The sequence below is a fragment of the Scyliorhinus canicula genome, chromosome 7, assembly GCF_902713615.1.
Source record: "Scyliorhinus canicula chromosome 7, sScyCan1.1, whole genome shotgun sequence".
NCBI classification, from domain to species: Eukaryota; Metazoa; Chordata; class Chondrichthyes; order Carcharhiniformes; family Scyliorhinidae; genus Scyliorhinus; species Scyliorhinus canicula.
In genome coordinates this window covers 200,840,870-200,901,817 of record NC_052152.1, presented here as the reverse complement: position 1 = coordinate 200,901,817, position 60,948 = coordinate 200,840,870, and the positions used below count along the sequence as shown (strand labels likewise).

Here is a 60,948-nt window from a genome sequence, read left to right as displayed (position 1 = left end):
TCTGGGCCGGAGAATCGTCGCTCGACCGCTAGAAACGGCGAGCGGCGATTCTCCGAGCGGCCTGTCGTAAAACGCGACACGCCATTTGGGGGGGGGGGGGGGAGAATCGCGTGCGGGTGCCAGGGCGGCGTGGCGTGAATCGCCCGGCACTCCCGCGATTCTCCCACCCGGCGTGGGGGTCGGAGAATCGCGCCCCTCATCTGAGAGTCCAGAAATCCATTGTTGAAACAACAGAGCTGCAGAGAAAACATTGCTTGATTGACAGCTCAGGTGCTCTGATCTCTGCTGTCAATTTCACAATGTCTATTTACACAAGGTTAAGTGGAATTGAGGGCTTGCGGATTCTGTTATTCGGCCATGGGGGAGTGAGTGGAGGGGCTTTGCTGGCGTGGGACATGAGGGTCCATGGGGGTGGGCAGATAGGCAGAACTTGGCATGGGGGTCTGAAGGTCCTTGGGCGTTGGTGACAGGGGTTTGGCATGGGGGCATGAGGGGCTCTGGGTGTGGGTGGAAGGGGCTTGGCATGGGGGCATAACGGGGCCATGGGTGTGGCTGAATCTATTTATTTAATTAATCTATTCTGATAATAAGCTGGTTTCAAGTAGGTTTTTATTGTAATTCACAACGTGGAGGGATGTGCAGGTACAGCCACCAGAGTGATATTTTAACAATCGTATGGAAATATGTTCCAAAATTATTTTCCAAAAATTACAGGGCCTTTACTTTCTTCTTGGCCATGACATCCGTTTCACTTCTTCATCTGTACGTTAGCAGCCAGAGTTGAATTCCATACGTGCCACCAGCTCTGTTACAAAACTTTGTAGCAATCTTGCCCTCTTCTTGCCAACACCTAGGACAGCTTCATGGTCCACCACATCATTGCTATCGTACTCCCTCGTCACTTTATTGGTGATCAGCGAAAGCCCGAAGACCCGCAGGCCACAGTGTCTAGCAACAGTGACCTCAGGAACGGTGCTCATCCCTGTTGAATGGTAGGCAGCGGAAGAAGTGTGTTAAGAAACGTTCATTTCCAGCACAGATATGCCACAAACACATGAGATTTCCACAGACTGGTTTTGATCGCCTCAGTGACATTGCAATACAGAAGGAGACTATTCGACCCATCAAATCTATGCCAGCTCTCTGCAGATCAGGCTTGTCCAACCTTTTCACTCAGAGCGGTCACATATATATTTCTTTCTCACTCAAGGGGCCGATGATGAACACACTTTGGAAATATAATATTTGGCACAACAATAAACTGATTTTCAAAAAGAAGTTGCTGGACAAAAGTAAAGTAATGTCGTAGCATTAATCTGATAGGAGTAACCAATAAAAACGATGAGGTGAGAGGGTTCTGTGTGTGTGTGTGGTGTGTGTGTCTCCAGGTCACTCACAGTCTCAGGGTGCTTGCTCACTCACCCACACCCACTGTGGGTGCCTGGCTACGTGTTGCTGTGGGGCCGTGAGAGTGAGTGAGGATCCTGAGAATGGGGGTAAGGCACACCCACTCTCTAGTACACACTCCTTCACTGCCACACACGTACACCAACACTCACTCACACTCACTCATTCACTCACTCTCACTCATTCACTCACTCACTCTCACTCATTCACTCACTCACACTCACACTCATTCCCACATACACTTACTGCCATTCACACACTTACTCACTCACTGACATGCACCGTCACTGTTGTGCTCATTCACTGTCGTGCACATTCACTGACACGCACATTCACTGACACGCACATTCACTGACATGCACATTCACCGAAACGCACATTCACTGTCTTGCACATTCACTGTCCTGCACACTCACTGTCGTGCACATTCACTGACATGCACATTCACTGACACGCACATTCATTGATGTGCATATTCACTGACATGCATATTCACTGACACGCACATTCACTGACATGCACATTCACTGACATGCACATTCACTGACAAGCACATTCACTGACACGCACATTCACTGACACACACATTCACTGTTGTGCACACTCACTGACATGCACATTCACTGTTGTGCACATTCACTGACATGCACATTCACTGACATGCACATTCACTGACACGCACATTCACTGTCGTGCACACTCACTGACATGCACATTCACTGTTGTGCACATTCACTGACATGCACATTCACTGACACGCACATTCACTGTCGTGCACATTCACTGTTGTGCACATTCACTGACACGCACATTCACTGTTGTGCACATTCACCGTTGTGCACATTCACTGACACGCACATTCACTGTTGTGCACACTCACTGACACACATTCACTGACATGCACATTCACTGTTGTGCACATTCACTGACACGCACATTCACTGACACACATTCATTGACATGCACCTTCACTGTCGTGCACATTCACTCGTGCACATTCACTGACATGCACACTCACTGTTGTGCACATTCACTGTCGTGCACATTCACTGACCCGCACATTCACTGTCCTGCACATTCACTGTCGTGCACATTCACTGTCGTGCACCTTCACTGTCTTGCAGATTCACTGACATGCACATTCACTGACATGCACATTCACTGACATGCACATTCACTGACACACACATTCTCTGACACACACATTCACTGTCGTGCACACTCACTGACATGCACATTCACTGTCGTGCACTTTCACTGTTGTGCATCGTCACTGTCTTGCACATTCACTGTCGTGCACACTCACTTGCTCTCATTGTGGTTCACTCACCACGGCACCACGTCATTCCAGGACCAGCTGCGACTTCTCCCTCCTGAGGTACAGCCGTGCCCCTTCCAACCACCACAGAGTAAATTAATGTGGAGGCCCACCCCTTCCCCACTGTCACCCCATTCTGTCCAGTTCCCCCCTCCCTACTGTCCCCCTCCCCTCTCCCCTACTGTCACCCCTTTCCGTCCCATTCCCCACTCCCCACTTTAGCCCCATTCTATCCCATTATTCCCCCTCCCACTGTCTCCTCCTCCCACTCTGTCCTCTCCTCCCCGCTGTCTCTCCCCCCCCCCCCCCCCCCCCGCCCCCTCCACTGCCCCCACTCCCCAGCTTCTCCAACCCGACCTGACCTTGCAGCGAACATCCCGCATCCTTGGAACCATTCTGGTAAATCTCCCCTGAACTCTCTCAATGACCTTGGAATCCTTCCTCTGGCGTGGTGACCAGAACCGAGAGCAATACTCCAAGATCGGAGGTGCATTTTTCAGGGTAATTCCTTTCCTTTTTGGTGCTGTTTTCTTTCCTCTTTATTTGCCTCTCCCAGGAGATGGCATGGTAATGAGAGGAAAGTGAAGGAGACTGAAGAGGGGAGGGTGTTGGGAGTTGGGAGGGAGTGGCATAGTCACATTGTCAGCGCCCCAGAGATCTAGGGTAATGTTCTGGGAACAGCGTTTGAACCTGACCACGGCAGGTGTGAACCTTGAATTCCACAAAAATCTGGAATTACAACATGGCTGTGAAATCATTGGCATAAAATCCCTACTGGTTTACTGATGTTCTTTAGGAAATGGATGGAAATCTTCCATCCTTACCTGGTCTGGCTTACATGTGCCTCACGATCCCAGTAGACTGATAAATACCCTCTGAAATGGCCCAGCAAACCACTGTCGGTCAATAAGTGCTGGCCCAACCAGTGATGCCCACATCTAACGAATGAGTTTTAAAAAATTCATCCTGGGCTCTTAAAGGAGATATTTGGCTTCAATTTTCGCAAACCCCTTTGAAGATCGCCAAAGTAACGGCATTAACTCCAGAAAGCGGGAAACTACAGGTCAGTTAATAGGGAAAATGTGAGAGGCGATTATTAAAGACGTTGTAGCAGGACACTTGGATAAGCTCAAGGTAATTGGGCACAGTCAACCGGTTTTGCAAAAAGGAAATCATGTTTAACCAACTTATTGAGTTCTTTGAGGAGATAATGTGCTGTAGATAAAGGGGAACCTGTGGATGTACTGTACTTAGATTCCCAGAAGGCATTTGATAAACTGCCACATAAAATGTTATTGTGGAAAATGGAAGCTCATGTTATAGGAGGTAGTATATTGGCTTGGATGGAGATTGGTTAGCAAACAGGAGGCAAAGGGTTGGCATAAATGGGACTTTTCCAGGTTGGCAAGATGTAACAAGTGGTGTGCCACAGAGATCAGCACTGGGACCTCAATTGTTTTTGTTAATAAATTTAGAATACCCAATTATTATTTTTTTCCCCAATTAAGGGGTAATTTAGCATGGCCTACACATCTTTGGGTTGTGGGTGTGAGACCCACGCAGACACGGGGAGAATGTACAAATTCCACATGGACAGGGACCCAGGGCCGGTTTTGAACCGTGTCCTTGCCTTTGTGAGGCAACAGTGCTAACCACTGTGCCACCCTGCCACTGAAGACCTCACTTGTTTACAATTTCTATAAATGACTTGGATGGAGGCATTGAAGGGTTGGTTGCCAAATTTACAATGACACAAGATGGGTAGGAAAGAAGAGTACATAAGGAAGCTATAAAAAGATACAGATAGGTTAAGTGACTGGGCAAAGATCTGGCAAATGGGGTATAATCTGGGAAAATGAGAAGTTGTCAATTTTGGTAGAAAGAATAAAAAGAGGCTTAGAGCACCATCGAACGGCCACGCTGCCCCCAGAAAGCAGCTCGCTGTGGTTTAACATAGCTGATGGAAGCCGGGAGACCCTGCACCCGGGATCTACCCAACCCGCAACGCCTCATGAGATCTAACGCGATCTCGCCCTTGAGGCCAGGAACATTTTTTGGCAAATCTGCATATTAGAGCAAGACAGCTGGCCTGACTTCAATATGCAGTTTGGCGAGGCACCCGAGCTGTTGGGGTCTATCCCCTTCGCTGCGGGGACCTCGGGTGAGCACCGTTCAGTACTGATCTCCACTAATGGGGGCCATTTGGAATGGCACATGTGGAGGTTTCCCAGCGTCACGGAGGTCCCCAGGGTCATGCCCTTTGGGCAGGGTGGTACTCTGGCATTGCCAGCCTGGCACATTGCTAATGCCATGTGGGTGTCAGTCTGGCACTACTCAGGTGCCAAGATGATGTTTGTTACGGGCTGGGGATGCTCTATGTGGGTGTTGGGGGGGGGGGGTTCTGGAGACCCTCACATAGTGCCTTGGGGCTTGGGGGGGTCAGGGGTCACTTTGTGGGCTCCATTTTTATATGGCGTACCGATCTCTCGCTACACTGAGGATTTACGGCGAGCGAAGCTCCTCAGCGCACAAAATGGGGCTATGTGGGGCCTCGGCTGGGCATTCCCTGCCTCGGTCCCCTACCTAACCCGGGAGCCTTTTCATAGTGTTTATATAGGATCATTGCAGTTTAAAGCAGGATTTAACTAAATGGGAACAAGAGTGCCGGGAAATATACCACTAAGGACACTTACTATGGGACGTTTTACCCATTTAGTTAAATCCTGCCTATATTCTCTAAATGGTGAGAAAGTGCAGAGTTTTGAAATGTGGAGGGATCTGGTCGTCCTAGTGCATGAATTGCAAAAGACTAGTATATGGTTACAGAAAGTGATTCGGAAAGTGATAGAATATTATAGTTTATTGTGAAAGGAAATAGGGAGGTTATGCTTCATTTGTATAGGGCACTAGTGATACCACATCTGGAGTAAGGTAAAAGGTAAAGTCGCCACAGTGCCAGATGACCGTAGGCTGCTTTCCCCTTTGAGAGGGAAGAGCTGGCTGGTGGTGATTTAACCTGAGGGTCACCATACCTCAGGCGAGGGGCAAGATTGAGAAGGCGGAGCCTTCATGAATAAGCATCTGGAGTACTGTGTAGAGTATTGATCTCCTTATTTAAGGAAGCAGTTCAGAGAAAGTTTACCAGACTAATCCCTGGAATGGGCAGGTTGTCTTCTGGGGAAAGGTTGGGCAGGCTCGACTTGTATTCACTGGAGCTCAGAAGAGTGAGAGGCGACTTGATTGAAACCTTTAAGATCCTACGGGGCATTGACAGGGTCAATGTGGAGAAAATGTTTCCTCTTGTGGGAGAATCTAGAGCTTGGGGTCACTGTTTAAAAATAAGGGCTAGCTCATTTAAAACGGGGAAGAGGCAAACTTTTTTCACTCAGAGGGTCGTGAGTCTTTGGAATGCTCTTCCTGAAAAAACATTGGAAACAGAGCCGTTGAATATTTTTAAGGCAGAGGTGGATAGATTCTTGGTAACCAAGAAGGGGTGATAAGTTATCGGGTGTAGGCAGAATGCAGATTTTCGGTTACTGTCCGATCAACCATGCTCTTGGTAAATGGCAGAGCAGGCTCGAGGGGCTGAATGGTCCTCTCCTGATCCTTGTTCACATGCTCATATTGACGGACAGGTGAAGGAAGCCATCTGTTCCATTGTGTATGCTTCAAACGAATATTAAACCTTGCAGGTTTACGTGTGTAACATCCTCCTTCCCCAATGCACTGTGCCATGGGGTGGTAGCATGTTAGTCCATTTGCTCTCCCTCATGGGTCTGGTTTCTGATACCAACATGGCTGCAAGAGGAGACATGATGGAAATGCTCGATTGAGGAAGGCCAATCAAAGAATAATGTACCCCAGACCACTGTACCTTCCATATCCTTAAACACACCATAATCCACTATTGTAACTTCACCTGTCTCCGCCCCCCCTGCTCCCCCTCATTGGTCCCTGTGCCTTCAGCAGGAATTGCTCTGGAATTCTGTCCCTAAACTTCTCCAACTCTCTTTCCTCCTTTAAATTGATCCGTAAAGCCCACCTCTTTGAGCCACTGTCCTGATATCTCCTTATGTGACTTTGTATGTTTGCCTGAGGGGACAGATCAGCCTTCAATGTAAGGCCTCATCTAAATGATGGCACCTCCAACAGTGCAGCATTGAGTGTCAGCGTAGATTAATTTGAAGTATTCTTACTGACTTACCTTTCCTGTACCATTTGTTATCCTATATATAGCTATATATATATAACTCCATAAGATCTCCTTTCAAGGTTGGAAAGCACAAATGGTTCTTAATTTTCTCAGATGTACGGCAGAGCTAAGAAGTTTGGTGCGGGACATAGAATCATAGAATTTACAGTGCAGAAGGAAGCCATTCGGCCCATCGAGTCTGCACCAGCCCTCGGAAAGAGCACCCCACTTAAGCCCATGCCTCCACCCTATCCCCGTAACCCCACCCAACCTCCTTTTTTCTGGACACTAAGGGGCAATTTTATCATGGCCAATCCACCTAACCTGCACGTCTTTGGACTTGTGGGAGGAGACCGGAGCACCCGGAGGAAACCCACGCAGACACGGGGGAAGAACGTGTAGACTCCGCACAGACAGTGACCCAAGCTGGGAATCGAACCCGGGACCCTGGAACTGCGAAGCAACCGTGCTAACCACTGAGCTACCATGCCGGCATCGCTATTACCAAATTATTCCGAAATTGTAACTGCAGAGTGGGAGTCAGGCAAAGGGCCTAATTTTAATTATGCAGGTGGATGGGTTTGTGAGGTTCAAAATTCTACGAGGACTACAAAGCGGAATGCTGCATTTCCAACACTGTGTAGGATCTTTATTAATGAATTTCAGAAATGATATGTGTTATGCCAGAGAAGTAAAGAGCTGTTGCATTTGTGATTTATTTTGGAATTCTGGTCAGAGTTATTCTCACCTTTAATAGATTAGCAATTGTTCGGGGAATTAGTCAGTTTGGGAAAAGCGAAGAAGCGAGTCACCTCTCTGTATTATCAGTATGTTTATTTACTTGCATAGACTTTGTCACCCTCACTCCTTCACCAGATATCTTTTCTGCCTCCAATCCTTCCTTACCTATCCTTCTGTCCGTTTCTCTCTCTATTCCTCAGTGTGCATTGTGTTTTTTTTCTCTCTCTAATCGTGCATTTGGGGGGGGTGCAGGACAGACCAGAGGTTGGTGGCTTTGCCCAGGAAACCCACCAAGGAACCTTGTGAAGAAAAGGTGCAAATTCTACAAGTGGCTGGCAGCTCTCTGGTCCTTGCAGCATCGCCGGTTTTAAAGGAGATTGCGGAGGGAAGGACAGTGACCCAAGCCGGAATCGAACCTGGGACCCTGGAGCTGTGAAGCGATTGTGCTAACCCCTGTGCTACCGTGTTGCCCGTGTTACCGTCGAGTTACGAGCCATTGAGAGTCGAGCATTTGATGTTAAAGCAGAAGCCAATCCTTTGGGAGGAAGTTTTAGGAGTGGTGGAACTGTGAGTGATCAATTTAAACTCGAGGAAGCAGCGAAGACCAACAACGTCAGCTGGTGAGGGAACACTGAGACAGCAGCTTGGGGTTAGTGGCTATTGAATAGAATTGTAAAGGTCATGAAGAATCAACATTCGGAGGATCAGAGGAACAAAATCGTCTTTACTCTGTTGAAGATCATAGCAAGCCAGGGATTGTGGACTAGTAGGACACTGGGCTAAATAGCTGGCTTGCAATGCAGAACAATGCGAGCAGTGCGGGTTCAATTCCTGTCCCAGCCTCCCCGAACAGGCCCCGGAATGTGGCGACTAGGGGCTTTTCACAGGAACTTCATTGAAGCCTACTTGTGAAATGAGTGATTATTCTTATTCTAGTACCCCAGAGGTAGTGGGTTAATAACCCAAAGGTTCCAGATTAATAATCCAGGGTTTGAGAGTTCCAATCTCTCTGGAGCAAGTTGTGAAAGTGAATTTTGATCATGGGTGGAGCAACATCAGGAAAGCGATCATGCCAGTTTCTGAATTGTTGCTTGGTTGAGAATTAGATTGATCGGATAGAGGTCTTTAAGATTATGATAGGTTAGATGTTGAGAAGATGCGTTCACTTGTCAGACAGACCGGAAGTAAGGGCCATAAATCGAAGCTAACCATGAATAAATCAGTGGTTAGAATGTAAAACTTGCTCCCTCGAGGAGTGATTGAGGCAAATGGCATTGATAAATTTAATAGCAAGCCAGATAAATACATGAGAGAGAAAAGAATAAGAGGGCATGTTGATAGGGTGAAATGAAGGAGAAATGGCAGGAGGCTAATAGGGAGCATAAACACCGGCATCGACCAATTGGACGGAATGGTCTATTTCTGTCTTGTAAGCTCCAAGACTCTACAATGCCAACCATTGTAATGTTTTTGGACAGGAAAAAATAGAGTACAAAAGAGGGAGACAGCTGAACAGTCAACGGGCAACTGTGAATATGGACAAGAAACACTGGGCGGGATTCTGCGCTCCCCCAGCCGTGTGTTTCTCGGTGAAGCATCGTTCGCTGGTGGTGGGATTCTATCTTCTTGCTGCTTGTCAATGGGATTCCCCATTGTAACCACCCCACGCTGCCAGGAAACCCGTGGGCGGGGCTGTGCTGCAGGCGGGAAAAGTAAATCCCGAAGACCGGAGAATTCCAGCCACTGTTTAGATCCCAGGGACAAACAAAAAAAGGAGGTAGTAATGCCAAGATCTCAGGGGGAGATGGCGGCACAGCGGTAATTTCATCAGACAATAACCCAGAGGCCCAGGCAAGTGATCTGGGGGACATGGGTTCAAATCCCACTATGGCAGCTGGTGGAATTCAAATGCAATTAATTAATCAGGAATTGAAAACCAGTCTCAGTAATGATGATCATCAAACCATCATCGATTGTCTTAAAGGCCCTTTCGGTTCACTAATGTCCTTCAGGGAAGGAAATCTTCCGTCCTTACCTGGTCTGGCCTGTATGTGACTCCAGACCCACAGCAATGTGATTGACTCTTCACTGCCCTCAATTCAAGGGCAATTAGGGATGGGCAACAAGAAAAAAGAAAAAATATCAAACAGATTATTGTATTTATTGTATGAAATGAAACAGAAATGTGTGTAATAAAAATTCATTTGTTGACATCAAAGCTTGAGGGAATTTAATCAAAATGGTTGAAGTGTTAGCGGGAATGGTAAAGGGCTACAAAGTGTGAGTGGAATCGAGCTGATGGTCACAGCACACTGATACTCTGATGTGTGCTTTGCTGCTTAATCCACATCCAGGCATTATTGCCACCTCTTGCATGTCAACCTTGGTTCTGTTTCTCTCGTTTCTGGGTAAGCAGGCTGTGGATTTAAGAATTAGTCTGCGGGCAGCACGGTGGCTCAGTGGTTAGCACAACTGCCTCACGGCACTGAGGTCCCAGGTTCGATCCCGGCTCTGGGTCACTGTCCGTGTGGAGTTTGCACATTCTCCCCGTGTCTGCAGGGCCGGCTCAAGGCACCGGCAACTCGGGCTGTCACCCGGGGCGCCATGTGCTAGGGGGCGCCAGACTCGGGTCCCGCGCATGCGCAGTTGGGCCGGCGCCAACCAGCGCATGCGCGGTGGCCGCAACCCCCAGTGTGGCCGCACTCCCCCAGGGCGGCCCCCCCCCCCCGTCCGTCCCCTCGGTCCGCCCCCCCGCTCGGTCCGCTCCCCCCCCGCCTCGGGTCCGTCCCCCCGCCCCCCCCCCCCCTCGGGTCCGCCCGCCCCGCCCCGCCCCCCCTCGGGTCCGCCCCCCCCCGCCCTCCCCTCGGGTCCGCTCCCCCCGCCCTCCCCTCGGGTCCCCCCCCGGGTCCGTGCCCCCCGGGTCCGCCCCCCCTCGGCCCCGCCCCCCTCTCGGCCCCGCCCCCCTCGCGCCCCCCCCCCCAACCCCAAGGGCGCCGAAGTTCAGCTTGCCCGGGGCGCCAGCAACCCTAGGGCCGGCGCTGCGTGTCTGCGTGGGTTTCGCCCCCACAACCCAAAAATGTGTAGAGTAGGTGGATTGGCCACGCTAAATTGCCCCTTAATTGGAAAAAATAATTGGGTAATCTAAATTTAAAAAAGAAGAAAAAAAAAGAATTAGTCTGCACCCTAATGCGGTACAGAGGGAGCTATATTGTTGGGCGGATGTAAAAGATTCCATGGCACTATTTGGGCGGCATGGTAGCACAGTGGCTAGCACTGTTGATTCACACCGCCAGGGTCGATTCCCGGCTTGGGACACGTTCTCCCCATGTCTGCGTGGGTTTCCTCCGGGTGCTCCTGTTTCCTCCCACAAAAACGTGCTTGTTAGGTGAATTGGATATTCTGAATTCTCCCTCACTCAATCCAACCAGGAGCCGGAGTGTGGTGACTAGGGGCTTTTCACAGTAATCTCATTGCAGTGTTACTGCAAGCCTACTTGTGACAATAAAGATTATTATTATTATTAATAAGAGCAGAGCAATTCTCTGGATGTTCCAACCAATATTTATCCTTCAAGCAACGGCGAGAGCAGATGATCCGTTTGTTTCTTTCATTGCTGTTATTGAAACTTTGCTGTGCATGAATTGGATTCTGCGGGGCCGACACATCAAAAGTACTTAATTGGCTGTCAGTGCTTTGGGATGTCCACAGGTTGAGTGAAGCACCAGGTAAAGTCAAGCCCACCGATCATTCTGCAGCCTGCTAAAACATATTGTGTACCAGCTGGTATGAAATACCTTACCCACAGCATCAACTCCGAGTTTGTGAAGAAGACATGCTTCCGCAATCGTCTCAAAGCTGGGACCTCCAACCATGCAGTAGACACCTTCATGTACATAATCAGAGCAGTCCAGTTCCCTGCTTATTTGCAGAGCCAGTTTTCCGAGGCTTTTGTCATATGCGTCAGACATACAGGGGAAACGGGGGCCAAACCTATCGATAAGAACACCACAATACTTTATTTTATTTTTAAATCTTCTCCCTCTTCTTTTAGTTCAAAGATTTTCTCACAGGTACAAAAATAATTTTGTTGGAAGGTTAGATAGGATACAATCTTGTCCTCTGACAGCACCTTCAGAACCCACGATTTGGACCATCCAGAAGGATGACGACAGCAGGTGCATTGGGAACACCTGCACCTGGAGGTTCCCCTCCAACCCCACACCATATCGCCGTACATCATTGTCACCGGGTCAAAGCCCTAGAAATCAGGGCAGCACGGCGGCACAGTGGTTAGCACAGCTGCCTCATGGCGCTGAGGTCCCTGGTTCTCTGTTTGGGTGACACCGGGCTGGATTCCCTGTTTCAGCATCTCAGTGCTGGCACCAGTGGAGCAAGTGTGGTCTTTTACAACCCAAAAAAAAAAAAAATTGGCGCTGACCCCTCAACTGATTCCGGGACTGGTGAGGGGCTAGCAGTGGCGCTGGGTGAAACTCCTGCGCCGAAAACGGACGGCTCCCGGATCGCGCATGGCTGACGACCTGCAGTGGTCGTGCCATCCAACATGGCGTCGGCCGTGCGCGGAACCGACCCGCCATCTGCGACCCCAAAGCCTCCCCCCTGGCCACCCCCACCTGTCCCCCCCAGCCCTCACAGAAGCACCCCCCTCCGCCCACATCCCGGCCAGTGGCACGGATCCCGGCCAAGTGTGGCGGCGCTGGATACAGTCCGCAGCCACCAAGCCTGGTTCCCGCACGGCTGACATGTCCCGCGCCTTCGGGAACTCAGCCCATCGGAGGTGGACCACCACAGGACGGCCGGCTCATGACGCGCCAATTCCATTGCAACAGCGCATGACGTGATGCCGCCATTTCTGAGGGGCCGGAGCATGGCTGACCGCCGTCAAACCAGCCCCGATTGTGCCATCAGAGCCCATTTTCTGCCTGATCGGCAAACACAATTTCGGCATCGGGCAACGGAGTATCCCGTCCTATTTTCTCCCACTGGAGCTGAATTGCAATAGCTTTACCATCTCCCTGTGGTCGTAAAGCGGGATGCAATTCAGTGTTCCACGCCAGGCAAACCTAAGCCTGACGGCTCATTTAAATATGCAGATATGGATCTCTCCCTTGTTGACGAGGTCCAGATCACGTCAGGCGGAACGAGTCGGGCGACTCACGACCGGCTCAGCATCTGGTGCGGAGGCCAATTTGAGGCTCTCGCATGGTTCCACCGTTGTGTCCGGTTTTGCTCCGGGCATCGCTGAATTGCCCCCTAGTTTCAGTCCTCCCCCCAAGTGGAATCATCTCTCCATAAGTCCCCTATTTATTTTAATGAATTCCATTTGGCCGCCCCTCAACCTACGTCTCAGCCAGGCAGAATGGTTGTTCTGTGACCGAGATATTTAAAATTATGGGGTGGGGGGAGATTTCCCATGGCCATTTTTTGGGAATGACTGAGGGGACGGGGAATTGAGTGGGAGCCCCAAAACAGTATTTACACTGGCGGGATTTTCCTGCTCAATTGTCCCTGCCCCCTGCCAGTGACATGACCGGGCTCCTGCCATGTAATGGCAGGAACCCCATTATAATATGTTTAAATAAGATTCGCGGACCTCCCCACTATAACATCCCCTCCCATGCTCGGACGTCCAGCCCCCTGGGCCATGATGTCACGCAGCCCGAATCATTAGGGCAGCACGATAGCATTGTGGATAGCACAATCGCTTCACAGCTCCAGGGTCCCAGGTTCGATTCCGGCTTGGGTCACTGTCTGTGCGGAGTCTGCACATCCTCCCTGTGTGTGCGTGGGTTTCCTCCGGGTGCTCCGGTTTCCTCCCACAGTCCAAAGATGTGCGGGTTAGGTGGATTGGCCATGATAAATTGCCCTTAGTGTCGGGTGGTGTTACTGGGTTATGGGGATAGGGTGGAGGTGTTGACCTTGGGTAGGAGGTAGGGTGCTCTTTCCAAGAGCCGGTGCAGACTCGATGGGCCGAATGGCCTCCTTCTGCACTGTAAATTCTATGTAATAACAGATTTTGAAAAGCGGTAGACAGGTGAACAGAAGCCTCTAGGACACCCAGCTAGGTACAATCACCGGGCGGGGGCGGGGGGGGGGGGGGGGGGGGGGTCATGCCCATGCTGCACCCTGGCATAATATCAAAGCTTGGACAGTGCTGGGTTATGCTTCTTCGTGTAGCATAAGCCGATTCCTTGATTTATGCTCTGACAAAGGAAGGTCCAGACTTTGTAATGAGTTCAATATGTTTATTGAACTATTAACAATTCTTAAAAGGAGTTTGACTCTCCTGCTAATCTAACTGTAGTAACTCAGTTTAACTAAACCAGCCTGCTCTAAGCCACGTGCTGGGTGTGATGCTTCTGATCAACCCTGATGCACTCTCTAGATGTCTGTCTGTGGAAAGAGACAGAGCATGTGGGCCCTGTCCTTTTATATGGGTTGTGGTAATGCCACCTCTGGGTGTCTTGACTGCTCATTGGTTGTGTCCTATTCTAAGTGTTCATTAGCTGCATGTTTGGTTGTGTCCTATTCTAAGTGTTCATTAGCTGCATGTTTGGTTGTGTCCTATTCTAAGTGTTCATTAGCTGCATGTTTGCATATCATGACATCTCCGGTGCTCCCTCTGGTGTTTACTTAGTTGTAGTGTATTTAACCCCCTTGTGTATGTACGGTGATGCATATCACCACAGACTGTATAAAACCTGCATAGCTACGTACCGTTCGTCATTGGGTCCGCAGAGGGGATGCTGGCCAGCGAGACCTGGCAGATTAATGTGATCCTTAATGATCATGATGTCTCCTGTGTTGTAGCCATCGGCAACCGATCCTGCAGCATTGGTCACGATCAGGACTTCAACACCCAACAATCGGAATACTCGGACAGGAAACGTCACCTTGGAAACACGGAGAGAGACACAGTTTAATGTTGCCTGGAGTGACCTACCGCTGGCCTTCATATCCTGGCTGGCACAGTGGTTAGCACTGCTGCCAGCACCAGGAACCCGGGTTCGATTCCGATCTCGGATGACTGTCTGTGTGGAGTTTGTACGTTCTCCCAGTGTCTCCGTGGATGTCCTCCAGGTGCTCCGGTTTCCTCTCACAGTCCAAAGATGTGTGGGTTAAATGGTTTGGCTATGATAAATTGCCCCTTCGTGTCCTAGGATAGTGCAGGCGAGTGGCTGTTTCAGAGGGTCAGTGTGGACTCGATGGGCTGAATGGACTTCTGCACTGTAGGGATTCTATGATTCTAAGCCTGATGACGTGAAACTATTTCAGTCATCATCAAGTACCAGGCGCGCTAGGAACTCTTTAAAGAATGACAAGTTGCTGGAATTTGGAAGTGATCGTTAGAAAATCACTTTATCAACTTGTAAAGCTTACCAATGAACACCAAACATTAAATTTAGAGTACCCAATTCTTTTTTTTCAATTTACAGGCAACTTAGTGTGGCCAATCCACCTATCCTGCACATCTTATTAATAATAATAATAATAATCTTTATTGTCACAAGTAGGCTTACATCAACATTGCAATAAAGTTACCGTGAAAAGCCCCTAGTCGCCACATTCCGGCGCCTTTTCGGCTACACAGAGGGAGAATTCAGAATGTCCAATTCACCTAACAAGCAGGTCTTTCACGACTCGTGGGAGGAAATTGGAGCACCCGGAGGAAACCCACTCAGACACGGGGAGAACGTGCACAGACAGTGACTCGAGCCGGGAATCAAACCCGGGTCCTCAGTGCTGCGAGGTAGCAGCGCGAACCACTGCGCCACCGTGACACCCTCAATCAACACATCTTTAACCATTTCAACTAGCCTCGCACTATTTTCGATCTCCAAGAAAACCTTTCGGCTCGCCCTAGCTCGCATTATGATTACACACGATGCATGGGCGGCGAATTACAACCATCGTCCCTCAGATTTCCTGTCGCGTTGGTGGTTTGTAAATTCCATTTTATCCATTCCAACGGTTTCCTCCACAATTCCAGTGTTATTTTTGCTTCACTATCCTATGCAGAGGCATGCGCCATCTCTTGGGTGAGGAGCCTCCATGCTTTTACTCAATTTACCTGCCATTGCTGCATTCTTCCTTTGATACCTTCCCCCAACAAAAAGCTACTAATTGCATCCTTGAAAGTTCCAATTGTCCACAAGTATCCACCAGTTTTCGGGACAGAGAATGCCAGATTTCTTTAGCACTCCTTGTAAAATCCTGCTTCCTGATTTCCACCCTGAAGAACCTGGTTATAATCTCGAAATGACACGTCCCTGTTCTCGATTCCCCCCATGAGATAGTTTCTCCATATCTATCTGCCCCAGAAACTCCTTTTTAACGCTCAACTCAACCCTCAAACATCCTTATTGAAGGGAATACAAGCCCCCTGTCTCATAATTCAACACCAAGTCTTCAGTATCGTACTGATGCTGTTTTTAAAAAATATTTTAAAAAACATTTAGAGTACCCAATTCATTTTTTCCAATTCAGGGGTAATTTAGCATGGCCAATCCACCTAGCCTGCAAATCTTTTGGTTGTGGGGGTGAAACCCACATAAACATGGGGAGAATGTGCAACCTCCACACGGACAGTGACCCAGAGCCGGGTTCAAACCCGGGACCTCAGCACTGTGAGGCAGCAGGGCTAACCCACTGCACCACCGTGCTGCCCCTTACTGATACTGTTGAGGTTACATTTAAAATGGGCTCATCATCTCTCTTTTTCCATCTTTAATATACGAGGAGGTCCCAGGTGTTGCCCTCCCTGCCCCGTTAGGAGATTGCTCATCCGGAAACTCCCCGAGCAGGACTTTTCAATCCCTAGCGAGTAACTAATGGGGCACATAGCGAGATGCCCCACATGTCTATCTGCGTGGTTACCGAGAGGATGCAAACTGCAGAGTTTGCAGCTTTTATTTCAGGCAGCTTTGCACTTGCCGCTTTTTTCCAGTTACGTATTAAAGGCAAACCCGTAGATCGGAGCAAAGCCGAGGGCCATTGTAATCGTGCACTGTATCAATGTGGAGGCTGTTTAAATCACAAAGTGAAACAGACAATGAGGTTAAACTATGTACAGGAACAGCAATTGAAATGCAAATCGTTAGTCCTTGACATCTAAATCCTTCCTGATCGGATCCCCACACCATACACTTCCTTCCCATTGGCCAGGGTTTGTGCGGTCCTATGCGATACACCTTAGGCGGGTTATGTGGCCCGCGAATGACCATTCCTTAAAGGGATCACGTTACCACATCCCTACCTCCTCAAATTATATACATTACAAGATAATACCAAATAACTATTTATAACGAGGGCAGAACCACAAACTGTGGTGATAGGGATTGCACCCTATCAGGCGACTTCGAGAACACCCCAGTTCTTTGACAGGTTCTTTCACCATCGAGGTAGTGAAACCAGTGACAGATAGTGGTTGTCTAAAGATCTCCTTCTTACGTGGTCCACGTGCTTTTGCTCCTCTCTCCCTTGTAGGTCAACCAAATAAGGTACAGGATCAGACCTTGCTACCATTCTCCCAGGTAACCATGTTAGTCCAACCCGAAGTTTCAAACAAAAAAAAAATAGATAATCTTCTTTGAAGGGTCTTTGGTTGAGCCACAGTATTTATTTTGCGTAGCTTGCCTTGCCTTCAGCAAATTGGGGACCAGGAGGTCTAACCGAGTACAGAGACAACAGCCTATCAACAGTTCTGCTGGCGTTACCCCGGTGGTAATGTGGGGACGGTGTTATAAGAAAGGAGGAAATTGGCGAGCTTGAGATCTGAAAGTTTGCACTGCTCTTTCCACCAGCCCATTCAAGGCCAGGTGATAAGGGCCTGTGCGAATGTGCTGGATATTGTTGGTCTGGAGAAAACACTGGAAATCCTCCCCCATAAAAGTTGGTGCCATTATTCAAAGCCAGCGCTCCGAAAGCTTGTGATTTCAAATAAACCTGTCGGACTTTAACCTGGTATTGTGAGACTTCTCACTATGTTCAAGCACAGCAGTATATAAACAGGTCTTTTTACTCCTCGACTCCCAGGTCCACACCCATTGAGCCCCTGTTCCCTGAGCCCCGCGCTCTCTTCCCGAGGCTAGAGTTTGCGTGCCCCTGGTGATAGGCTCTGGCGGGTTCTGTGGCCCACGAATGGTCGCTCCTTAAAGAGGCCACTCTACCTCAGTAATAATCTTGGAACATTCTTAAAACCACATTACAAGTACAAGAGGTAGGTCATTTATCAATTAAACTCTGCATCAGAATTATCTTCGTTTGTGTAACAGCCCCTGATTTTAATGAGCCCCTAGGTTGGGTGAAATAGTAGTTCGGCCGCCTACAAGGGAAGAAGCAAAATTCAATGAGTATATGGGCGGCACAGTGGTTCGCACTGCTGCTTTATAGCGCCAGGGACCCGGGTTCAATTCTGCCTGTGCGGAGGTTGCACGTTCTCCCCGTGTCTGCGTGGGTTTCCTCCGGGTGCTCCGGTTTCCTCCCACAGTCCAAAGATGTGCAGGTTAGGTGGGATTGGGGCCTGGGTAGAGTGTTCTTCCGGAGGGTCGGTGCAGACCCGATGGGCTGAATGCCTTCCTCCTGCACTGTAGGGATTCTATGACGACTGAGACTAGATTCTCAATTGCAGATTATTAATTGAATTTAAATTCCACCGACTGCTCTGGTGGGATTCGAACCCCTGTCCTCAGAATGTTGGCCTGGATCCCTGGGTCCAGATATTTTGCCTGAAAAGATGTGATATAAAGGCTGTATTTAAGTTTATTCCTCAACCAACATTACTTACTGAACACAGATTTTCTGGTCATGATCACATTTCTGTTTATCAGGGCTCACTGTGTACATATGGGACGGGATTCTCCCCTACCCAGCGGGGCAGGGGGTCCCAGCGTCGCGGAGTGCCGCCAACCAATCCGGCGTTGGGCCTCCCCAAAGGTGCGGAGAATTCTGCGCCTTTAGGGGCTAGGCCCGCGTCGGAGTTGTTGGCGCCACGCCGACTGGTGCCAACGGCCTTTGACGCCTGCCGGCCGGCGTCGGGGCTGGCCGAAAGGCCTTCGCCGGTTTGCACATGCGCCGGTGCGTCTGTGGCCACGGACGTCACCACCGTCTCTTCCGCCTCCGCCATGGTGGAGACCGTGGCGGCGCCGGAAGAAAAAAAGAGTACCCCCACAGCACTGACCTGCTGATTGGTGGGCCCCGATTGCGGGCCAGGCCACTGTGGGGGCACCCCCCCCGGGGTCCGATCGCGCTGCACCCCCCCAGGACCCTGGGGGCCCGCTCACGCCGCCACCAGAGGTGGTTGAAACCACGTCGGCGGGATTGGCCTCTCAGCGGCGAGACTTCGGCCCATTGCGGGCCGGAGAATCGGCGCAGGGGGCACGCTGATCGGCCGGCGCGATTCCCGCCCCCGCCAATTCCCGGTGGCGGGGAATTCGGGCCACGGTGGGGGCGGGATTTACGCCGGCCCCGGGCGATTCTCCGACCCTGTGGGAAGCCGGAGAATTTCGCCCATGGTTGCTGAATTTTTCACGTTACAACAATAACAACAACTATATTTAAAAAGTACCCCCTTGGTTGTATAGCCCTTTGAGATGTATTGAGGTTGTAAAATATACACAACAGAAATTGCTTTGGTCGATGTTTTGAAAGCGGTGAGATTGCAAGGAAGCTCACTTCTGGGAAATTGTACCTTTCGTCTTGGAATACCCGTGCTGCAGATGCCACTTAGCTGGGTGCGCTGCTCTATGCCAGTATCTGACAACATGCCCGCTACTAGCAAAACATTTTATACATTATCAAAGAACAAAGAACAGTAACAGGCCCTTCAAGCCTGTACTGATCACGTGTCCTATCTAGACTAACTGCCTGTATCCTTCTATACCCCTTCTGTTCATGTGTCTATCTAGATACGTCTTAATGCTCACTAACGTATCTGCCTCAATCACCTCACTTGGCAGTGCATTGCAGGCCACCACCATCATCTGTGTACAAAACCTCCCCCATACATCTCCACTGAACCTATCCCCCTTACCTTGAACTTGTGCCCCCTTGTAATTGCCATTTCCACCCTAGGAAAAGCCTCCATATATAAACCCTCAATAATTTTATAAACTTCTGTCAGGTTGCCCCGCAGCCTCCGTCTCTCGAGGGAGAACAAGCCTGGTTTATTCAATCTCTCCTCATAGCTAATACCCTCCATACCAGGCAACATCCTGGTAAATCTTTTCTGTACTCTCTCCAAAGACTCCACGTCCTTCTGGTAGTGTGGTGACCAGAATTGGACACAGTATTCCAAATGTGGCCCAACCAACGTTCTATATAACTGTAACATAATTTGCGAACTTTTATACTCGATACCCCGTCTGATGAAGGCAACCAGGTCATATGCTTTCTTTACCACCATTCCCACTTGTGCTGCCACTTTAATGATCTGTGGACCTGCACGCCCAGATCTCTGTGTATCTATGCTCCTGATGGTTCTGCCATTTATTTTGTAGCTCCCACCTGAATTGGATCTACCAAAATGTATCACTCGCATTTGACCTTGGGAATCAAAAATTGTCACCATTACCTTTATGAGTGGGTATCCTTCAAACTTATGGAAACGCCCTTGCATGCAGACGCATGCCTTCCCCTTCAGCTCTCCAAATACCAGCTGGCCAGCATGTCCCTGCACTGGATAGAGAAAGAGATAACAATGGGTGATATGCAACAAGAAGTTAGCAACTTGTCCGAACCAGCCTCCATCACCAACAACAATTTATATTGCACCTTTAACATTGTGAAATTTGACAAGATGTTTGACAGGAGTGTGACCAACTTAGGGCATGGTCGCCAATGTCGGAGGGACGAAAATCAGGGGTACCCAAGAAGCCAGAATTGGTGGAGCTGGTTGTGAAACTGGAGGAAGTTACAGAATAGGGAAGAGTTGAATCCATGGAGAATTTTAAAATGAAGAAGTTGCTGGGGACCGGGATGTAATGTAGGTTTGCAACCCAATTCCCAATCCTAACGTAGGTGCGGATGAAGACAATTATTCATTCTGCGCTACCCAATTCATCCACAACAAACTAACAGCCTGCCGTTGTGGAATTCGATAGTTCTTCAATGATTCCACGGTTTTACAGCCATTGCCCTACTTAGAGGTCAATGATGGATGGTCCTCCTGTGAGAAAGAACTTCTCCACTTTCATCCTAAAATTTACCTTTAAGTCCTTTTGCACTTGTTCCTCTCATGCTACTGAGAAACCTGAAAAAGCGTGCTATATTTATTTATGCTCTTTTCAAGGGACTGGCATGGGCCTCGCAGACTGACTGGCCTCCTTGTGTTGTAAAAATGAATTATCTGTAATTCTAACTCATATTTTTAAATAATTAGAAACTACTCAGAATAAATGATAGAATTGAAGGAGGTTATTCTGTGCATTATGCCTGTGAGACCACCCAATTACTCCCATTTCCCTGTAACCCTGCAATCTCTCCCTCTCTCAGGTGTATATCCAATTGCCTTCGGAATCACCTACAGGTGAATCTGTTTCCACCACTATTTCAGGCAGTGTATTTCAAATAATTACACTTTGCTGGGGGAAAGTGTTTTTTTAAAAAAAAACCCTTGCTAACCTCTGGTTCATTTGCCAATTATCTTAAATCAGTGTCCTTTTGATACCGGCCTTTTTGTGACCGAAAACGATTTCTCCTTATATACTGTATCAAATCGCGTCAAAGTTTAGGGTATCTCTTGATAGCCCTCAGTGAGCTCAGTTCCATACCTGTGCTTTGCGGAAAGTTGGGAACGTCGGTGTATTTAAAGATTTCCTGGTTTGCAAGTGCCTCAGCAAGCATCCCAAGTCCTGAGCCACAGATTATTGCCACCTTTGGTCGATGTTTGGTCCTCGATAGCAGCCAATCTGTCGTCTCCTGGTAGGTTTCGTAACTGAAATAATATTCACGGTTAAATAATCACCAACAGCAAACAGGGTGACGCCAATTTCTTCAAACTGGGACCTGAAGAAATGTGTCAATAAGATTGTTTATCATTTGATGTCAGGCAGTCTATCTGAGTGTTTTGTACTGCAGATTTTTGTTTGGTGTACCTGTGTACTGAGTGGTCAAAGACTAGGAATCCTACAGTGAGTAACTCACCTCCTGACTCGCCAAAGCCTGTCCACCATCTACAAGGCACAAGTCAGGAGTGTGATGGAATACTCTCCACTTGCCTGGATGAGTGCAGCTCCAACAATACTCAAGAAGCTCGACACCATCCAGGACAAAGCAGCCCATTTGATTGCTACCCCTTCCACAAACATTCAAACTTCCACCACAGATGAACAGTGGCAGCCGTGTGTACCATCTACAAGATGCACTGCAGTAACTCACCAAGGTTCCTTAGACAACACCTTCCAAACTCACAACAACTACCATCTAGAAGGCCAAGAGCAGCAGATACATAGGAACCCCACCACCTGGAGGTTTCGCTCCAAGTCACTCACCACCCTGACGTGGAAATATAAAGCCATTCCTTCACCGTCACGGAGGTAACATCCTGGAACTCATTCTCTAACAGCACTGTGGGTGTACCTGCACCTCGGGGACTGCAGTGGTTCAAGAAAGCAACTCACCTCCACCTCGTGAAGGGCAGCTAGCGATGGGTAATAATAATAATAGCTTATTGTCACAAGTCGGCTTCAATGAAGTTACTGTGAAAAGCCCAGAGTTGCCACATTCCGGCGCCTGTTTGGGGAGGCCGGTAGGGGAATTGAACTCATGCTGCTGGCCTTGTTCTGCATTACAAGCCAGCTGTTTAGCCTACTGTGCTAAACCAGCCCCTGAACTAAATGCTGGCCTAACCAGCAACACCCACATCCCGTAAATGAATAATAAAAAGAAAAGTCGACCATAATGTGTGGAGTAGGACATCAAGTGGACGCCTTGTTATTTACAGATACAGAACAAACCAGAATTGGCCGGTACAGTCAAAAGTTTAGAAACAGAGAACGTAAATCAAGAGAAAATAACCCTGAGTAGCAAGAGCTGTGGCTTTAAGTTTAAAAAAAAAGTGTTGCCGCAAAGTTTTTTTCCCCAAAAAGAGAACACAGAAAGGAGTGCTTGAAGTGCTAAAGAAAAGAAAAAGTCCAAGTGAGTTTCAGGAACGGGAAAATCAAGTAGCTGAAACTGACAGCCCCCGATGTGGGAGCAGAGATCTGTGGGGCGAAAGAGATGATGCTTTTATCCAGAGATCTGTGGGGGTTCGTTGGCAGCAATTGCTGCCCTGATGGACCTCAAACAAGAGACATTTTCAACCTGTTTTTAAAAAAAGTTTTACAAACAACAGCTTCTTGGACCTCAACAACACCAGCGTCTGAGTGCAATTGGCAAAAAAAAAAAACAACCCGGTACATCAAAAAGGACAAAAAAAAAAAAAAAGAGGACTCTCCAAACGGCCAGGAAAACAAACCCAAAGATCGCTAAAAGGGCTTTCCTTCAGTAAGAGTGGAATTTTAAAAATAAATTCAAAAAGGAGCAGCTAGGTTTGTGCCAAAACTTCAAAAGCATGGCAAAAAGACAGAGAGAAAGCTGACAGCTGCTCACAGTTCAGTGAAGAAAGATGACAGTCTTAAAGTGGCAATGCATTTATGGAGGTAATGCACTTAAAGTGGCAACCACAGGAAGGAACAAATAGCTATTGACAAAAAGAAAATTGGAGAACATCCCAGAATGAGGGCAAAGGTCCAGAAGCAATGAAGACCTCAAGGAAGAGGGAACACAGGACCTCAGCGGAGGAAAGGAAGAGGCAATGGAAGATTTCAGAGGAGGAAATGAAGACATCAAGGAAGAGGCAATGGAAGCCCTCTGAGGAGGTGACAACAACCTCAAAAGATGAGGCAACAAAGACCTCAAAGGTAAGACAGAAGACCTCAGATAGGAGGGCACAGAAAGACTCCAGAAGGACAGCTAAGAAAGACAGCAGAAGGAGGGCAATGAAAGACCCCTGAACGAGGGATAAGAAAGACCCCTGAAGGAGGGATAAGAAGGAATTCAGAAGGAGGGCTAAGAAAGACAATAAATGACCAAATAAAGGACATTGAGCAATGAGCAATGAACAATGAGCAATGACAAAGCCTGCCAATAAAAGTGTTTATGTTTAAACACACAGGCCTCAAGATCTCTTCAATGAGCCTTCACCACTGCATTAAAAAAACATATTAAGTACATAATATCAAATCTCCGTAGGGGACCAATTTGGATCCCCGGAATTAATGTCTCTGAGACACGAGCCCTGTTGTATCAAGTGGACACGAGGGAAGGATCGTTCACAAACATGTGGACCCCTCGAGCAGAAGAGAGATGCTCAGCAGTCAGTGTTGCCATCAAGAAATGTTTCCAAACCCGTAGGAACCAGAGTACCTGATCGACATGCTATAGACATAACGGATGTCTCGATGGAAGCAAATAGCGATGAATTGCCTGTGCCAGAGTGGGTACCCATTTTTGCCCTTCCTGTTAATGTCAATCCTGTGTCGCTCTACAAGAAACAGAAAAAACCCTCAGAGACTCGATTGATAATTGTCCAGCTAATGTGTATAAGGTTCAGTTAGAATTTAGGACCGATTGTGTAAAGGAGTTAAAGGGGGAGGGATGTGGGTGATTTGTGGAGATTGTCCCGTTAAGGGCAACACAGCAGAGTAAGGCTGGGGGAACCAATTGGGGCACAGAGTGGGTAATCATCCTAAGTGGTGGAGCCCTCGCTTAGGCAGGAGACATGTAGGGAATTAAGGGCAGCCGTGTGGTTGCTATACTGTTGCAGTTTTTCTGATTAATAAATATCTTTCTAATGAGGTCTGTGAAAGTGCATCATTACAATCCTGAAACTGAGCCCCCTTGTTCTAGATTTCCCAACCAGGTGAAAGCAACTTCTCAGGTGTGCATTTTCTCTGAAATGGGAGCGATCCATGCCGGAGGCAAAAATGGCACCACATCGCTGAATTTAGAAGCCCCGACTCCATCTCCACCACACACCATTTTCTCTGGTTGGTGAACAGGCGCAGGACCTATTTTGCACATGCTCGGTTCATAGAGGCAGCAACACATTCAAAAATGCAGCTGACGTCAATCGGAAATGATATTTGTCAGAGAGATTTCCAGAACACACCTCATGAGACTTGTGATTTTCAACTAAAGGTGTATACAGAGCAGAGGTCAGGTATCATTTTGGAAAAGTCAGGTACTCTTTGGAGAGATAAGGCAACCTTTTGGCAAGGTCAGCTGCCCTTTGGAGTCTTCATGTACCTATTTGAGAAGTCCTGTACCCTTTGGAGACATCAGGCATCCTTTGGGAGATCAGGTACCCTTTTGGAAAGGTCATGTACCCATTGGAGAGGTCAGATATCTGTTGGAAACATCATGTATCCTTTTGGTGAGGTCATGCACCCTTTTGAGAGTCAGGTACCTGTTGGAGAAGTCATATCCCCTTTTGGAGAGGTCACACATGAAGTGTTGGCTAGTGTAGACTTGAGAGATGAACAGACACGTCCAACACTGATGAAGGTTCAACTCAATTTTATTAACTACTTCTAACTAACACACAATGACTCTGGGTCTAAATGATTCTAACTTAAACTAGAGACCCAAGCCTTGTCCGAACCAGTTGATTTTCTCAGCACGTGGTGAGAGTCTGTGCTGGGCTGAATGAGTTCTTGTTACACCAAGGGGCAGCACCCAGAATGAGCGGGAACCGTGGTGCCCTCTGCCTTTATAGTGTGTGTATTCTAACTGGTGATTGGCTGTGGTGTTTGTGCATGTTGATTGGTCCCTGTGTGTGTCTGCACCATGATATAGTGGTGTATATTATGACATCCTCTTTTATAAAAAATGTTGATATAGGCATGTGATAATGGGTGTGTGGAGAATGTACCGAGCTACGTGTGAGGTACGAAGACATATGTACAAGGCTATATACAGGGAACAAGACTATTTACAGAGGAAGGTGCCTGGTGCAGATGACTACCATGAACTGGAACAACCAACGAATCTATTTACAAATCACTGGATAACGAATGCAACAATGAAGGATATAGAAAAAAAAACCATTTCAGAAAGTCCACATGTGTACAGAGTTCATAAGTTCAGTCTCTGAGGTGGGCGACGAACTCTGGTTGACCGCTTCAAGGGTGGGGCAATGGCTGGCGGCTCAGGAGCCGGGAGGGCTGCAGCACTGTAGTGACCAGAAGCGCCATACAGTCCACGGTGGGATCAGTAGAAGAGCTGGTCGGAGGATCCCGTGACGACCCTGGAACCAGGCGAAGAGCACGCCTGATGCGGCGCTGAATGGATCCATCCGGTAAGCGGACCAAGAAGGAGCGGGGGGGGGGGGGGGGGGGGGGCACCGGCCTTAAAACGACAGCAGGCGCAGACCAGCCACCATCCGGCAGGTGGATGAGAACCTTGTGTGGATGGATGTCGGGAAGGTCAGCAGCCCATGAGTTGTAGGAAGTTTTCTGCCGGCAGTTGAGACATGTGCATACGGTGGAGCATGGAGACATGACGAGGTTGGGAGTGAGAATCGATGGCACCATCGTCCTGAGGGTGCGGTTCATTAGTAGCTGAGGAGGCGACAGGCCGGTGGAGAGCGAGGCGGAGCGATAGGCTAGCAGAGCAAGATGGAAATCAGAGCCGGAGTCCTTGCTGAGGAGCCGCTTGACGATGTGGACACCCTTTTCCGCCTTCCCATTGGATTGGGGGTATAGGGGACTGGACGTAACCTGCTCAAAGTTAGTGTCGGGCGAAGCCGGCCCATTCCTGGCTCGCGAAACAGGGGCCATTGTCTGACATGACTTGTCAGCGGAATGCCATGTCGGGCAAATGTCTCCTTAAACACACCCCGAACACAGCCGAGGATGTGAGATCGTGCAGCCTGATGACCTCCGGGTAAGTGGAGAAGTAGTCGATGATGATGACTTAGTCCCTGCCCAATGCATGGAACAAGTCGATGCCCACTTTGGTCCAAGGCGATGTGACGAGCTCATGGGGCATCAGGCTCTCCTGTGGTTGGGCGGGCTGAAAACACTGGCAGGTAGAGCAGTTGAGCACCACATTGGCGATGTCATCATTGATGCCCGGCCAGTAGACGGCTTCTCTGGCCCTGCGGCGACATTTCCCCGATTCCTAAATGGCCTTCATGGAGTTGCTCCAACACTAGCTGGCGCATGCTTTGAGGGATCCAATTTCAGGAGCACCCAGTCAACAACCGCCAGGTCATCGCGGACATTGCAAAATTGCGGGTATTGGCCCTTGAGCCATCCGTCCGACATTAGACACATCACCTGCTGCAGAATTGGATCAGCCGCTGTCTCACGGTGAATTTGCATCAGTCGTGCATCCGAAGCTGGCAAATGGGAGGCTGCAAACTGAACTTGAGCATCTATTTGGCAAATGAAGCCGTCGTGATCACACGGAGTTGTGATCGACCTTGAGAGGGCATCGGCAATGGCAAAGTCCTTGCCAGGGGTATAGATCAGTTGAAAGTCGTACCTGCGCAGCTCGAGTAGGATACGCTGGAGGCGAGGCGTCATGTCATTCAAGTCCTTTTTGATAGTATTTACCAGCGAGCGGTGGTCGGTTTCAACCGTGATCTGCGGAAGTTCATAGACGTAGTCATGGAACTTCACGACTCCAGTGAGAAGGCTGAGACACTCAATTTGCACATAACGCTGCTCTGTGGGAGTCATTGCCCGTGACGCATACGCAACGGGGGCCCATGACGAGGCCTCGTCTCGTTGCAGGAGCACGGCACCAATCCCCGACCTGACTGGCATCAGTAGAGATTTTGGTCTCTTTGGTGGGGTTGAAAAAGGCCAACACTGGGGCCGTGGAAAGCTTGGCCTTCAGCTCCTGCCATTCACGCTCGTGAGCGGGGAGCCATCGGAAATCTGTGGTTTTGCGAATCAGGTCTCTGAGGGCCGTGGTGTGCGAGGCGAGATTCGGGATGAACTTCAAGGAAATTTACCATACCCAGGAACCGGAGGACCGCTTGCTTGTCCTCGGGCATCTTCATGGACGCGATAGCTGCAATCTTGTCCTTGTCCAGACGCACCCCCTGGTGGGAGATGTGATCCCCCAGAAACTTGATACTCGACTGGCCGAAGGAGCATTTGGCCCTATTGAGGCGGAGACCATGTTCGTGGGTGCGCCTGAAAACACGCTTAAGGCGGGAAATGTGTTCCTGCGGGGTGGTTGACCAGATAATACATCCGGACACCGTCGATCCCCTCCATCAATCTGCTCCATGATCCGATGGAAAACTTTGGATGCAGAAACGATGCCTAATGGCATCCAGTTGTAGCAGAACCTGCCAAAGGGTATGTTGAACGTACACAGCTTCCTGCTTGACTCATCTAGTTGGATCTGCCAGAAACCCTTCGAGGCATCCAGTTTTGAGAATAGTTTGGCGTGGGCCATCTCGGACGTGAGCTTCTCATGTTTCGGAATCTGGTAGTGCTTCTGCATGATATTCTGATTCAGATCTTTAGGATCAATACAGATCCGCAGCTCGCCGGACGGTTTCTTGATGCAGACTATGGAGCTTACCCAGTCTGTGGGTTCTGTGATCCTAGAGATGACTCCTTGGTCCTGGAGGTCCTGGAGCTGTTGCTTGAGGCGGTCCTTGAGGGGGGCTGGGACTCTGCGAGGTGCGTGAACGACAAACGTGGAGTTGGGCTCGAGTCAGATTTTGTACGTGTACGGGAGCGTGCCCGTGCCTTCGAAGACATCATGGTATTGCTGGATGATGGAGTAGAGTTGTGCCCTGAAGTCTGTGTCAGAGGATGCAGACACATCGCTTGAAGAGAGAGAGTGTACTCTCTGCACTAAGTGGAGCAGCTTGCATGCCTGCGCACCAAGCAGGGAGGGTTTTGAGGCAGCAACAATCTCAAATGGGAGAATGGCTGTGTGAGCACGATGTGTCACCTCAAGGCGGCAGGAGCCGCTAGCGGCGATGGCATTGCCATTGTAGTCCAGCAATTTACACGCGGATGGCAGGACAGCAGGCTGTACGCAGAGCTTGCGAAAATCAGACGACGCGATGGGATTGGCAGAAGCGCCAGTGTCCAGGTGGAACCAGACAGGGGACCGGTTGACCGTAAAGGTGGCACACCACTCATCATCCTGGCCGACGCTGTGGACATGGACGGGTTCTGTGCCACGCTTGGGGGACATCCTGTTCGTGGTAACGACGCTGATTTGGAACGGGACCTGTGGGTCATCGCAGGCACAGTCGGAAGCAAGGTCTGGAGTAGGTTCATTGATGGCAGGCTGGATAGCCCTGACGTTTCTGTGGGGCTGGGTGGACCTCCTAAAAACAGCAGGCAGGGAAGATCTGTACATTGTAGCGTAGTGGCCTCGTTTGCCACACTGCAGGCAGTGTCGGGACTTCGCGGGACATTGCTGCTTTAAGTGGGCGGAGCCGCAGTTGCTGCACGCCCGGTCGTTCGTCGAGCCACCGGACATGCACGGGGCGATCCAGCGTGGTGCGCACCTGCGCGAAGTGGTCTGTGCGTCAGCACGCTCGCTGCGTGTAATTCCGCGAAAAGTGCTCGAAATGGCCGCCATCGTTCAAATCCAGAGCCTGAAAAGGTTTAATAATTTGGACCCGTTCTGCCTCGTAAAGGGGCTTGCCGCACCATTTCAGCCTGGATGCAGGGGTAGCGCGTGGAGGCATGTTCATGAAGTACACAGGTCTCAATGGCCATGGAGAGAGTGAGCTGCTTTACTTTTAGTAGCTGCTGGCGCCAAACACAATTTGGTCACGGAGCATAGAGTCAGAGGTGGACCCATAGTTGCAGGACTGCACAAGGACGCGGAGGTGGGTAATAAACGACTGGAAAGGCTCGTCCTTACCCTGAATTTGCTGCTGAAACGTGTATCTCTCGAAGCTCTCGTTGACCTCGACCGCGTAGTGGCTGTCAAACTTTAGAATTAAGGTCTTGAAACTTTGATTTGTCCTCCCCCTCATTGAAGGTGAGTGAGTTGAAAATGTGCTGAGCGTGGTCCCCGGCTGTGAAGAGGAAGAGAGCAATCTTCCGTGCGTCTGAGGCAGCTTCCAGGTCCCTGGCTTCGAGGTACAGCTGGAAGCGCTGTTTGAAATGTTTCCAGTTCGAGCCCAGATTTCCAGCAATGCGGCGAGGTGGCGGCGGGCGAACGGAGTCCATTTTGTAGGATGGCGCGAGACTGGTGAAAGGCAGATCACTGAAAGGCAGGTCTCAGAAGTGGTAGCATCCATCAACCTCTGGTACCATGAAGTGTTGGCTAGTGTAGACTTGAGAGATGAACAGACACTTCCAACACTGATGAAGGTTCAACTCAATTTTATTGAGTTATGGGTCTAAATGATGCTAACTTAAACTAGAGACCTAAGCCTTGTCCGAACCAGTTGATTCTCTCAGCACGTGGTGCGAGTCTGTGCTGGGCGAGTTCTTGTTACACCAAGGGGCAGCACCCAGAATGCTGGAACCGTGGTGCCCTCTGCCTTTATAGTGTGTATTCTAACTGGTGATTGGCTGCGGTGTTTGTACATGTTGATCCCCGTGTGTGTCCATCAGTGTGTGTCTGCACCATGATATACTGGTGTACATTTTGGGCAGCATGGTGGTTAGCATAAATGCTTCACAGCTCCAGGGTCCCAGGTTCGATTCCCGGCTGGGTCACTGTCTGTGCGGAGTCTGCACGTCCTCCCAGTGTGTGCGTGGGTTTCCTCCGGGTGCTCCGGTTTCCTCCCACAGTCCAAAGATGTGCGGGTTAGGTGGATTGGCCATGCTAAATTGCCCGTAGTGTCCTAATAAAAGTAAGGTTAAGGAGGGGTTGTTGGGTTACGGGTATAGGGTGGATACGTGGGTTTGAGTAGGGTGATCATGGCTCGGCACAACATCGAGGGCCGAAGGGCCTGTTCTGTGCTGTACTGTTCTATGTTCTATGTTCTATTATGACAATGCACTCTTTTGGGCGGTCATATACCTGTTGGAAAGGTCAGGTGTACCGTCTGAGAGGTCAGATACCCTTTGGAGAGCTTTAAAAGTTTTCAACAAGTGCCCAGAACTTCAACACATTCAAACACAGTTGTGCAGCGGTCACCCACAGGAGTTGGAAGGTGGGACCTGTGGCCTGAGAAGGACAGATACTTTTGGCCATCCCAGACTCTGGCATCCAGAAGGGAGGGCACAGAGTGTGCCACATTAGGGTAAAAAGTGCACATCATAGCAAAGAAGCTGCAAAATGGGGACGGCACCTTTGCTTTTCCGTGTCACAGAGGCATATGAGTGAGAGCAATGTGACCAGAGGGAAGGGACAAGGCCACGAGTTGGAGAGAGTGCAGTTGTTTTTTTTTTTAATTTTTTCAACCCATCACTCATATTTTCATAACCAGTAAACGGAAGTACTCAAAAAGGGAAGGAAAAAAAATTCACAGGATGTCTTGCTAATTTCCCCACGGTTTTCTCCTGGGTTTGATCGGTGCAGTATTTTGGAGATGAATCTTCAATTCCTGGAGACTCCAGGCACAATCCTGGAGATTTGGCAATGCTAAGCTAACTTTAAACTGGCTTCAGCTGGACCAAAGTAAGGAAATTGGTTCTGCTGAGCTGGAGGTTAGGGGCCTTCAGGAGCGGACACCTCCAGCCCAGGATACAGACTAATGTGCAAAAACAAAAAAAGGTTGGGGCAGCACAAGTGGATAGCACTGTGGCTTCACAGCGCCATGGTCCCAGGTTCGATTCCCCGCTGGGTCACTGTGTGTGGAGTCTGAACGTTCTCCCAGTGTCTGCGTGGGTTTCCTCCGGGTGCTCCGGTTTCCTCCCACAGTCCAAAGACGTGCAGGTTAGGTGGATTGGCCAGGCTAAATTGCCCTTAGTGTCCAAAAAGATAAGGAGGGGTTATTGGGTTATGGGGATAGGGTGGAAGGGAGGGCTTAAGTGGGTCGGTGCAGACTCGATGGGCCGAATGGCCTCCTTCTGCACTGTATGTTCTAAAAAAGCAGGAAGGTCATCGAACGTCTTCTGTCAAAGGGGAGGATTTAGATCTGTTTGATATGAAAAAAAAAAAATGGAGAGACCATTGACGCAAGCAAAACTCCACAGCAGCAAGGCTGAAATCTCCAAATCCCCAAAGGAAAGAAAGAGTTAATATTTTATTGGCAAGTTCTAATGAATCCGTTTAAAAAATGAAAAAGCAGCACGTCAGTCATTAAGTTAATTATCTCAATAATTCATGCCTCATCAACATTTCTGAAATAACAAATACACTGTCATATACAAAGTAAGAAGTCTTACAACACCAGGTTAAAGTCCAACAGGTTTGTTTCAAACACGAGCTTTCGGAGCACGGCTCCTTCTTCAGGTGAATATACAAAGAAGAACAAAGAAAATTACAGCACAGGAACAGGCCCTTCGGCCCTCCCAGCCTGCGCGGCTCCTTCTTCAGGTGAATATACAAAGAAGAACAAAGAAAATTACAGCACAGGAACAGGCCCTTCGGCCCTCCCAGCCTGCGCCGATCCAGATCCTTTATCTAAACCTGTCGCCTATTTTCCAAGGATCTACTTCCCTCTGTTTCCAGCCCGTTCATATATCTGTCCAGATGCATCTTAAATGATGCTATCGTGCCCGCCTCTACCACCTCCGCTGGCAAAGCGTTCCAGGCACCCACCACCCTCTGCGTAAAACAATTTCCATGTACATCTCCCTTAAATTTTCCCCTTCTCACCTTGAAATCATGACCCCTTGCAATTGACACTCCCACCCTTGGAAAAAGATTGTGGCTATCCACCCTGTCCATACCTCAATTAGGTCCCCCCTCAACCTCCGTCTTTCCAACGAAAACAATCCTAATCTATTTAACCTTTCTTCATAGCTAGCACCCTCCATACCAGGCAACATCCTGGTGAACCTCCTCTGCACCCTCTCTAAAGCATCCACATCCTTCTGGTGATGTGGCGACCAGAACTGCACGCAGTATTCCAAATGTGGCCTAACCAAAGTCCTATACAACTGTAACATGACCTGCTGACTCTTGTACTCAATACCCCGTCTGATGAAGGCAAGCATGCTGTTTGCCTTCTTGACCACTATCGACCTGTGTTGCCACCTTCAGGGTACAATGGGCCTGAACTCCCAGATCACTGTGAACATCAATTTTCCCCAGGACCCTTCCATTGACCATATAGTCCGCTCTTGAATTTGATTTTCCAAAATGCATCACCTCGCATTTGCCTGGATTGAACTCCATCTGCCATTTCTCTGCACAACTCTCCAATCTATCTATATTTTGCTGTATTCTCTGACAGTCCTCCTCGCCATCTGCAACTCCACCAATCTTAGTATTGTAGCCACCTGGGGTGGCCACATCCCGATTCAAAATGGATACTCGCAAGGAGTGCAGGGAAAAACGGACAATCAGAGAAAACAAGTATTAAGATTTGCAGAACCCAGACAGAACTGAAACCAATATCCATTAACATATTAATGAGCTATCTCCAGGGACAAAAAGAAACATTGAAACAATTGAGACCAAGACAGACTCCCCGGCGTCAGTGGGAGCTAAAACAAAGGCAGGCCAACGGCCACATAGGGCCCGCCCAACGATCAGGGAACAACTCCGGTATTGGAGAAAATCGATGGGAAATATTGGGACATGGTCCAATTAATTGGGACCAAGTCCAGGGTCCACCCAGAAGGGCGCAAAACCCCTGGGGACTATAAGATAGAGTCCCCAAGTTCAGTTCGCTCTCTTGGCCTTGGCTCTCAGTGTGGAGAGACCTGCCTAACAGCTGCATCAACCAAGTAAGTCTCAAGTCAACGCATGCTACGAGATAGACGCTCCTAGCTACTATTCCGTACCAGCTCGAAGCCAGCAGTATCAGAACTGGACAATGGCCATTGTTCCTCCCACCTGGTGGGCCACTCGAAGCTAAGTATAGGCTTTTAGTAGCAGTTGTATTTTCGTAAATAGAGTTTATGCATGAGTAGTAATTGACTGGGTGTATAATAAATGTGTATTGATTTCAAACTTACTAATTGGTGTATTGAGTATTGATCAGTACTTGGTTTTAAACCCTGTGGCGGTATCAGAAAGATACCTGGCGACTCTAGAGCAAAGGTAATTAAAACAGAGCAAATTAAGGGAAAGGATAATGAGCAACAGTATCATCTGCAAACTTGCTCATCAGACCACCTATACCTTCATCCAGATAATTTATGTACATCACAAACAGTGGTCCGAGCACGGATCCCTGTGGAACACCACTAGTCACCCTTCTCCATTTTGAGACACTCCCTTCCACCACTACTCTGTCGCCTGTTGCCCAGCCAGTTCTTTATCCATCTAGCTAGTACACCCTGAACCCCATACAACATCACTTTTTCCAACAACCTGCCATGGGAAACTTTATCAAACGCCTTACTAAAGTCCATGTATACGACATCTACAGCCCTTCCCTCATCAATTAACTTTGTCACTTCCTCAAATAATTCTATTAGGTTTGTAAGACATGACCTTCCCCGCACAAAACCATGCTGCCTATCACTGATAAGTCTATTTGCTTCCAAACGTGAATAGATCCTATGGGTGAACATTTTAACGGCCCGGCTTCACATGGCGCGGGAAACCAGGGTCCTCCGATCATTACCCTGAGTCTCTGGATTATCAGCCCAGCGACAATCCCACTCTGTGACCGCCTTCCCTAATCCCATTTTCCAGCACACGGTTCAGAACCGTTTGCCCTGGGGACACGGGGACGAATCCCACCACGGCAGATGGCGAAATTTGAATTCAATAAAAACCGGGAATTAAAAGTTGAATGATGACCAATGAAACCATTGTTGTAAGAACCCATCTGGTTCACTAATGTTCTTTAGGGAATCTGCCGTCCTTACCCGGTCTGGCCAGACCAACACAGCAATGTGGTTGACACTGCCCCCCGCCCACCCCACTGAAATGGCCGAGCAAGCCACTCTAGGGATGGGCAAGCCAGCTACCCCCACATCCCAAGTACAAATTAAAAAAAAAGCTTGTCTGCCTTGGCCATTGCATGATTCCTGTTAGTCAATCAAGCAGCCTTTAATTCCCCAGCTCCAATATTTAAAAAAAAAAATAAAAAAAATTAATTTAAGATGAATAAAAATGCAATGAAAAATCAGAATTTTTGGTGGGATTCTCCGAGCCGTGTGCCGGGCTGTCCGCAACCGCGCCACGCCACCCTGACGCGATTCTCCGAGGAGCGGTGAATCGGCACGTCGCCAGTCATTGTCCGCGGCCGGGGCCGCCGATTCTCCGGCCTTGATGGGCTGAGCGGCTGCGTGGAAATGGCAGAGTCCCGCCGGCGCCGTCCACACCTGCTCGCAGCCGGCGGGAAAGCTGCGCGCTGGGTCGGGGGCGTCCGATGGGGTCTGTCCCGCGATTGGGGCCCACCGATTGGCGGGCTGACTCTCCAGCACCGGCCCTATTTTGTTACGCGGCCGGCCCATGAACCCCCCCCGCACGATGTTGTGTCGGGGCCGGCACGTTGAGGATGTCCCCCGCACATGGACGGGTTGGCGCGCCGTCCAGTTGGTGTCGGCAAGGGAGGCTGGAGCAGCGTGAACCGCTCCAGTGGGGGCCAGAATCGGTAGTGCCCGCGCCCGTTTCGCCGTCGTGAAATGCGACAGCGTTGACGATGGCGCAGACACTCTGCCTCCATTTCGGAGAATCACGCCCCCTATATTTCTTCTCCTGCTTGTTCCCTGCAGCGGTGTCGTGGAGATTAATTTCCGATTGCTGGAGACTTCAGAGCAAATCTGTAAGGTTTGTGTAGTTTAAAGGGTTAATAGCTAATGATGCCAGGTCACATGTGATTGAACCCGAGATGGCCGGTTTAGCTCAGTTGGCTACACAGCTGGTTCATGATGCAGAGCGGAGTTCAACAGGGCGGGTTCAATTCCCGTACCGGCTGAGATTACTCACGGAGGCCCCGCCGTCTCAACCTTGCCCCTCAGGTTAAATCACCATTGGTCAGCTCTCCCCCTCAAAAGGGGAAAGCAGACTATCTGGGTCCTTGGGTGACTACTTTTCCCTACTCATTGAACCCGAGGAGAAAAAAGGCACCAATGGAGCCTTGCCAAAGTCCATCTCTGTAAATAGTGTAAATGTTCATGGTTACAACAGCACGGTTTCCAGCTCTCTTCGATTAAAAGGCTCCCAGAGTCCAGCTCTGATAACAATCGCCTGAACCTGGGTGAAATGTAATTCACCCTGATTTTGAAGTGAATGAGGTGGAAGATTTCCAGCTGCCCTTTCTTTTCTAAATCGTAAGTGTGTTTTTACAGAGTGTTTAAAGGTTGCATTGTACTGCTCCTGGATCTACCAACATGCATATGGTCAGTTGGTGATCTCCCATCTGGCAGCTTTGCAGTGGAGTGCAATGTTTGCCGACACACACTGCCCGTGTGCAGCCGAGCAGCCCGGAGCAATTTCTACCCCAATTCAGTAGCAGCAGAAACTTTCCCCTTCTGCCAGAGTAGAAGCAGTCTGCTCCAAACTGCTGAAAGTGGGATCCTCAATGCTGAACATTGGAATAGCATCCATTCCATTGCTCAGTGCGGACATTAAACAGCTCTACAAACTCATCAGAAGATACATTTGCAAAGATATATGGGCGGGATAATCTGGACCTGCCAAAGGCAGCTGCCCCCCCCCCCCCCCCCCCTTCCCCCGATGGTGGGTCAGGCGAGCCATGCAAAAGGGCAGGCATACATTGATGGCACTGGAAGATCCCACCGGGGATCAGCGGTGAGCCACCCCCACAAAACCCACTGTGGGGTCTGGAAAATCCCACCCTTGAATGATTCTGTTGTAAGCCTCAGGACGATGAACCTTCTTCACAAATACCGATTTGTACTTTCCCTCTATCCAATGGTGGCCCTACAAATACAAGTATTTTCTGTAAGGGCTATCATTGTTTGGCGATATGCCAGTATCGTGTTATATCAGTGTGGGAGACAGTTTAACAATCCTGGTGTTGTGCTCCAGTTGAAGCTCAGTCCCCAATATTCTGTCATTTAAAATTACAAGGGGGACATAACTGATGGTCTTGATGTAGGTTTTCATTGCCAGTCCATGTTGGGAGCAAAGAAATTGAAGTTTTTACTTTGTAGCTGACAGTGATTGGTATCTGAAGATACGTGACAACATGCAGCACCATGTGCATCATGCTAAGAATACACTTCCAGTGTGGCACTGTGGTTAGCACTGCTGCCTATGGCACTGAGGACCCGTGTTCGACCCCGGTTCATTGTCAGTGTGGAGTTTGCACATTCTCCTCATGTTTGCTTGGGTCTCACCCCCACAACCCAAACATGTACAGGGTAGGTGGATTGGCCATGCTAAATTGCCCCTTGATTGGAAAGAAGTAATTGGGTACTCTAAATTTAAAAGAAAAAAAAACATTTCCAGTGTAGGAACAGGAGTAGACAAATCAGGCCTTTGCTTCCCCTATTGAATAATGTTTGACCCATAGTTCAGCCCTATTTTCCCACCTCAACTCCATCATGTTCGTAAGTGCCCTTACTGACAACAATCCATTGATCTGAGTCGATTACTTGTTCATTAACCGTCAATAATAAATTCTAACATGGTGATTAGTAATGGAGTAGGATTAATATCACACTAAGTAGCAATTGAGAAGTAACTGACTTCAGGATGTTGCCCTTTATAGTATCCAGGGCAATTGGTTGTAAAGGAACAAAACTAATTGGACAACCTCCACCTGTACAGTAGAATTGTGCCGACAATGCTCAGCGAACTTCCTGCACTACTTGAGTCAGCTGTACCACATGTACTACCTGCCTTGTGCCTGCAGTGTTTAACATACTACCCAGCCTTGACATGAGCAATACCATGGGTGATTAACTAAGGCGTAAAATTAAATGATAACTTACCAGATCTGATCTTCAGAAAGCATTGTGTCAAATATCAAGTCTGCTTCTTTCTCTCTTCAAAGACAGGAGACTTACACTCGATTCTTTCACAGCCGACTAACTCAGTAAAGACACTGCTTGCTGTGTGACCTCTCGTTGGTTCACTAGCTCCGAACCATCAAGTTATATATCAGGAAAGGAATAATGAATTCCAAATTGGCATCCTACCACGATCCAAGCAATTGGTTCATGTAAGATGATATAAAGATATGATTGGCTGGCCGTAGGGTGGAGTAATTAATTGTTAAATGCAATAAAAATGGTCTTCTTCAGGAAGGTAGTCAGTCAAGTGATGAATTAACTGCATGTGACCAAAATGTAAATGGTTTTGAGTGAGTTAAGATAGAAAAGGACTTTAACACTTTGGCATAAGGATTAGTGTGTTTGTATTTCCTCACAGAATATAATTTGAGAAAGTTTAGCTTCTTACAGATTTCTGGATTATTTGTCCAATGCGGTTTTGGCTCCTGGTGGGATTCCTGGACAGGGCCATGGGAAACGCACCCGGCATTCTCAATACCACAACAAGCAGATGTAGCCAATAATTGAAAGCCCAAGAGTCAAAAAGGTAAGGGCCGAAATTCTCCATTTCGGAGACTAAGGGCGTGACGTACCGGCCGTTGGATCGCAGGAGGCCAAAATCGGTAACCGTGCCTGGCGCCGATCGGTTTGCCGATCTAACCGGTCCGCTCCCGTTGGCAAGATGAGGGGCTGGATTCTCCGCCGGCGGGATGCTCCGTTTTGCCGGCAGCCCAGGGGTTTCCCGATGGCGTGGGGCTGCAATGCCAAACCCCGGCGAAACCGGGAATCCCGCCGGCGTGCCGAACCAGAAATCTGGCGCGGCGGGACGGAGAAACCAGCCCGAGGAGTCTGCACCGGGATGGCGAGGAAGCACTAATCACCAATTACAGCCAATCTAAATCCCATTAATGGGAACGACCCCTGTGATTTGACCGCCTCTCCAGCGAGCGGTCATGCGGGCGCCGATTAGCCCTCCATTTTAATAACGGAACGGCTGCTGTGGTGATCCAAGGAGGTGCCGTAGCCGTCTTCAATCCCAGGGACACTGGGGTTGCTGGCCCAATGCCTGGGGGGAAGGGGGAGACCCCAGGGGAGGACAAGGGCGGTAGGGGGGAGAGACCCTGGGGGGAGACGGCCCCGGTTGGAGGGGGTGGACTGTCATCGGTAGGGAGGTTGCCCCTGGACTGGGCGAGGTGGTCATTGGGAGGGGGTGTAGGTGCCCCAGCACCCGTGGGTCTGCCATGCCACCCCCTGGGCCACCTGTATCCGTGACAGACATGACATGACATGACATGTGTGGCAGAGCAAAGTGTACTGAGGACTGTAAAACCTTACAGAGGAACATTGACACATTGAGTGAGTGGGCAAAGGTCTGGCAGATGGAGTATAATGTCAATAAGTGTGAAGTCATGCATTTTGGTAGGAGTAACAATAGAACGGATTATTACTTAAATGGTAAAAAGCTGCAGCATGCTGCTATGCAGAGGGACCTGGGTGTACTTGTGCACGAGTCACAGAAGGTTGGTCTGCAGGTGCAACAAGTAATTAGGAAGGCAAATGGAATTTTGTCCTTCATTGTGAAGGGGATTGAGTTTAAAAGCAGAGAGGTAATGTTGCAGTTGTACAAGGTGCTGGTGAGGCCACACCTGGAGTACTGTGTGCAGTTTTGGTCTCCACACTTGAGAAAGGATGTGCTAGCACTAGAGGGGGTACAGAGGTTCACTAGGCTGATTCCGGAGTTGAGGGGGTTATCGTATGAGGAGAGGCTGAGTAGATTGGGATTATATTCACTGGAATTCAGAAGGTTGAGGGGGGATCTAATAGAAACATATAAAATTTTGACGGGAATGGATAAGATAGAAGTAGAAAGGATGTTTCCACTGGTAGGTGAAAGTAGGACAAGAGGGCATAGCCTCAAGATTAGGGGGCGCAGATTTAGGACTGAATCAAGGAGGAACTTCTTCACTCAGAGGGTGGTTAAGATATGGAATTCCCTACCGAAAGGAGCTACTTCATTGAATATATTTAAAGATAGGGTAGATGTTTTTTTGAAAAATAAAGGAATTACAGGATATGGCGAGAATGCGGGTAAGAGGTTCTGAGACCACGAATAGATCAGCCATGATCTTATAGAATGGCGGAGCAGGCTCGAAGGGCCGGACGGTCTACTTCTGCTCCTAGTTCTTATGTTCCTATGACGGGGGCAGCTCTGGCTACTGCTTATCTGTCCCACCGAACACCCATAACCCCACTGCCCATGGTGGCCTCTGGGTGCACAGCTGAAGGATATTGCTAATGGGAATTGGCAATTGTAGTAAAGGGAGCAGCTCACGGCTCCTGAGTGGATTCCCGTGGGTAGATATGCCATGTCGCAGCCTCGCAGGTGGTTGCCTGCCATCCCAATCAGATCGTGAGGCCTGGACACTGGATGCTTCAACACCACAAATGCAGAAGCCAACATTCAGACACCCATGTGAAGGGTGGGTTGGATGGCACCCTGAGGGGCGGCAAGGGATGTGAGGGGCGGGAGGCTCGAGGTGTTGGCTCATCTGCAGGCCCCGCCCTATAGCCTGGGTACCTGGCCGCACATCAGACCAGGGAGGGACCCAGAGGGGGAGGCCGGCGGCGGCCCAAGATGAACAGGCGTCGCAGGTCGTTCATAGAATGTAGAGCGTACAGTGCAGAAGTGTTTGCACCGACCCATCCAAGCCCTCAATTCCACCCTATCCCCCAACCCAATAACCCCTCCTAATCGTTTTGGACACTAAGGCCAATTTAGCATGGCCAATCCACCGGACCTGCACATCTTTGGACTGTGGGAGGAAACCGGAGCACCCGGAGGAAACCCACGCACACACGGGGGGAACGTGCAGACTCCGCACAGACAGTGACCCCAGCAGGGAATCGAACCTGGCACCCTGGTGCTGTGAAGCAACAGCGCGAGTCACTGTGCTACCGTGCTGCCCCGTTTGAACAGATGTTGGACGCCATGTGTTGCAGGAGACTCCGCCTCAACAAGGGGACAGTGTGGCACCTATGCCATGTCCTTGCAGACTTGGCACCACGTGGAGGAGGAGGATACCCACTCCCAGCGGCTGTCAAAGTCACCGCAGCCCTGAACATTTACGCTTTGGGATCATTCCAGGGCTCAGGGCATTTCCCAGCCAACGGCCCAAAAGTGTACCTGTGAAGTCATGGGTGCCCTGTTTGCCCGGGCAGCCGGCCATATAAACTTTGACCTGGACCAAGCCCAACAGGATGCCTGGGCAGCAGGATTTTCCGATGTCCTTGCGATGCTCCAGGTGCAGGGGGTAACAGATGGCACGCACCGGGGTGTCAGGGAGCACCCTTCATCACCACTCCCTGAATTTGTGGCTGACCACCACATGAAGATTATGCACGTGTGTGCATGCTTTCCCGGGAGTGTGCATGACAACGACATCCTGGGGCAGTCGGAGATCCCCACAGCATCTGCGAGGGACATGTCAGGGTGACCGGTTGGCTCTTGGGGGATATGGAGTACCCGGTGAGGACCTGGCTAATGACGCCAGTGCGGAGGTTGGAGACCGAGGCGGAGACCCGATATCACAAGGCCCATGTGGCCACCCAGGCTGTCAGTGAGTGGTGCATCGGACTGCTCACAATGCGGTTCCGATGCTCAGACCGCTCTGGTGCAGCCCCCACCCCCGGGATTATCGCCTGTGACCTCCAGTCCCCCCCCCCCACCCCCACTGGAGGGTCGCCAGTGTCCTCCCCAACCTGTCACAGCAGCGGGGCAACATACTGGAGGTGGAGGTGGAGGAGAACATGGGGCCACCTTCGATGAGGAGGACGGGAGGCGCCGGAGCAGGAGCAGCTGGGGACGGGTCCGGGGAGGACCTGCACTGGACCAGCCGGAGGATGAAAGACAGGTGTCAACAGCGAGGGTGTGGCAATACCGGAGGGCCAGGGAGGCCCTCATTCTCGCCCACTTCCCATAGGACATGGCTAAGCCTGTCATCTCCCCCTCCCCGTTCCCAACCACCGTCCCACCACACCCATGCCCCCATCCCCCACCCAACTCGCCTCACCTTCCGGATGCCCCTGCGTAACCTGGCTCTGCCAGCCCTGGCGGCTCCCCAATGTCTGCACCATGGTGTCGATGCCCTCAGCGATGCCCCTCTGTGAGTGGGCCAAGCTGATATATTAAGCCTGACTCGCTCACAATGGCTGGAGTACCTTTCAATAGAAAATGTAGGTAGAGCACAGGTGTGAAAATAGATTTGAGGTACCAGCCAGCCATGATCTAATGGAAAGACAGAGAGGCTAAACAGCCCACTCCTGTCACTGACTAGAAACCTGCTAATCTCCTTCCAGTCCCGCAGTCACGTAACATTCTGGGTGAGGCAAAATACCAGAAAAAGAAACCAACAACAACTTACATTTATATAGCAGCTTTAACACATTGAAACGTCCCGCTGTGCTTCCCAGGAGCATGACCAAGAAACCTTTGACACCATAAGGAGATATTAGGACAGGTGAACAAATGTTTGGTCAAAGAAGTAAGATTATAATATAATAATCTTTATTAATGTCACAAATAGGCTTACATTAACACCGCAATGACGTTACTGTGAAAATCCCCAAGTCGCCACACTCCGGCGCCTGTTCAGGTACACAGAGGGAGAATTCAGAATGTCGAATTCACCTACAAGTACGTCTTTCGGGACTTGCGGGAGGAAACCAGAGCACCCGGAGGAAACCCACACAGACACAGGACGAACGTGCAGACTCCGCACAGACAGTGACCCAAGCCAGGAATCGAACCTGGGACCCTTGCGCTCTGAAGCAACAGTGCTGAACACTGTGCTACCATGGTGCCATTGAGTGGTAAGAGCATTTATTCCAATATTGCACAATGTTATTTTGCCAGTAAAGGAATGATTGAACATTGCCAATACCGTTCTATATAAAAAAAAGATTTTGGTAACCCAGTTATTCATAGTTACAGCCAATGAAACACTTCTAAAATGTGGTCTCTGTTGGAATGTAGAAACCACATCGGCCCGGGCCCCACAAACTGCCTCTGCCTGAAGAATATTCGATGATGCTGCCTTTCCCACTCTCTGGGGAAGAGAGTTTGACAGAGGCATGACCGTCAGAGTAAAAACAAATCTCACCCCCATCTTAAATAGCAAACCCCTTGAGCGGGATCTTCCCCTGCCCCCTCCGCAGCGTGTTTCGTGGTGGTGGTGGTGGGCGGGGGGGGAGGGGGGGGGGGGAAACCGCCATTGGCCGGCGGGTGATTTTCTGGTCCTGCCGTTGGCGATTGGAAAGCACCTCTCGCCGCCGCGAAACCCGTGTGCGCCATGCTGGGAACCGGGGCTGGCGGGACGGAGAATCCCGTCCCATGGGGTCGATTCTCCGAGCCCCGCGACGGGCCGGAGAATCGGGGCAACCGCACCACGATGCCCCGACGCCGGTGTGCCATTCTCTGTATTGCGGAGAATTGGCGCCATTTGCGCCGGTGTGTTTGGTGCGGCGCCGGCCGTGGGCAGCTGGAATCGGCAGGGCCGCTGATTCTCCGTCCCGGATGGCCCGAGCGGCCTCTCCGAAACGACAGAGTCCCGCCGGCACCGTTCACCCCTGGTCGCTGCCGGCGGGAACTCTGCAGGAACGCTCGGGGGGGGGGGGCGGCATATGGGGGGGGAGAGGGGGATTCCCTCACCGGGGGTAGGGGGACCTCCGATGGTGCCTGGCCCGCGATCGGAGCCCACCAATCGGCGGGCCGGCCTCTCTGTTGGCGAGCCATCTTTCCTCCACCGGCAATGTTATAGCCATTGTTGTGCCATTGTTGTGCGGGGCAGTCTGGGGGAGGACGGCCATTGCGCATGCACTAATTGGCGCCTGCCCAACTGCGCATGCGCGGGACCCAAGGCGCCGCGTCTTTTATGCGGTGCCGGGTCTCCGACTCCGCGTCGAGGCCCCGCCCCCGCAAATCGCGCCATGTCCCTGCCAGCCCCACGGAAGCCGCAGAATGGGAGTCTGGGAACGGGCGCCGACGCCGGAGTAAAACACTCCGGCGTCGGCACTTAGACTCCCGTTGGGAGAATCCCGCCCAGTATCTTTAAACTGTGTTCCATAATCCGAGTCTCTCCCACTGGGGGAAGCATTTCGGCATGTATTGTGTCGAGTCCTCTTACTCCTCTTCAGTAAGATCACATCTCATTCTTTTAAACTCCAATGGATACAAGTCCAACCTGTCTAATCTTTTCCCCCTTAAGATAAAATAAAATAATAATAGTAAAGAGCCCTTTTGCCCTCTCTGGTGCATTTAGGGGACCCATTGTCTATCCAGCAACTAGCACCACTAAAAAAGATGATTTGATCATTATCTTATTATTATTTGTGGAAGTTTGTTTCTTTGCTGTGAAGCAGCTGTGCTAACCACTGTGCTACCGTCTCTGAAGAGAGTTTCAGAGACTCACTACCCTCTGAGAGTAAAACATTTCTCCCCACCTCCATCTTAAATGAGCACCCCTTATTTTTAAACGGTGACCCCCACCTTACTCTACCAACGTACTCTTCCATTCCTTTCTTACGTACTTGTCAATACTGATATATGTTAGTCCCATTCTACCGTTTTGTTCAATCTTCGTCAAAACATTCGGGGTTTGCGGTTTTCCACCCAGGGATAGAACAGCTGTCCCGCCTGTAGTTATTGGCCAATTGGGCAGTAGTAGGCTGAAGGCGGGATTTCCACCCCCCCGGGGACAGAAAGCCCCATGACAGAGAGATCTCAAGTACTGGGTGCGCTACTGTGGCCACTGGCAGCACTGCCCCCGGGCCTTCAGCGATGGATCTGAACTTTAAGACCATAAGACATAGGAGTGGAAGTAAGGCCATTCGGCCCATCGAGTCCACTCCGCCATTCAATCATGGCTGATGGGCATTTCAACTCCACCTACCAGCATTCTCCCCGTAGCCCTTAATTCCTCGCGACATCAAGAATGTAACTTTGGAAGTGTTTTGCGGGTGGAGGACGTGGCGAGGCTGAAGATGTGGCCATGTCTGCATGAGTGTGACCAGACCTGAAAAGTGTGCTTGGTGGGGGGGGAGTCAAATCCTTCGGAACACAGCAATGGCTGGCACTAAGAGCGGGAGAGACTCCTGGGCAGCCACACTTGATGTGGAGTGGCGGCCCTCAAGCGAAAATCCTCTGGCAACACACTGTTCCAAGAATAACTAGCTACGAAAACAGACAAAGGTCCATCATTGTGCACCACTCAGTACGGGTGAAGAATTGAAAATAGTTATCCAATTCTCCTTTGAAAGCTACTTAATTTATATTCCCTGTCCTCTCGGATAATTCATTCCGAATCCTAACCACATGTTGCTTAAAAAAGATTTTCCTCGTGTTGCCTCTGGTTCTATGAAATCTGTGTCCTCAGGTTCCTAACCCTTCAGCCAGTGGAAGAAGCCTCTCTTTATTTACTCTAACTAAACTGTAATATCCCGCACGGGACCTATTGGGTGGGGATGATTATCTTTCCCGTGCTCCTTGTGGAGAATGAGCTCCCCACTAGGGGTGGGGAATCTCTCAATTAACCTCTGTCTGAAAGGTCATCCAGTAAGGCCAGGGAGGAAAGCAATAGGGAGCAACCGGGCAGTATCTATATTGTACTGTAAATAAAAATAAATTTCTTTATTTTCACTCGGTGTGGACTCCCTGTATCCTTATTAAATAAACCCTATGTGATTTTAAATGTCTCCATAAAATCCCCCGTTAACCTTCCTCACTTCACGAAGAACGGCCCGTGCCGATCCATTCTTTTCAAATATCTGTGATTCCTCATCTAGTGAGGCACCCTCTCCAAAACCTTCACATCTTTCCTGAAATACATTCTGCCGGAAAGCCTTAAATTTCGGATCTAATTGGCTCAGCTGCATAGCTGAACTCATTTCGATGCACATGACTCGCATTTCGGGTTGAAACAGTTTGATAAAACCATCAAAACTATTTTGATCACAAGACAGCAAACAATTAGTGGTATTTTGGGTCCGCACTCGTGATTGCTGAGTTTTTAAGACATATTTTGGATAATTAACTTTGCAACTTGTCCCCGGTTAACCCTTTGAGGATTGAAGCACAGCCATTGCACAGACATCATGGCCAGAGTCTTCTGTCTCGAATCTAGGTTTGGCGGTGGTTACAGATGTGAATGATTCTCGATGTGGGGGCGGACAGCTCACCACACACGATCTTGCGCTGTTCAGCTCACTGCATATGCATTCATGAGGAGTTCGCCAAATCTCAGCAAGCCTACACCGGGAGTGCTCTCTCCTGGGGCAACAGCAGGAGGTCCTCCTGTCCGACTATGGTGGCCTGGGCGGAGGTCACGGCAGAGGTTACTCCCATGGGGCTCACAAAAGAACCGCCCAGCAGTAGAGAAGGGGATGAACGATCCGCCAGGGGAAGAGGCGCTGTCTACTCCCAGGTGACACTCGTAAGGGCATCAGGCAGTGTAAATGTGCAAGTACACAGGAATGCCAGGCAGGGGTTTGGGTTGCAATGCTCAACAGCAGCTGGGACCGAATGTGTGGCGGCCACCTCATGCTCTCAGTGTGGCATCAGCTGCAGGACATCCTGTTTGTTTGCCACTTACCGGGAAGGGCACAGGAACTGCTGTAGACAATTGCATCTCCGAAACTGCCCATGTGCCCATTGGGATGACACTCAATCCTCCTGCCTGTCTGCAGGGTCATAACTCGCACAACAGGAGTGAGTGGGCCCAGACCGACAGCGCCATTTGAGTCCTCATTTGAGGAGGAGGCTGCTGAGCTAACGGGGGAGGAGCAGGATCATATAGGCAGCACGGTCGCACAGTGGTTAGCACTGTTGCTTCACAACGCCAGGGACCAGGGTTCGATTCCCGGCTTGGGTCACTGTCTGTCTGTTTGAAGACTCACTGGGCTCAATGACAGGAGTTGAAGTCAAATTCAAGATGAAGCCAAATAGTACGCCTAAATATCTCAAAGCAAGAACCGTACCATACAACATTAGGCCAAAAGTCGAAAGACTAGTTCAAACAGGACTAATTGAACCCATTGCTACCAGTAATTGGGCTACACCAATAGTTCCTGTGTTGAAGCATGATAGATCAGTGAGAATATGTGGAGATTTTAAAACCATCATTAACCCAGTATTGTATGCAGATCACTATCTACTACTGCTGATTGAATATTTATTTGCTGGATTATCTGGAGGTCAGAAATTCAGTGAAATAGACATTTCACAAGCGGATCTACAGATGAATGTAGCTGTAGAATCACAACCGTTACTTACAATAGCGACACACAAAGGTTTTTTTTTGTTACAGGAGCAATCCGTTTGGGATAACTTCGGCACCTGCTCTTTTTCAGAGATCCATGGATCCAATTCTGAGTAGGGTAACTGATGTACAATGTTACCTAGATGGCAGTCTTATCACAGGTTCAAGTGACCAAGAACACTTAAAGAGCGTGGAGGCTACTCTGGCACGATTATAAACCACAATCTTAAGAGTCAAAAAAGAGATGCGTGAACTGTTTAAGTCATCCATCAACTATCTGAGTCACATCATTGCACTTTGGAAGGTCCAATAAACATAGAACATAGAATTTACAGTGCAGAAGGAGGCCATTCTGCCCATCGATCCTGCACCAGCCCTTTGAGAGAGCACCCCTCTTAAGCCCACAGCTCCATCCCATACCCGTAACCCAGTAACCCCATGGGACACTAAGGGCAATTTAGCATGGCCAATCCACCCAACCTGCGCGTCTTTGGACTGTGGGAGGAAACCGGAGCACCCGGAGGAAACTCACGCAGACGCAAGGAGAACGTGCAGACTCCGCACAGTGACCCAAACCGGGAATCGAACCTGGGACCCTGGCGCTGTGAAGCGACAATGCTAACCACTGTGCTATCGTGCCATCATTGACAACGATGGTTTACATAAAGAACCAAAGAAGACGGCTGGGATCCTAGAAGCTCCACGTTCGCAAAATGTGAAGCAGCCGAGTCCATTTTTAGGATTGCTCAGTTATTTTGAGCAACGGGATTGAAGCCATTACGCATTTTATTATATGTGAAACAGGTGCAGTACTAGACCGAAGACTGTGAAAATGCCTATCAAAATGTCAAAGAGGTTTTAAAGAAGCCAGGGGTATTGGTCCATTGCAATCCTAAACTGTTTGCGACCCATCACCCTCTGGGGTTGACGCAGTTGTCTCGCACGTAATGCCCTCAGGAGAGTAAAGACCAATAGCATTTGCTTCATAAACACTGTCGCAGAAACAAATTGTGCTTGCCTAGAAACGGAAGCTTTGAGCATCATATTCGGCATAAAGTGTTTTCATCATTAGCTTTATGGATGTCATTTTACTCTTTTAAATGATCACTGACCCTTGATGACAATCTTTGGGCTGTATAAAGATATTACTTGTTTAGCAGCTCCTCGGTTACGAAAATGTTGTTTGGTATTATCGGCGCACGATTATGATATCCAGTATTGTAATTCAAAGCACCTCACAAATGCTTTATCCAGACTGCCGTTACAAGTCAAACAAGAACCTGAAAACATTTTATGAACATCTTATATTTCTCTCACGTGGACAATGTACCTGGGAGTTCATCTCAAGTACGGAGATCCCCAAGAACTGTTCCAGTGATGGAGAAGGTTATGGACATGATCCTGAAAGGGACGATGATAGACGTATATTGGAAAAATTCAGACTTCAAGCCCTACATCACGAGAAGAGTTGAGCTGACGGTGGGATTCTATGACGGGGAATTTGACTGATCAATCCTCCGTGCTTACAGAACAGAATTCTTGATCAACTACATGAAGGACATTGTGGTGTGGTGAGGATGGAAGAATTGGCACTTAGTTATTTTTGGTGGCCGGGACTAGATGCTCAAATTGAAGAGAAGGTCGTGTGCAAAACTCAAGAACACGCCACAGTTGCAACCCTTACATCTGTGGGAATGGCCGACACAGCCATGGCAGAGAGTACACGTAGATTACACTGGTCCAACTGAGGGATAATATGTTCCTAGTGATTGTGGAGGCACACTCAAAATGGTCAGTATTGACAAACATGAAATTCACAATGACTGAGCAAACCATTGAGAAATTAGATGAGATATTCGCAAGGTTTGGACGGCTGGAGCAGGTCGTAAGTAATAATGGAAATCAATTTTCCTCAAAAGAGTTTGAAGCTTACTTAAAGGGAATTGGTATACAACATATAAAATTTGCTCTGTACCATCTTGCAACAAATGGATTCCAAACAATTTGTTTTGTTACTTAAACATGCAGTTAAGCATCGAGCGAGCAGGGCGCATTATCAACTTTCTAATGTTGCATATAAATACTGCACATGCAACAATGCAGAACTCACCAACAACGCTCCTCTTCAAGAGGAAACTGAGGATACAATTTGATGACTCGATGCCACCTGATACGTCTGAGATTGTCAAATGACAATAAGCACAAGTTGCTAGGAGGGAGAAAAACTCAAGAGTAAAGTCTTCAACTGAGGAGAATGAGTATTAGCCAGGAGCTATACGCCGATTGAAAAATGGGTACCAGCCTTCATCCGAGCAAAGACAGGTCCGATATCTTACACCGTACATATAGATGATGAGAGAGTTTGGCAACGTCATACTGACCAACTACTAGCTTCATGAAGTGAATTCACTGTGTCTTCACCAGAAGTATTCGTATCGGAAACATGGACAGTGATACGTCGGAACTGAGATCTACTACAGAGGAAATTTCAGAATATTTCCCTGCAGAACCTTCAGCACCAATGTAAACAGAGCCTGAGGTAATTTCTCAAGAAGTGCCACCAACAAAAGAAAAGGAAAATAATAATAATCGCTTATTGTCACAGGTAGGCTTCAACGAAGTTACTGTGAAAATCCCCTAGTCCCCACATTCCGGCACATGTTCGGGGAGGCCGATACGGGAATTGAACCCGCACTGCTGGCATTGTTCTGCATTATAAGCCAGCTGTTTGGCCCACTGTGCTAAACCAGCCCCTATAAATACTTGTGGGGTCTTGAGTAGCCAGATTCCAGAATGTCGGGTACAACCTAAAACAGAGACAGACGTCCTGCCCAGAGACTGTCTCATTAAATGTATTTCTGTATAGACAGCATAATGGTGTAAAGTCATGTAATGGATATTTATTTGGGTCTGTTGTTGAAGTGTTACAAGGAAACGTCATTTGTACTAAAGGAGTAAAAGGGGAGGTGTGTTATGTCATACTGCTTGCTGGTGGAATGTTATCTGTAGTGGCATCAGCAGTGTTTTATGGGGATGGCATGGTGGCGCAGTGGTTAGCACTGCAGTCTCAAGGTGCTGTGGACCCGGGTTCGATCTCGGCCCCGGGTCACTGTCCATGTGGAGTTTGCACATTCGCCCTGTGTCTGCATGGGTCTCACCCCCACAACCCAAAGATGTGCAAGGTAGGATGATTGGTCACGCTAAATTGCCCCTTTAATTAAAAAAAAGCATTGTGTTTGCACTTTCAGTTCATCATCTTGCACTGTAAGAGTAACATCTGCAAAAACGCCCTGTGTGGTGATATGCATCACTGTATATACACAAGAGGTTAATGTAAATACACTACAGCTGAGTAACCACTAGAGGGGGCACGAGAGACACGCAGAAATACTGCCAATGGGTCATTATAACAGGACACAGCCAATGGGTAATCAGGACACCCAGAGGTGGCATTACCACAAGGGGCACTTCACAACCCATATTAAAGGACAGGGCACACATGCTCTGCCTCTTTCCACAGACAGACATCTAGAGAGTGCATCAGGGTTGATCAACAGCATCACACCCAGCACGTAGCTTAGAGCAGGCTGGTACAGTTAGATTGAGTTACTACAGGTAGATTAGCAGAGAGTCGAACTCATTTAAGAACTGTGTTAATAGTTCAATAAGCAAGTTGAACTCATTTCATAGTCTGGAGCTTCCTTTGTCAAAGCATACATCAAGGAAGCAGCTTATGCTACACGAAGCAGCATAACACAACACCCTGCACTATGTTTTTGATGATCTTAGAGCATGGCACCTCTATTTTGTATCTCTCTGTGGCTATATAGGGAAATATAACAGTAGTATATGTTTACACTGAAGACCAAATGAACGCGGAGTATATCGGATAAAGCAGATCCATCCTTACAAAACTCGGCTATCTTCCGTAGCCGTGATACGAACTCGGTGACGGACACACCGGGGGACCTCTCCACTGTATTAAACCAATATCTTTGAACTAATACTGCTGGAGTTGGGTTAAAGTGTTGCCCACAAGTGCCATGAGTTGGTTGAACGATTGTGTAACTGGTGCTGCCGGGTACGTGAGGCTCTGCATTACCCTGAACGTGTGGCGCTCAGCAAGCCATCAACTCTTATGACCGTCTGCCGCTCGTTCTCTGTGCTGGTGCAGAAGGGGCTGGTTTAGCTCACTGGGCTAAATCGCTGGCTTTGAAAGCAGACCAAGGCAGGCCAGCAGCACAGTTCAATTCCCGTACCAGCCTCCCCGAACAGGCACCAGAATATGGCGACTAGGGGCTATTCACAGTAACTTCATTTGAAGCTTACTTGTGACAATAAGCGATTTTCATTTTTCATTTCATTTCAAGTAACGCATCCTTTCAGCATACTGGTTCCAGTCTTCAACACCGGCGTCAAACACCCAAACAGAGGCATGGCGAATCAAGTAAATCCAAACATGGGTCCAGACAATCGGGGAGGTGGCTCAGCCTAGTAGGTTGCACTGTTTACTCCTCATCGCCATTTTAATAAGGACACGGGAAGTCCACACTGAGTAAAATAACGAAACATAGTTTTAGTTACACACAATATTTACACTGCCTGATAGACCCCTACCGGGTTCCTGTTCTGGTAGGTACCTTACTGGCTGACCTATTATTCAGAGGTTAATAGACATCCCCTGCCCCTAGCGGGGGAGCTCGTACTCTGCAAGGACCATGGGGAAGGTAATCATTCCCACCCCATAGGCCCCGTGGGGGCTATTACACTACATATGAATACTTTTAATAATAGGTTTACATACAAAATGCAGCATCACCAATGACTTCTTCGTACCGACTACCCCAAGTATCCAAGCCATCTCTCTTTATAAGTACTCTAGGTACCTACTTAAACAGTTCTCTTCACCAGTACTCTTCACCAGCGTATCTTAACAATATAATTAACACACCATGAACAATGTAAACCCAACAACCTTCCAACTCAGAAGTGAGAATGCTACCCACTCAGTAACAATGTGCATCTGACAAAGATAAAAGCTGAAAGCAAGTGGCCTGAGCCCTAATAATCAGCAGCGTAAGCCTCTGGGTAGACCTTTCAAGAATACAAAAAAAAGAGATCCAAACTGACTAATTTAAAATAATAAAAACACAAAATGAAATGGCGTGACGACGAGGGAATTCAGCAACCTTTCCTTTGAGTTTTTTTTTGTGTATTGAATCCTTGCCTCTGGCTGAGCTACTTATGGAGATTAAAGCTTCAGATTGACGTGGGACTGTGATCACCCCTCACCATCTATTAGTCTCTTTGTAGCGCACATTTCCTCACTTTCCCTGCTGTATATATGTGTGTGTGTGTGTGTGTGTGTGTGTTTGTGTGTGGAGAATGATGAGGTCAAATGTTCACTTGCATACACAAAACGCACCGGGGATATGTTCTGCTTCAATTTAGGATTTTCTGCTGGAAGTGACAGGAAACGTGGATTATGATTGCCATATTTAGTGATACTCAATTGATGGGAATGCTCCATCTTCGACACTTCCCTGGCTTTTCCGCAATACTTTCTACCACCTTGAAAGAGTGGTGCAAAGGATATTAGAGGCAGAAACTCTCATAACTTAAAAAAAGTACTTGTATATGCACTCGAAATGCCGTAACCTACAAGGCAATGGATCAAGAGCTGGAAACTGGGACTCGGCTGGATGTCCAGCCAGTGTGGACACAATGGGCTGAATGGCCTCCTTCCGTGCTGTAAGTTTGTATGATTCTATGATGCTTGAAGGACGAGGAATGTGGGTGGGTGGGAACACCATTAGCTCCAAACTCCCCTCTCAGCCGCTCACAGCGTCAATGCTTTGGACATTTCTTTAGTGTTACTCATTCAAAATCCTGGAACTCATGTCCGAACAGCAACAAATTGTGACCCCCTGAGGTACTTGCTGAACAATCCTGAGTGCATTAATAGCTACACTAACAATCAACTAAAGGTCATGAGTCGACCCTGTAATGTGGCTCATTTCCACTTGCTACAAGCAATATTACATTCACACACAGGGACCCATTCTCTGCAAACAAAAGGAATATGTTCAATCCTTGCGTCTTTTTTGAATTACCCAGAAGCTTGGGGAGCCTATGGTTCCCTGTTGCTTTCTCCATGGCAATGCCTTGGCCAATCAGAATCAATTTGCCAACCAGCACCTTTTTCCCCTGTAATGTAAATTGTTGTGATGCTTTGAAATTTGGCTTTCTTGCATTTGTCCTGCCAAGTGCAAGATGAAGATTTCCAGTAACTTGTCTCTCTTTTCAACTTGTATTTATAAGTGTGTTTAACATATGTTTTGAAATTATGTTATATATCAAAAAATGATTTTTGAATTTACTGGATGGAAAACCCAAATAAGTTTTTTGGTATCACAGTCAAAGATGTCTGCACATTTGGATAATTTTGAGCCCTTCGACTGACAGTTTCCTCCCATGGTGGCAGAGGAACTGGGAGAGTTCAAAATCGATAAGGAGGAAGTGCTGAATAGACTGTTGGTACTGAAATTTGACACGGCACCACGGCAGGATCAGATGTATCTCAGGGTTGTATAGGAAGTGAGAGTTAAAATTGCAGGGGCATAATCTTCCAATCTTCTCTCGGCTCAGGGAAAGTACCAACTTCATACCCTTGTTTTAAAAAAAGGTTGTAAGTATAAGCCCAGTAATTACAGACCGGTCAGTTTAACTTTGGAAGTTTCTAGAAACAATGGGTGGGATTCTCTGATCCTGAGGCTGAGTGTTGACGCTGTCGTGAATGACGTCGCGTTTTACGACGGTGTCAACAGGCCCAGCACGGGCCAGCACGGCACGGGAGCGACTCATGCAGCTCCAGCTGCCGACACCGGCGTCAAATGGGCGCCGCGGTCCGCGCATGCACGTTACGGCTGGCGCAACGCAACATGGCAGAGAGCTACAGGGGCCCAGCGCAGAGGAACATAGGCCCCCCCCCCTACCCCCCCCCAGGAGACCCTGGCCCGCTGAACGGTAGGCCCCGATCGAAGGCCAGGCCAAGGTGGAGGCCCCCCCCCCCCGCCCCGGGGTCGGATCCCCCCTTCCTCCCACCAGGCTGCCACCCGCAGGATGAAAGGCGAGGCCCCGCCGGGTAGGACCCCATGTGAACGGCGCCGGTGGGACTCGGCCTATCTCGGCGTCCACTCGGCCATCGTGCGCGGAGAATCGCCAGGGGGCCGCGTAGAGCGGCCCTTGACCGGCGGCACGCCTACCGTGCCGGCACCAATGGCGCGATTCTCCGGTCACCGGAGAATCAGCGGACTGACCTTGACCGGGGTCAGAGAATCTCGCCCAATTATTCAGGATATAAATAATAGTGATATGGAAAAATTGGGTTGATTAGGAAGAGTCAGCGTGACTTTCTTAAGGCAAGATCATGTTTAACTAACTTGCTGGAGTGTTTTGAAAAGGTAATAGAGAGAATCGATGAGGGTAATGCTGTTGATGTGGTGTAGACGGACTTTCGAAAAGCATTTGATACAGTGTCGCACAACAGACATGTGAGAAAGGTTACAGTTCATGGAATAAAAAGAACAGTTGCAAAGTGGATACAACATTGGCTGAATGGATACTTTTTGGGCTGGTGGAAGGTTTGTAGTGATGTTCCCCAGGGGTCAGTATTGGGGCTTTTCCTCATTTACATTAATGATTTTGATCTTGGTGTGCAGGGGGCATTTTCAAAGTTTGCAGATGGCACAAAACTTGGAAATAGTGTAAACTGTAAAGAGGACAGTGTAGAACTTCAAAAGGACATAGTTGGTGCAGTGGGCAGATAGGTGGCAGATGAAGTTCAATGCGGAGAAGTATAACCTGATGCATTTTGGTGGGAAGGGCATGGAGAGACAATATAAAATAAAAGGTACAAGTCTAAAAGGGTTGCACTACCTGGGTGTGTATATATATATAGATCATTGAAGGTAGCAGGACAGGTGGAGAAAGCAGTTAACAAAGGATATCATATTCTGGGAATAATTAACAGGGCCATAGAGCACAAGAGGAAGGAGGTGATGCTGAACGTATAGATGACGCTAGTTAGATCTTAGCTGGGATATTGAGTACAGTTCAGGGCGCCACACCACAGGAAGGATGTGAACGTATTGGAGAGCGTGCAGAAGAGACAAAAATGGCTCCAGGGATGAAAAATCTCAGTTATGAGGAAAGATTGGAGAGATTGGGACGGTTCTCCTTGGAGAGGAGAAGGCGAAGAGGAGATTTGATAGAGCTGTTCAAAATCATGAGGGGGTTGCACAGAGTAGATAGGGAGAAACTGGTAAAAGGACCAACGACGAGAAGGCACATATTTAAAGAGATTTGCAAAAGAAGCAAATATGATGTGAGAAAAGATGTTTTCACACAGCGAGTGGTTGGGGTCTGGAATGCGCTGTCTGGGAGTGTGGTGGAGGCAGGTTCAATTAAGGCACTCAAGAGAACATTAGATGATTATTTGAATAGAAACAATGTGCAGGGTTATGGGGAAAAGGCGGAGGAATTATGTGATCCTCTGATTTTCTGTTCAATACTCAATAAACCATTAAAATGATCCAACTTGTCTGCAAAGCCATACTTGTAACAATGGGCCTTGGTAGAATGGGGGCCATCTCCTGTCTCATCACCAAAGCCTCCTATCATCCAATTGGGTGAAACCTTAATCACTTGGACAATGAGACTCTGACTTTGAAAGGAATTCCTAGCCATGATCTAGCCAAGGTATGCACGGAATACACTAATCACATTTGTGTCACTGGACAATGAGAAAGAGGATGTCAGTGACAAGACAACCTTTTGCGTCTTTAAGAATTTCTGTTCTGTGTCGAACAGCACAACCAACTGAGACATTGAAGGGAGAAAACCCTGAGTGGGTTCCTCGTCGCTCTTCCTCTCTCTCTCTCTCTTTCCAGCCAATCTACAAATTTTGAAACCCGTCTGCTGAGTTTGGGACTATCCAGGTACAGAGAATAGGTAAAAGGTAACGGGTGATGTGCTGGGATCGGTTCTGGGGGCCTCAACTTTTTACAATTCATATAAATTACTTGGTTGAAGAGACTGAGGGCATGGTTACTAAATTTACTGATGATACAGGGATAGGTAGGGCAGTAAATTGTGAGCTAAGGTCACAGTCAGATCAGCCATGATCTTATTGAATAATGGAGCAGGCTCAAGGGGCTGAATGGCCTACTCCTGCTTCTAATTTGTGAGTTCATGTGTTGGTATGTACATATCCCATAGTACCCTCTGTAGAGCAATCCAGTCTGTCCCATTGCCCTGCTCGATCCGAATACCCTTTATTTCCCTCAAGGGTTCATCCAATTTCCTTTGGAAATCATTGACTGTCTCGCCTTTCACCGCCCTCATGCGCAAGGAACTCTCAGTCATTCACGATCGCTGCGTAAAAAGTTCCTTCTTCACTTTCCCCTTTTGTCTCTTTCCCCAACACCTTAAACCAGGGGGGAAAAAATACTCTGCAGGCCAGGCAGCCTCTGTAGAGAGAGAAAGAGAATCAACACTCCAGTTGATGACGATAATTGATTATTGGGGGCGATCTAACCGACCTTGTTGTAATCCGGGGCCTCAGTGGGGAACGCACTTGGTCCTGTTTCCTGCACGGAGGAGTTCGCCAGAAGCGTCCTGATCACTCGACCCCGCTGACACAACCCCCAAAGTCCCTCCCCCATCACCCCCCCCCCCCCTCACACGGGCAGGGCACCCCCAGGCCTGATGCCTGGCGCAGGCACAATGCCAGTCTGGCAACTTGGCACTGACAGCCTGGCACCCAGGTATCACCCTGCCCAGAGGGCAACCACCTGGGGGCTTCAGATTCCCACCCCAAGTCCCAGCCCATTATGTCCCTGTTTGTGGGGACCAGCACTGAACGGCGCTCACCTCAGGTCTTAGATGCGAAGGGGTTAGATCTTAAAGCCTCGGGTAGATCAGGTGAGCTGCATATTAGAGTGAGACTAGCTACTCACTCTAATATGCAGATTTGCAAAATACTGATCCCGCCCATAATGGGGGTGGGATTCAGATGGCAATGCCTCGCGAAATCCCGCAGGGCGTAGCAACGTGAGTACATCCCAGAAGAGATCTCTCCCCGGCATCTACTGGCCGTATCGCACCCGCATTCGCCTGAACGAGGGCACAATGTGGATGGTAGATCGGCCCATTATAGTTAGGCAGCTTAGGCTGATGTTAAACAGTGTCTAGAAGATTGTGAGTGATGTACAATAGTTTCCCCTCCCTCTCCACCAATTGCCTGTTCCTATCTGATGTCACGTGTCACGATGACGGAAAATATCTGTGTTTGTATTGCTGGATGGGGCTGAGATCAGGCTCTAATGATCGACAATATTAATCTACGAATAGATAAAAAGCTATAATCCTGGGCGCTGTAAATCTTTGCAAAGACGACTCTCTGACAACAGCAGAGCTTACCAACTCTATTGCACTCTTGTCAATATCTTTTTCCCCGGGTGGAACACACCATTACAAGGGGACATAAATTTAAGGTAAATGGTGGAAGATATAGGGGAGATGTCAGAGGTAGGTTCTTTACCCAGAGAGTAGTGGGGGCATGGAATGCACTGCCTGTGGAAGTAGTTGAGTCGGAAACGTTAGGGACCTTCAAGCGGCTATTGGATAGGTACATGGATTAGGGTAGAATAATGGAGTGTAGGTTAACTTCTTAAGGGCAGCACAGTAGCATTGTGGATAGCACAATTGCTTCACAGCTCCAGGGTCCCTAGTTCGATTTCGACTTGGGTCACTGTCTGTGTGGAGTTTGCACATCCTCCCCGTGACTGCGTGGGTTTCCTCCGGGTACTCCGGTTTCCTCCCACAGTCCAAAGATGTGCAGGTTGGGTGGATTGGCCATGAAAAATTGTCCAAAATTCTATGATTAACCTAGGACAAAAGTTCGGCGCAACATCGTGGGCCGAAGGGCCTGTTCTGAGGTGTATTTCTCTATCTCTATCTGTATTTTCATTGTCATCTCAGAGTACCAGGAAACCAAATTCCTGAAGAGAAAATAACTGTTGTAACAGCACTTCAACACCAGGCGGCACTCTTTTATTACAAAATAGATGATTTTGTGGTCCGGTTTATGGATTGTATGAATTATGACTCCAGTGATGAGTTTGTTGCCATCTTTTATGATTGTCATTAAGTTTCTTAATTGTTGCCATGGAATCACGCATGCATAAATTTGCGAAGCCGAAACTCTAGCGTTTGTTTTTACTTATCAAATTGCCTTTGAGCAGGTAAAGTTAGCTGGAGGATATTTGAACGGGGAGACCTGGGTTGAGCGAGTCTCCAATAACACAGGTTAACAGAGCTGAAAGGGTGATACAATTCACCAGACCCTTGGGTGAGGATTTTGCTGGGAGATAAAATTTGCGTGGCAGAGATACAATTGGACATCTGAACATCAGGACAGTGTTAAACTTCTTGCTTTCCTCCTCTTGTTGTTTAGCTCCAGTACTATCCTTCCCTCTTTCCATTTTGCTCCATTTCCTTTCTTTCCCCATTTCTCAATCCTCTTTTCCCTGCTCTCTACTTTTAGGTGGTTGTTGTTGGCCGACACAGACGTGGGGGGCTGAATGGCCTTTTCTGTGCGGTAGGCCTCCATGGCTCTCCTTTTCTCGATTTAACATTTCTCCCTTTTATTTCCCCATCTCTCATTTTCTTCCTGTTTTCCCTTATCTCTAAATGTTTCTGCCCTTTTCGTTTATTCTTTTTGTTTATTTTTTCTTTCCCTTTCCACAATTTCCCTCTTACTATTCCCTTTTCCTCTCTTTGTCTTCCTTTCTCACTCTCTCTTACCCCTTTTCTCATCTCCTTTTCCCATGATTTTTCTCTTTCAGTTGTTTATTTTTCCCTTCTCCCCTTCTCCTTTCACGCCTCTCTTTTTCCATTTCTCTTCCCTCATCCCATCTCTCTTTCTCACGTGTGTTCCTTTCAAGTCTCCCTCTCTCCTTCCCCATTCTTTTTCCTTAAACTACTTTCTTCTCTTTTTCTCTTTCCCCTCTTTTCTCCTTCCCTCTTTTCCCTGCCCACTTCTGTATTTATTCCTGTTTCTTTTATTGCTTCTTCCTGTCCCCCACTTCTCTCTCTGTCTGCCCCCCCCCCCCACTCCTTTTTCAGTCTCCCCTTCTCTAATCGCATGTATAACACAGGAAAAACACATCACAATGTTTTGCAGGGGGTGTTATTGAACCGAATTCGATACCGAGCCCCATTAGGAGATGTTCAGGCAGGTGGAACAAAATGAGCCTCTTTAATGGGTCAGAGGTAGCTGGAAAGGTTATCATAGAATCATAGAATTTACAGTGCAGGAGGAGGCCATTCGGCCCATCGAGTCTGCACCGGCCCTTGGAAAGAGCACCCTACCCAAGGTCAACACCGCCACCCTATCCCCATAACCCAGTAACCCCACCCAACACTAAGGGCAATTTTGGGCACTAAGGGCAATTTAGCATGGCCAATCCACCTAACCTGCACATCTTTGGACTGTGGGAGGAAACCGGAGCACCCGGAGGAAACCCACGCACACACGGGGAGGATGTGCAGACTCCGCACAGACAGTGACCCAAGCCGGAATCGAACCTGTGACTCTGGAGCTGTGAAGCGATTGTGCTATCCACAATGCTTTTTTTTTCTTCTTTTTTTATAATAAATTTAGAGTACCCAATTATTTTTTCCAATTAAGGGGCAATTTAGCGTGGCCAATTCACCTAACCTGCACATCTTTGGGTTGTGGGGGCGAAACCCACGCAGACACGGGGAGAATGTGCAAACTCCACACGGACAGTGACCCAGGGCCGGGATTCGAACCCGGGTCCTCAGCGCCGTAGGCCGCAATGCTAACCACTGTGCCACCGTGCTGCCCCTATCCACAATAGAACATAGAACATAGAACATAGAACGATACAGCGCAGTACAGGCCCTTCGGCCCTCGATGTTGCACCGACATGGAAAAAAATCTAAAGGCCATCTAACCTACACTATGCCCTTATCATCCATATGCTTATCCAATAAATTTTTAAATGCCCTCAATGTTGGCATGTTCACTACTGTTGCAGGTAGGGCATTCCACGGCCTCACCACTCTTTGCGTAAAAAACCCACCTCTGACCTCTGTCCTATATCTATTACCCCTCAATTTAAGGCTATGTCCCCTCGTGCTAGCCACCTCCATCCGCGGGAGAAGGCTCTCGCTGTCCACCCTATCTAACCCTCTGATCATTTTGTATGCCTCTATTAAGTCACCTCTTAACCTTCTTCTCTCTAACGAAAACAACCTCAAGTCCATCAGCCTTTCCTCATAAGATTTTCCCTCCATACCAGGCAACATCCTGGTAAATCTCCTCTGCACCCGTTCCAAAGCTTCCACGTCCTTCCTATAATGAGGCGACCAGAACTGTACGCAATACTCCAAATGCGGCCGTACTAGAGTTTTGTACAACTGCAACATGACCTCATGGCTCCGGAACTCAATCTCTCTACCAATAAAGGCCAACACACCATAGGCCTTCTTCACAACCCTATCAACCTGGGTGGCAACTTTCAGGGATCTATGTACATGGACACCGAGATCCCTCTGCTCATCCACACTACCAAGAATTTTACCATTAGCCAAATATTCCGCATTTCTGTTATTCTTTCCAAAGTGAATCACCTCACACTTCTCCACATTAAACTCCATTTGCCACCTCTCAGCCCAGCTCTGCAGCTTATCTATGTCCCTCTGTAACCTGCAACATCCTTCCGCACTGTCTACAACTCCACCGACTTTAGTGTCGTCTGCAAATTTACTCACCCATCCTTCTGCGCCCTCCTCTAGGTCATTTATAAAAATGACAAACAGCAACGGCCCCAGAACAGATCCTTGTGGTACGCCACT

General features: G+C 48.8%; 1 protein-coding gene across 1 annotated transcript; it reads right to left on the bottom strand.

Annotated features, from left to right (window-relative positions):
- Positions 1–600: 600 nt before the first annotated feature.
- pnp4a (purine nucleoside phosphorylase 4a) lies at positions 601–37,767 on the bottom strand. Its single transcript, XM_038803703.1, has 6 exons — positions 37,631–37,767; positions 21,446–21,609; positions 20,248–20,351; positions 14,394–14,569; positions 11,458–11,648; positions 601–982 (listed from the first exon to the last, which is right to left on the bottom strand). Exons 1-6 carry the CDS (start codon positions 37,651–37,653, stop codon positions 768–770), a joined length of 873 nt encoding a protein of 290 aa, XP_038659631.1. The 5' UTR covers positions 37,654–37,767; the 3' UTR covers positions 601–767.
- Between the last annotated feature and the right edge of the window lie 23,181 nt (positions 37,768–60,948).

Excerpts from the sequence above, each read along its gene's own strand:
- pnp4a (XM_038803703.1), bottom strand. The coding sequence starts at position 37,653 with ATGCTTTCTGAAGATCAGATCTG. Across the intron at positions 21,610-37,630 it reads CTTTCTGAAGATCAGATCTG|TTACGAAACCTACCAGGAGA; the intron begins GTAAGTTATCAT and ends ATATTATTTCAG. Across the intron at positions 20,352-21,445 it reads CAACTTTCCGCAAAGCACAG|TGCAGGGACATGCTGGCCAG; the intron begins GTATGGAACTGA and ends TTCTCTATCCAG.